Source organism: Sinohyriopsis cumingii, chromosome 9 (genome assembly GCF_028554795.1).
Source record: "Sinohyriopsis cumingii isolate HCF-2022 chromosome 9, ASM2855479v2, whole genome shotgun sequence".
In the NCBI taxonomy this organism is placed as follows: domain Eukaryota; kingdom Metazoa; phylum Mollusca; class Bivalvia; order Unionida; family Unionidae; genus Sinohyriopsis; species Sinohyriopsis cumingii.
In genome coordinates, this window is record NC_142969.1 from 45,729,049 (window position 1) to 45,800,597 (window position 71,549).

Consider the following 71,549-nt stretch of genomic DNA (forward strand, 5'->3'; position numbering starts at 1 on the left):
TGGTCTACCTAAATCTTGAAATTTATTTTGAAAACAACATAAAACATACCTAATATTTCTATAATAAAAATTCTGAGTATTATTAATGGAAATAATCATATTCATTTCAATCTGAGTCTGGAACGTCAGTTTTCCTAATGGAAATTCCTACAATTTTTGAAAGTTTCGATGGTATTAGAAAGGATATCGACTTATATCCTGGCTCTATTATTGTGTCTTAGCTTTTCATACCAACGTTGTTTACTCGAAAAATTATTCTTTCGTACCTCAACATCCGAAGTGGAATCAGTCTGAATGTAGTGTTAAATTTTAAGTTTGGTTAGATTAATTTTAAATTATTCACTGGAATTACAAATTACTTAATAATTCTTCTTGGACTAAATAATTAATTTGGAATTTTAGTGAATTTAGTGAAAGACATTTTGGACAATTTTTATACTTCAAAAGACTATTTATACATCATCACATTCCAGGCGATTGGCACATTAGCACATTCGAGACTACAGGCACATCAACACATTTTGTATTGGAATTTTTAGGAACACCACCGAATTACAATTTTAACTCTATACATTTGGACCTATGATAATGCTTTTAGTACACTTTGGGATTTAATTCACTGAACTGTATGTTCTTTTAAAATTTCACTTTGCATTCTACAGAATAAGTGATTTGTTGAATTTTACAAAACTTGTTGGATTTTTCTGTACTTTTTTTAAAATGTGTGTGTGCATACGTCTATCTCTCTCTCCTTCTCTGTCTGTCTGTCTGTCTGTCTGTCTGTCTCTCTGTCTGTCTCTCTCTCTCTCTCTCTCTCTCTCTCTCTCTCTCTCTCTCTCTATATATATATATATATATATATATATATATATATATATATATATATATCGAATACAATCACTGGATAATTTATTGTATATTTGTCATAGACTGCTCTAGCATCGGAAGGTGAAGCACGTGACAGTGATGGAGATGGGCAATATTGTAGTGATTCCATCCAAGGAGAAGACATCCCCCAAAGAAAACAAGAAGAAGGTAGGATGAACAATATTCTTAAACATACGTAACATATGTACATATATGTACGCGTGTGTGTATTTCTGTGAGAGAGAGAGAGAGAGAGAGAGAGACAGAGAGAGAGACAGAGAGGGAGACAGCGGGGTTACACAATTTGTTTAGCATATCTTTTACTAACTGTCTTGTCACTTTTGGGAGTTACTAACTTACTGCGGTTTAGGGCATAACGAGTCAATCCTACGGACCATACCTCCAATGTATGCCAATAACTGCCATTGATCGCCATTCGGACCAAAGCTGTTACTTATTAAACAAGGACTGACCGAAAAGTTGTGAGTGTATCGGACATTTTTTTATCGCAGCTTCTCTGTGAATCGGGCGAACAAAATGCATTTTTTTCCTGCATATCGCTACTCATTTATACATCTGAAGCATTAGTTAGTTATTGTCTTGCAGAAGTTACCTGAAAGGCCAAACATATTGTAGAATGGTGGGTTAAGAATGTGTATATATTTCATGAAAATAAATTATAGGACGGAAACCTGATCGTATTACAAGTCAGTGCAATATCATTTCTTTTCTTGGGAGATATAAAAGACCCCCATTAACAAACATATACAAACAAGCAGGCACACTCGCTCCCTGTATAAAACATACACTAAAATTCCATCGTTAACCCTCAATCACGGCAGACAAAAATCAAGCACACAATATAAAATAAAGATACATAACTATTTTTATGAACTGACAGAGTTCAGCAATCTGATTGGATATAAAAGGTGATATTTATCTGGAATCGTTTATACATCTGTAGATTCATAAGAACTTAAGAGACAGCGCGAATATATAACAAAATTCTTATACGCTCTCATCAAGCACACAACAGTTGATGCAATTCACGAGACGTTTAACATAATTGGGTACGTGCAACAGTCGCCTGACAAAATTTATTTTATTGTTGTTCGAGATGAGGACTCTATAGCGCTTAATGGGGCTGGTCTGTTTCTGAAAGATATTTTGCTCAACAACGCAGACGGATTTCACTATAGGTAATCTGTGACAGGCGTAGTCAAATATTTGGCATGGGTTGATATACAATTCGTGTTTGCCATGGTGAATACGATGGATTAGGGGTGCAGCAGACAAGACAGAATAGAAAATGTACCAGTCGTTTCGTTAAGTAGAAACACGCTTGTGGGTATTTATATTACAAGCTTCATGGTAAGAAGTCTGCCTAGAAGGTTGCGTGTTTTGTTATGTAGTGGTACGATGTGATGGTAAATCAGAGCTGCGAGTCCTTTATCGTGTACAGGGTGCCCTATACACACTTGAGGTATTCCTTAGATCGATTGAAGTTACGTCAAAATGGATTCGGCAGCAATTCGACTCACCAGCAGACATAATTATAACGAATGAAAACATTTATGAGTTCTACGCAGCTATTCGCTGCAGGATTTGTGAAAAGGTTTTCACTTAAGAGCAAATTTCGTCCACCAATAAAGAGCAGAGTCAGTTCAATGATGAAAGTAAAAGTCCTGGTTCCAATGTTCGCGAGCACAACTCATGCACTATGCAGTTAAGAATTTATCACAACAAAACCTAACTTCCTCGGTGTTTCATAACCTGCATGGCTACGATGGCCACTTGATGACGCAAGCAGTAGCTACGAAATCAGACTCACCGAGAAGCGTGATCCCCAAAAACATGGAAAAGTAGATGACATTTCAGCTGGGACAGTTGAAGTTTATCGATTCGATACAATTCAGGAAATCGTCCCTGGAGAAGTTAGTGAATAATTTGCCGGTGGAGACTTTTAAAATTACTCGTCGGTACTGTCCAACCATTATAGACATGATACAGGGAAAAGGTTTGCATCCGCACGAGTACATAAACGAACGGAACACATTTATTGAAACTCAGCTGCCACCACTTGAAGTGTTATGTCATCGTTGGCACGTTAATGTATTTCCGACTGTGTCTATCACAATGTCTATCTGCGCATATAATTGTTCTTCCTCGCTGATGTGTTTGAAGCATTTCGTGACACCGCCATGTACGTGTACAAGCTCGGTGCCACGCATTAGGTTTCGTTACTGGGTATGGGATGGAATGCATTTTTGTCCAAGAACGAAATCGAGCTGGAATTGCTCGCCGACATTAACTAGCATTTGTATATCGAACGATCACATCGTGGTGGAAAATCCATGTCAAGTCAAATATAATCTAGTGCCAGGAACCCCAGCGTGTCCGGATATAACCCAGCTGACCCAAAAAGTTACATCAGGTATCTAAATTCCAATAACATTTATGGCTAGGCCATGGTGCAACCACACCTGTTTGGTGGATTTCATTGGATCGATCCTGCGCACAGAGATCTACAAAAGCATGTGTACGATCACGGAAGTCACTGACACATCTTTGAAGTCGACCTGGAATATCCATAGCATTTACACGAGATATACAACAGTTATCCGCTGACATCGGAAGCTCTGTCAGTGCCCGGTACATGGTTGCCACCGTATAATAGTTTGTTGATAAGTCCTGTCGCAGATACACCGATTACACAAAACGGGTACCGATTCGTCGAACCAAACACAATTATGATATGTACGTGCGAAATCTGCAGTTGTACGTGCCCATGGGTATGCGTATGACTAAGATTTGTCAAGGGTTTGGATAGATCCGTATGTTCAGATGAATAGAGACATACACACAAAGGCCACGAATGAATCTGGTAAGGGCTTTTTGAAACTCATGGTCAATACCGTGTTTGGGACAACCATGGAAGGCTCATTGCGGACCCGGCCTTTGAATCAAGAAAATATTTGATGTTGCACTTTATTGCTGTTTGCAGTAAGGAGTCAAAATTAAAACTGATAAAACCAGTCTATATGGGTACGACTGTAGCTGACTTGACGAAGCTGCACATGTATGAATATTACCATGAAAAGAACAAACCTTTTATCAGGATCGGGTCTAGATATTGTACATCAACACTAACCCATTGCTGATGTACATCATTACGATTATGTATCCCTGAACCAGCGATTATCCGAAAGAACATCCGTTGTTTAGTGCTGCCTATAAAAAGGTGGATGGCAGGTTCAAAGATGAATGCACGGGTAAATCAATCGAAGTGTATATGAGGCTGTGATCCAAAATGAACTATATTGTGGTCGGAACCAAAAACATTGAACGTGCAAAAGAAATTCCACTGGTTATTGTGCAGAAAGATCTCGAACATGAACTGTATTTGGAATGTGTTTGACGCTAGATACCAAGAGATGGATACGCCTCGATGGAATCACCAATTACGCTTTGGTCACCTTCCTCTTGCAAACAACCTTACGATCCATACTTTTTAACGTGTTAAGCTGCTGAACGACTTGCAATTCCTCTCGCACTAATGCGCGGATGGAAGGCTTTGTTCCACAAGGTGATGATGGCCCCAATCGGTAGCGGGTTGTTTGTTTAGGCGTATCATTCCAGTCCATTCCGAAATTGTAAATACATCCACGGACCATACTGTGTCAGTGGTACGATGTTGTCGCCCGGTTTCTAACTCTCCAGGTGTATACAAATAGCTAACAAGCTTGTCCCGAGTAGTTGTAACGATGCTGGTTGTGAAATCATTTTCTGAGTAACAATAACCGTCTTTTGTCGAATCATATTGCCTGGTTTTAATCCACTAGTGCGTCTGACTTTTTTTAATGCTGCTTTGACGACTGAAGGTAATGATACTTATTCCTGAGATCGTTCTGACTTCATCAACACTACCCGTGCGTACTGACAACCGAAAAATCTTTCCACTAATGTACAAATAAATCGTGTCATAATGCACACTGACATGCATGACACGTACTCGCACAAGGTTCTTGGCTAGCATCACAGCCACAGTTCCGAGAAATATAGGATCAATTAGTAGCAATCATGGCCATGTGAGTGATCTGCCGCTTCATTCTAACTCCTAGCAACATCGACAATGGTGAGGGCGTATTTGTAGGTGCGAAATCGGCCTTGTCGATCACAAGGAGGAAGAAATAACAAGTCAGCCTGGTGAATCTCATTAGGTGCTGGGACAGAACACCAACCCCTTGAAATCTTTGTACAACTGGTAAGTAAAAGTACATCAGCGATTATTTGGCAAACCAATCCCATGAGTTACCTTGGCTTTTCTGGTTAACTGACTTAGGGTCGCTTCACCTCTGAAATTGTTTTTCTCCACATCGAGCACAAGTTCCAGTAACCGCCACATGCCCACTTTGTGTTTGAACTCGAGTTTGATTTCTGCTACGTGTTTTCGCGCGTATCTCATACAGTCTGAATACAAGATCGTATTATAACGACAAGCAATTATTCAATGGCGTCTCGCAACAGAAAATTCGAAAATAATTGTGGGATAAAGAACGATTTTGAAAAAGTCAAAGACTTTTCAAAAACGATTTATCTCCATAAATAACATCTAAACGGGACAAGCATTTTGATGAACCGTGTTTCCAAAGTCAGTTTGGGCACTCATTGTTGGCCCTGTTGGATCCCGTAAATTTCAACTGTTCTTGGATATGGTTTTACGATGATTAACCAGAATTCGGGTGTAAGTGACTGCACTGTCACAAAAACAAGGACGTGATTTATTTGACTCCCGTGTGCCAAAAGTGATCCATAACAACTGTAACATGTTGATACCATTTCGTGGTATTGACGGTCATAGTCTTGTAAACATCCATTGGACTTGTTGTGACGCTGACCAATTGTTGGATGAAGTGCATGCCATGTTTAGTTCGAACCCTTATAGGTTTCTTACGATTGATTTGACCTGTGGGCTACATAAGTATCGTACTGGTTTGAACGCTGATGCGTTTCGCACGAATGCGTCAGTGTAACAATCAAAACTCAAATCACATAAAAAAACGGCAGCGATGACACAGAGAATTATGGGAAACAAAGCCGTGAAGCTGCGGGTTAAGAGCAAGAATTAATTCAAAAAGTAATCGAAGGCAAAATATCTTATATTCGCGACAGACTGCACAAGAAGATCTGACAGCGGGGTTTGGAAAAAATATTTGCGCTGCTTATCAAACCGACAAAAGAAATTGCCTAGGCTAACAGAGGAACCACACAACAAGGTGGCGGCGCTTACTGGAACAGAAGCAGCCCATGGTAATAAGATAGCCAGCGCACGAAGGCTTTAAAAAAGGAGCCACAAGAGCAGCTGCAGAACAATTGCACATTTGACTGAGGCGATTGAGGGGGTCAAAAAGACGTCGAAGAACTTGATGAGGCCCAGGGTATACTCACCAAACGCGCTGGTCAACTTGAAGAAGAGATTAGAGTGGCACTTGCCAAAATACCAGACGTACCACCACCTGAGAGAGAGAGAGAGAGAGAGAGAGAGAGAGAGAGAGAGAGAGAGAGAGAGAGAGAGAGGGTGGGGTGGGGTGGGGTGGAATATGCACCTTATTATTTATTACCTGTCTCTATGTCTCTGTGTTTCGGTGGACGGGACTCTATTTGAATCCATGCAGCCCTAATCGCGTGTCCTTCATTCAGTATGATTATTGATGGAACGTTTTTCGATCTGGTGACTCAGTTATCACCGCTTCTAGCTTAATGCTTCTCTTTTTCTCTATTGTAGAGTCTGAAGACAATCTAGCGAGAACTACTACACACAAAGGGATCTCATGCTGTATTTTACTTTAACTTAACTCATATTAATTTGCATTGCATGTTGTCTCACAAGAAGACAACAAGACTTAAGTAGCATTAGATAATGTTCCTAATTATGAAAATAATTATTGAAATATCCAGTTAACAAGAACTTGCCTAAGTTTCAGAGACAAAACGGATATAATTATCCGAGCATGCAATTGCTTGTGTGTGTGCACGAATGTATGCGTGAGAAATGAAAAGTATGCTTTTAATTCCAAAGAATTAGTTTGTGTGCTCTGAAATGGTGGAATATCTTTAAAAACGTTTGTTTCCTTGATCGGTTGTTTTGAAGAATGCTGTGGTTTTCCCTTCTCTTATTCGAATTGTAAGTTAAGCAAATGTATGAAAATTAAAAATGCCTCGATTTTTTTTAAAACCTTCGCCAAGCACGTTTTTCTCATAGTATGTCAGTTATAGATTGTTATATATTATAGGTTCAAGGAAGGTGTTAAAGTTTGCGTTACATATGAAATTAAAGACAAAACTATAGTCAGCACAAAAAAGTCCATATTCTTGTTCTTTGAATCAACGTATTTTAAATTATCATTTTTTCCCAATGTGTTTCTTTATGACAAACTAAATTTGATATATATCCAGTTCGTGACACTGTAGTGCTTTAATATTGAAAATATCCTTTGAAAACATCATTGGGGGAGCTCTAACGCATATATACATAATATTACTAACCAACACCAACATATGCTGACCACCGCACAGTCTTATTGATCCTTTTAGAATCCATTATGGTAGCCATTTAGACAAAGATTAAATTTAGCACAAACGTTCGGAAACGTCACTTATTTAACGGAGAATTAAAAAGCGGAATACTTAAAGAATATGGTTGGGACTAAAAGTTGTATTATGATATGGGAACTGACACGGAATTAAGGCATACTAAACAAAGTCTGAAATCGTTGATTAATATATGAGACCTGTTGTTATTTCTATGGTTTGGACTTCGATTCTAAAGATGACCATGCCATCACTAACCAGTTTGGCTTATGTGAGTGCGTAAATGGCTGACCTGGCCAATTTGTATTCTGAACTGTCTGTGACACACTTGACAGGAGATGCCGCATGTGTTTTCCTGATCAATGCAGTGTATCATGTTTTATGAGATTTACGCTGCTCATTATAATACACTGTCTCTGCATTTATCAAGTCAGTGAATGCCGTATATAGGTTGTAGTTCTATTCCTGGCATTTCTACTACAGTTGACGAACCGCAAGTACCATGCATGTAGTCTCTTGTCCTTTACTGAAGCCAGACTGACTCTGGCAGGAACTCTTCATCGATGTGATGCGCACAGTATAATTCTACTTTCAGCGAAGAAACGCCAGGATGGTTATCACATGATTGTCAGTTGCATTTCGGATTGTACAAATGGACGATGGACGCATCGTTATAAACATGGAGTGTAGTTCCCTTAGTCCACGCAGATTGGAAGAGTTCAGTTAGTTTATGTGTCATGTGCAATCCTCTGGCTATGTAGGCTTCTGTTGGATTAGCATCAGCTCCAGATGCTTTGCCATTTAACTTTAGGTGTATTGCATTCACAGTTTCAGTCAGCTCTGGAGTATCAGCAAGTGACATTTTCATATCCACTTGGTGCTGTCTCTCTAATGCCTCTCACATAATAGATGCATGTTGCATGAGGATGTTGTGGAAGTATCCTGCCCATATTTGAAGTATCGTTTCTTTGACAGTGAGCAGCGTGGCACTGTCAATAATCATTATTGGAGATGTCATCAAAACATCATAGAAGTTTTTCAAAGCATTTCTGTCTACAAAAGATTGAATCTCATTGGTTTATTTTCTCTGCCACTAGTCTTGCATCTCTCTGAGTTTGTATTGGACAGTCAACTTAAAGGCCGCCTTCTTAGATGATGAAATGATATCTTTTAAACAAGATTTATGTAACCAGTGTTTCTGATAATGAAGTCTCTGTATAACAGGATCATTTTAATTAAACCAACTTGATGTTTATAAGTGGTGAAACTGATGATTTTGGATGCATTTGAGTACGTAGCATCTCTGAAGAATGCCCAGTTTTCCTCGGATTCACGGAGCTTGCATGGTTTATATTCTGTTGGCTGTATAGTTCTTCAACAAATGTCTGTTTCACATTTTCCTGTTTCAATTTTGTGACATTAAGCTTTTTGTGCACTTTTTGACTTGTTGACTTCTGCAAAGCTGGATACAAGCATTGGGTTTGGAGACAATTAGCTTGTGGTCAGTCCAGCATTTTGCACTTCTCATGGCCTTCGTCACTCGGACATCCTGCACGTCTTTTCTCCTGATGGTACTTCTTCACTATGTGACTCCAGGTCTGCATACAATTTGTTCATGATCTCATCTGGGTTGGTCAAGGTGGGTGCATAGGTACTGATGATAATTTCATGTCTTTTTCCAAACAGTGCGAGTCTCATTTGCATTAGCCCGTTAGTCAAACCTTTGGGATATTTTTGAAGTTGTACTAAATAGTAATGATTTTATGTCAGATTCAACACCAGCTACTGTTTACTCTTTCTGCGTCCGTAACTCCAAAATAATAATATGTAATCCGTTCCACTTTCGATCAGCCGGGCGAGTTTCACTCAGGGCTGCTATCTGAATATTGTATCTGACCAGTTCTATGCCAGCTAGGGCTGTTTGTTTCCTGTGGTCTATCTGCTGATGTACTCTCCTTTAATGTGCGTACGTTCCAAGCATCGATGGTGAGTTGCGTAACGTTTGTCTTTTTGTTTGGTTTTCGACCGCTAAAATGAGATCCTCGTTAGTCGCGGTGTGCTGACCAAGATTAGGGTGAAGCAGACAATGTTAGGGCAATTTTTCGTGCTACTTCCTCATGCTTCATGGGTGAACAGCGTGATCTTAATAACGGCACTGCTGCTTCGGTCCTGTGAAAAGTGACCCTGTGCCCTGAGACGCCTATGTGCAGGTCTGCAGCAACATCCCCCAGTGTATTCACGCCTGCTGCTTTGCCTCTCTCCCATCGCCACGGGATCTGTTTGGTGGATTGAGGAAATAGTGTCGCGACTTGCGCGTAAGTTGGATTCAAGTTAGGAAATGTTGCGCAGAGTGACCCTCACTGACTAGCCCGGGCCTCTTTGAACCAGTGACACGGCATTGTCTAGATGCATGGAGATATGTCAAGATGCAGTGGATGTGCATCAGATTACACTACACCTGAGCTGATGCACTGTGCTGTCCTCACAGTTCAAACAGTCTGATTTCACGGCGGGGGATGTGCATATCTGCTCCACAAGAAGGGACTTTCCAGAGGGAGCCAAATATAGCTGTCTACTCTGGATCAAATGTCGCAGGAACTAACTGTTATGTACAGTAGCACACGACCTGACGACAATGGTTGAGACCTAACGTAGTAGTTAAGCGAGGACTAAGAAAAAGTTGCAGTATATTACAATTAAATAGCCGACATTCAATTTAAAGTTATAATTCCAACTATATAATCGAATTATCAGAGACTAAAAAAATCCGAAATATTATATTAATATGGCCAAAAACATAAAAATACTGAATTTACCAAGCTGTAACGGAAATTAGCAGAGCCAAACATGACACGGAACATTTCTTAAAATGGTTGAGAACAAACAATTCTAATGAAATTACGAGACTGACACTGAATTTAACGTGAAGGCAAACATCTCCTAGAACGACAAGAGTATATCGAAAGAGAGAAAGAAAGATAATAAAGGATTAAGAGATATGAGTCATTAAATGAAATATGTCCAATACGACATACTTATAAACACTATGCTTAAAGCACAAGTAAGAAAAAGCAAATGCAAAAAAGCAAGAAAAATAAATTAATAACCAATGTAAACAGATATACGAACGGAATGCTCTAGGTCATACTCTTATATTCATTATCAGACGAATCAGTATAACTACAAATAGAGTGTGGATATTTAAGTTATTGTTTGCATATACATTTAATCACAAACAAATTATATGGGACCGATGAGAATCAAATATATTTAGCTGAAGACTTATAATCCAATATATCTTACACATACTAATGGAAGGTAGATCATATATTTATATCTACTAGCCAACCTTAAATTACCCATACAAAGTCGGGAATGGGGTGTAAAAGGATAGAAGCATGTTGGACTGGATTTAGCAAACAACGCTAAAAGAATTCAGTACGTGCATTAGTCTGTATACATGCATGAGTATTTCTAAATCACCAAGGTTACAAATAGCAACGTTGTATGCTGTAACAAAATATATCACCAATTTCATTCATATTAATGCACACAGTGACTTCGGTAGCTTATATATTTATATTAACCATTATCACACATACAAAGGACAAGCTATGTTATATTTTGCTTTTTCATTTCAGACGGCCAAAATCACGTCCAGTTTCATACAATGACTTAATTGTACAATCTAACACCTATAATTATAAATTAACTAACGAGGATGGTTGGAGATTTGAAATGGTCAGTAACACATCATAAAGATAAAACCCATTCATATACGAACGAAACAGAATAGAAAAATATGATAAGGGATGATCAATCACACCACATGTGTTACGACGCCATGTTCTTAAACTACGAAACAGAAAGAAACTGCAACCAATGATTTCAGTAAAATCAACAAATAATTTCTTTAAGTTACAAGTGGAGCAAACTACAGTATTGTGAATTAAATCCCAAATAATGCTAAACGTCTTACAACAATGATATAACCGGAATGTCCTTTAATGAGCACTCAATAGTCCTAAATGTTTCTTTTAGTCCAAAAAGTCAATGAGCACTTTGTAATTACAATGAATACTAATTCGGACAATATATTTCGAAAGACTGAGATAAAAAGGAAGGAAGACTTTATTTTACAAAAGCTATAGTTTATATAAACTGTGACCTGACGTTTGACGCAAAATATTTGTTCTGGAAAACTGACAAAGTTTCTAATGGAAAAAATTCACTAACTCGTAAACACAGTCAGATATTGAACTAAACATTTAGTAAATATCTTGTTTAATTCTGATAGTCATGATAAAAATCAGGTAGGCGCAACCATTAATCATGACAAAACTAAGGTACACCATATAAACTAAATACAAATTACACGAAGGCACTCTTACAAGCGCGTAAACACATACAATTATTAAAGAACAAAAGTACACACGTTAACACATACAAAGAAGCAATCGGTCAGTCGGGGACGATTTTAATAATGTTTAAATACATACATACATACATACATACATACATACATGCATGCATGCATGCATACATACATACATATATGCACGCAAGCACACACACGCACGCACACACACGCATGCACACACACACACTCACACACACACACACATACCTACCTACCTACCTACATACATACATACATACATACATGCATACAAGTTTTCTGGCACTTTGGCTTGACATTGGTATAGTAGTTTTAGATGACTTGTTAACGGACGCTGGACGATGAAGATCAGTCTAACGCATAGAAATACCATACTCCAATTAAGCCTTATTAAGCCTTATGGCAGAGTCAGCTAAAATTTACTTGGACCAATTCTATTCTTGAAATTGATAGGAAGAAATAGACCGCAACGCATAAAAGACTTATTCCTACCAACCAGCTAACAGAATCAGACAAAATCTGACAGAAAACCACATATACACACGTAATGTCCGTCTGATTTAAAAATAAGGCAGCCCTTTCAAAACCGTTAAAGAAATGTCCATACGGCTTTTACTTTCAAAAGCGGTAAACAGAAGTTTACCAAATTTCAAAGAAAGCACCTGGCCTAGACCTATCAATAAAACACACATCATGATTATCTGCCATCTAATATACCTACTATTAAAGCGTATAAACATTTAAATGTCAGAAAGCATTATACGAAGGCAAATTTCTTGGTCATAGGATGTTACATATTTGTTTTCAGGTGCGAAATCGCAGATTAACTTTGTCCGCTTATGAGCAAATTGTTCTTTTCTAATTTTTTTCACAACAAAGATTGTATTAAAAAAAACATTCAGTTCATTTTTTAAATCCAAAAGTTAGATTATTCACCGTTTTGGTCTTAAAAATTTGGAAGAAACTAGAGGCGTTAATAAAAATAGATCTGATGGATGCTGAGTAGCTTAACACCGTTTAAAATTCCGGGCGTTATTCCCGGCTTTGCTGATTATTCTGGTGTACTTTATTGTATCTTTTCTACATTGTATGCTTTAGTGTTTCACCATTTCATTGTAATATTTTTTCATCTCCCAAAGAAAAAACAAACGGTTGAGGTGGCTTGAGTTCTTTGCATATACAAGTCTAAATATTATTTTACTTGTATACATTTACGTGTTTGCAATTTCATTTTCCTGGACATTGACCAGCCATCATTTTAATACCATTATTCTTCTGTGTGACCGCATCTCGACCATTATTTCTTCCTCTGTTTGCAGAGATTGTACTAGGTACATGTGTGTATTACATACCCATTTAATCTTACATAACACTCCTGGCGTTCGATACAGATGTTCAGCATGTGATTCACTTTCTGTATCGCACATATAGCCTGGTACTACTTTTGCAACTTAAAATATTCAATAATAGTTTATTTACAAAACACCGAGAATGACTTTCTGATATACGTTGTAAATTATTCAAAATAAGTCAACACAACTTTTGTAATTTTACGAAATGCGGTCATATTGTGTAAGTAGTGACGTAGTTTATATACCTTTCACATACCGTTAAACCTGGAATCATGAAAGGGTGTACATCATGATCAGTTCATTACTACCAAATTATGGATCATTGTAACCGATACTGTATGCTTTACCGCATGCTTTAAATTGTCTGTTTTAATAAGACTTATCACATGATCTTGACTCGCTTCTACTAGCCAAAAATCAAAAGTGATATTTGTAAATATTGCAGATCATGTCATACTTGTCAAATGGTTTAAAACCCCAATCAGTAGAAACATAAGGCTCATCTGCATCTTATTACTGCATCTGACGAACCATTTAGTAGAATTATGTCAGACTGTGTTGGTCCCTTACCTAAGACCAATTTAATTTAACCAATACTTGTTGACTATAATGCATGGTTCAACAAGGTTTCCGGAGGCAATTCCTTTGAAGAATATTAAATATAAAACAATAGTAAAAGCTTTGGTAAAGTTTTTACACTCAATTTGGCTTTTCCAAATCTGTCCAATGTGATCAAAGCTCAAATTTCATGTCTGGAATTTTCCAGCAAGTTATGTACGAATAGGGTAGGCATCCAACACTTCAGATCTTCTGCCTATAACCCTGAGAGCCAAGGGGCTTTATAAAGCTTTAATCAGAATTTGAAAAATATGATAGGGCGATATTGTTTCGATACAGGCAAAGTTTGGGATGAAGGCATTCATTTACTTTTGTTTGCTGGTCGAGAATCAGTTCAAGAATCTTTAGGATTCAGTCCCTTTGAACTGGTGTTTGGTCACACTGTCTCTTTCTCGTGAAGATTCTGAAATTAATCATGTCGATTAGGTTTCCAGTTTTAAGTATAAGTTATCAAAGGCTTGTGAGGTTTCTGGAGCGAATCTGCGCTCTAATCAGTCAAAAATGAAATTAAGGTATGATAAAAACGCAAAGAAAGGAGATTTCAGGCTGGTGATAGAGTTATGGCTCTCTTACCCATACCACAAAATCCTCTTCAGGCCAAGTAGTATGGTCCTTACACAGTTGAAAAGAAAGTAAATGATTTAAATTATATCATAAATACTCATAGGTGGCGAAAAACAACTTTGATAATAAACATGTTAAAGGAGCATATTGAGTGAGATAGCCAGTTAAACATGCAATTAATTTAGCTGTACCGGTCCCATTCAGTGAAGATCTAAATGAAGGAATACCGTTAGAATCTGCTGATATTGGAGTGACAAATCTTAGGAATTCAGACATTATGGATAATCTGGACCAGAAACTTTCACATTTACAATAAGAACAAAGGAATTAATTTAAACAGTTATTGTTTGAATGTGAACACTTATTTAAAGATGTTCCTACAAGAATAAACAAAATTTTTCCATGAAGTTGAAATTGTCAATTACAAACCTGTGAAACAACACCCGTAGAGCATGAACCCTCTCAAACAGGAATACTTGAAGAAAAAAATGAAATTCAATATTTGCTGGAAAACGATTTGATAGAGCCCAATAAAAGTGACTTGAATTCACCATGTATACCTGTTCCAAAACCAGATAAAACTTTCAGTATGTCCACTAATTATAGGAAGGTGAACAGTGTGACTAAAACAGATTTATATTCACTACCAAGAATGGATGACTGCATTGATAAAATTGGAAATGCCAAGTATGTCACCAAATGTGACCTTCTGAAAGGATTCTGGCAAATTAAATTGACGGAAAGAGCAAAGGAACTTTTGGCATTCGTGACTCCAAATGGGCTTTATCAATATAACGTGATGCCGTTTGGGATTAACGGTTCGCCAAGTACTTTTCTACGACTAATGAATATGTTTACCTCTGGTATAGATAATTGTGATACTTACGTCGATGATGTCATCATCTACAACGAAACTTGGAAAGAACATTTAGCAACAATTCGGAAATTCTTTGACAGACTCACTGATTCCAGTTTGACAATTAATTTATCCAAAAGTGAATTCTGCCGTGTTTGTTTAACTTATCTAGGACATATCGTGGGACCGGATAAGTTAAACCTATATATGTTAATGTCAAGTCTATCTCTGAATTCCCTGTGCCTATCAGTAAAAAGCAACTGATGAGATTTTTAGGTACGGCTGGATGCTATCGGAAATTTTGTTCCAATATTTCCAAAATTGCTGAATCCTAATAACTTTATTGAGCAAGAAAAACAAGTTTCTTTGGACTGAAAAATGTCTGAAGGCTTTTGATAAGTTAAAAGTCATACTAAAAAGTACACCAGTTCTTACAGCTCCAAATTTCAGCCAATCACTTACACTGTCTGTTGATGCAAGTGATGTTGGGGTTGGAGCAGTATTGATTCAAGAAGACGAAAATGGTGATGATCATCCAGTGTGCTATTTTTCTAAACGATTAAATAAGCACCAAATAAATTATTCAATAATCGAGAAGAAATGTTTGGCTTTGATATTGGCATTACAACATTTTGAAGTTTACATTTGTTCAGCTCCTTCTTCAATTATTGTGTTTAGTGATCACAACTCCCTTACTTACATCGGCAAGATGAAAAATAAAAATGAAAGACTACTAAGGTGGATTGTGTTGTTACAGGAATATAATATTGGCACCAGGCGCATCAAGGAAAAGGTAAGTTATGCAGATGCTCTTTTCAGTGTATAGAAATATTATTTCATGTACACTTTGAATAATTCATAAGACTTTTTCTTATTTTATTTTTTTAAAAACATACAAAATTAATCTATGATGAAAAAGCTTTATTATATAAATCTTTCCTTTTCTTTACCGGGGAAGTGTTATGTATACTTGATTTAATTATTTTGATTTAATTTAATTGTTTGTTTTAATTTAAAAAAAAAGTTATATTACATATTATTGTAATGTAATTTTATTCACTGGATTTTAAACAATCAATAAAAGAAATATTGTTTTTAGTTTCTGACCTTGGTTCAGAACCAGTAAGGGTTTTGACAAACAAACTTTTTAAAATTTTGTTTCATTCATTCCTACTGTATGAACCAGTGATTTCAGTCGAGGTCATGTCTGGCCTACGTGTCAATTAGTATGTATCAATTGTTTCAAACTCCTGGTTTTTCTAAAGGATTGACCCACATCAGGGCATCGGTTTTGGGTATTAAAATGTCTTATGTCACACTTAAAGTTGTTTTGTTGTGACCAGTTTGAGTTGAGTTTTTATTTTTTCCTTAAAATTTTCCTATGGAAATACTTGTGCTCTAAATTAATTCTCGGATAAAGACATTTATCGAATTTTACATAGAATTCAAAAACTGGAATATGTTTTTCTGTGATTCAACAAAGAACTGTTGACACATCAGTACGACCCTGACCACAACATACTTCATCGCCTTTCATTTTGGATTTCATCGGGATTCGATCTCAGTTTCATAGGACTTCTATTACTGGGACTTCTATTTTTTAACTCTTGGATTATTCTTGTATAATTGTTGGATTGGATTCGTAGAACCGTAAGCTCTTTTCCTCATTAAAACCTTGTTTTTCTAGGGAAATAAATGATTTGTTAAATTTTACAAAGCTTTGATTTATTTGATACTCTCTCTCTCTCTCTCTCTCTCTTTCACTGTTCATTTTCAAGGAAGATAGCAAATATCAATAGATAGCTTGAACTGCATTTATTGATAGGATATTGCAGCTGAATCCGACATTGTCCACAGCTGAACACAATTTCGTAAATACTTTTTTGTTCTATTTATAACACATCATTTCTCACTTTCCAGTTACAATTTCTTCCACACGTACACTTAATCATTACATTTATCAGCCATGGGATCGTTATGCTTCCTCTCTCTCACGTATTCCAGGTTAATAAACCTCCCTCCTTAGTTATATGTACATCAAAATCCCACGTTACTACATTTCTAGACGACAGCGTAACCACTTTTAATCAAATGATACTATATTTGGTGTCAAGTTTGTAAATGCAGCACGCACACTATGGCAACTTTATCAATAGTCAAACCTTTGTCATGAGTGGTCCGCAAATGATCAATAAGCACAGTTCCAGACAAAAAAATATACTTTTGTCGCATTAGTCCTATGACTCGTTCAACATGAATGCAAAGATGTGCTAATTATGTAGATTCCGTTAGCTCTAAAGTTGGCATTTGCTTTTCTTCTTTTGTAAAAGCTGCCATTTTGCTATCTTTTACATCAAAATCTCGATCTGCCATAACAACATCACGTAGCAGTTTATTAAAAAACCCCGCTATTTTCTGTGACAAACTTGTTGCTCACTCTGCTGCGCCATGCTTGGGAAAGGAAAAGGATGGTCCCTTCGGGAGTTACACCAATAAAAAAATTCAGTGTATGATGGTCGTTTGTATGAAGACCAGGTCTGAGCTTTGGCTTCTGCATTTAAAGGGGTTTCAATGAAGGCTTCCACACAGTCGATAATTACTACATCTTTACCATTCAGGTAACGCCTGAATTCCATGGGCATAGCCTTCTTGATCTCCTCTCTCTCTCAGGCCATCTGATAAGACGCTGTAAACGAGTCAGCACATGAAGAGTATTCAAAAATGTTCTCGACACTGTTGGCTGTGTCTGGTATGAAGAAATAAGCGAAAAGGCTCGCATTAAGATGTGGTGCGTGAGCAAACCAGTCAAATAGTTGACTTTGTCATCTTCTCACTCCAAACTCTCTGCGGTCATCTTACGGCTGGCTATTTCTGACTTCAGCTCAATGTTTTCCACACTCAGTCTTCTCAACTCTTCTTGAACTGACTCCAGATTATAACCCTTTATATCGGTTTGGATCTCCCTTGTGTTGTGATGCACGTATTCTTCTGTCTCGCATGTATGGTCGTCAACCAATATGTCCTGGAGTGATACAAAGGTTTCAGCAGCATCAAGTCTCTTCCGTTTCTTGATGCGACCCAATACTCTGTTGCATCTGTCAGTGGCAGCTGATGGAGATGGCAAGACTTTGACATGACCTAGCTTCAAGGTCAGTACCCAGTCAACATTTGTCGTGTCATACAGGTCAGCAGGTGTACCTGCAAAGAAATGTTCACTATATTAACATTTGAAAACGAAAATAATACTATGTTAACAGTCTTTCATTTGGTGACACAGTTAGTGTACCATTCAGTTCTTTGTTTCAGATTGTGTTCAAATTGTGTTTCTACAAATACATTTATCATCGACTTCAATCTACAATCACATCCCATTTATAATATAACACAAAAGGTTAACATCATTACAATTTATAAAGATGCCATTGGCAGACATTGAACAAAAAATTGATTTAGTGACTGTTTGCATTCACATATTAGGAAACAATGCCTTGTCATTTAACACTACAGCCACTATATAAAATGTAGACATGTACATTAAATGAATTACTTGCAAGGCTGTATGCCTACAGACAAATATGCATACTTATTCTAACAAAGAAGAGTGACATATTTTGTAAACAGATATTCAATTGGCTAAGACTAAGATAAGTAATGATTACTAGTAGCCAAAATCTAGTCATGCTAGTTTCAATTTCCCATCAACCTGACTAACAAAGAAAATCGAAGGTAGTGGGGGTGGAACCGTTATCTTGATATGTTACTATATGAATAACAAAAATTTTTAAAGTTTATTTCAACTTACCACTCGCAAAATGGACTGAACATACACGTGTTTAAGGAATATTGCTGATCTTTATACCCGAACGTCTAATATTTGAAAGCCACATGTGCTGTCTTTCCTCCGACAACTGTCGTGTCTGTTTGCCATGTTTCTGCCGTACGGTGGGAAGTCTGAAGTATGACAAGACTTTCTCACTGTCAGCACGGTTCCCACACCCGAACACGGCGCAAAAGTTTATCATAGTTGCTGCATCAAACTTACAACGTGAAAGAAACGTACTAGTAGTGCTGCCATACACATGGCGTTGTAATCCAATATGGCGCACGCCAAAATTGATGATGTCACATGAATGCGGTCTATTGTCCCATCTCAAGTTTTTGCAACGGACGTTTTCGGCAATAATTTCACATGTCCACATAACAGTTGAACTTTGTAGCGACAGTGCCATCTCATGTTGATTCCATTGACATTTTTAATATTACATTTTCCCTTGTCCCTATACTACCAGCTATGAAGTAATGTTAAATTTCCCTTGTCCTCAAGGATGGATTTCACCAAAAGGCGGCAGTAATGTTAATTCCCATTTGCATCCATATCAACAGCCTTTAATTACCACGCGAAGCATATCTATATGGTCTAACCCGATTATACGAATAACGATATTCTATAAAGCATAACCTTCTTTGGCCCAATCCCTGTTAAAAACAATCTGCCAAAGTTTTCATTAGCATTTCTGGACCCGTTTCTTATTTGACATATTTTATGAGTCGATTACAAATACATGCATACATGTTAAATTATTACGTTTTTGATATGCCCACTCGAAGGAACTGCCCATACAAAACTGAAAAAACGACGAGTATATTTAGAGACAAGATTCTCCAAACCAACTTTTGTATGAAAATCGGCATATTTTCGCGATTCAGAAATTAATCATACTGAATGTCGAACGGTGTGTGTCTGTGTGTGTGCGCGCGTGCGTGTGTGTGTGTGTGTGTGTGTGTGTGTGAGAGAGAGAGAGAGAGAGAGAGAGAGAGAGAGAGAGAGAGAATGAATAACACAATTTGGGGTTTAGTTTTGTAATGATATTCCCTTTGTGCGATAAAATATAACTCTCTAAAACGTTTTATATAGCTAATTAAGTTTGTCTGCGTAGCTTTGTCTCCAAATAAAACATTTCCTAGTTTTAGATCAGGGAATAGAACCCCTTTATTTAGCATAAAATCTGTGACCCACAACATTTCTTTAAGTGTAATTTATTCTTTGCGTTTAGACTGCGATTTAGTGTTTCTGTCTCTCATTAAAATCTATCTGGAGTAACATTAATGTCTAGTCGACCCGAGTGGAATGGAGGGAGATAGATCGTAAAGGAAGAAGAAGAAGAAGAAGAAGAAGAAGAAGAGAGAGAGAGAGAGAGAGAGAGAGAGAGAGAGAGAGAGAGAGAGTAAACAAGGATTTACATTTTATTTGGAGCATATATGATATCTATACTATATCTGAATGTGGAAAATATGTTTTCAAGTTTTGTATGATTCAGTACAACGATAAAAAGAAGGGATGATGGCTGGACGCAACGGCAAACATTTGCACAAAGAATCAGGTATACGGATGATAGCCGAAGGTTTTCAAAATCTCTTTGCAACCTTCTCAAGGAATAGTCAATAATCATTATAAGCAATACACTACTTATTCCTCACTTTAAGCAAAAAATTTGATTATAATGTAATACATTTGGAGTATGCGCATTTGGTTAAAGAGCCCCGTTTTAAGGAATTCTTAGATTGTTGTGATCACTTGTCTGATTATTGGAATTCGGTGCAAATAAAGATATTCCTTTGCCTGAAATAATTAGTCAGTTACTAGGAGCAAACGTCACGGAGTAAAGAGTTAGTGAGTTCCATCATGGCATGGTTCACTAGCAGTGGATTCAGGTCCAAACCGAATGAGTCTCCATGGTAATAATAAAGTCCCTACTAAAATCTAGTGGTGTACATTGGTGGCGTGACTGCAGTGGCAGTATTTACGGTAGGAAACCGGTAAATTACACTCTGGAATCAATAAGAAGGGGCTCTACAGATACCGTTTATATCGCCATGGTGGCAAAGGTGATGCAGTTGTGCTGGCGAAAAGTGCCTGGAAATCATAGTTTGACTGGCCTAAGGTGGCGTAGTTAAAATAGTTCCTTGTGTTAAGGGTTAGTTGTATAGTTTCTACGGCTTGAACTGCTGGCGGTACGGAAACCTAATGGAGAGAAACCATGTAGATGTGCGGTTGACAGATATTTGGCAGGTTGTGATTTCTGTGGTCTTGCATTTATTAGAGTAAAATTTAGGTATAGAATGGACAGGTCGGTCTTTCTAATTTATAACTGAAGTTGTATGGAAGTCTTTGGAAAGTGGGGGTAAATGTATGACTTCAGCGGGAATCGCGCCAGGGTTTTGACACCGCTCGCTCAAGTAAAGACCCCTGGCCTGTAACAATAAGATAGCATCCGATTATAAAAATGACCTGCATATTTTCTACAAGGCTTTCCATGATTTCCTTGCCACTGAATAGGAGAGTCTTCTTGCATATAGAAGGAAATAATAATAATAATAATAATAGTAAAATAATAATAATAATCTTTACTAATGTATGTATCACATAATTAACCAACAGCTAAATCACACAATGTCTTTCAGTGAAAACAAGTGAAGACATAGATGAAACAAATATACATGTAATTAGTAAAAGAATAGAAATAAAAAAAAAAAGTTTATCTAAATTATACAAAGTTAATATGCGATTGACGCACACACGCACACAAACACATATGTCATAAAATCATCACGATTGCTCATATAAATAATTTTATGGTATAATTTCTTAAAAGTTTCAACAGGAGGTTCTTGCTTAATATAGTGCTGCAAACTTTTCCGTAAAACGGTACCCACATAAGCAAAATATTAATTTTAAAATACCCTATCCAAGCGTTGCCTATAGGTTTTGACCTTTTGCAAAATCTATGCCTACTGCGCAGTTCCAAATGACGTCGATTCGATATGACGTCTTTTGTTTGCAAGATGTATAAATATGAAGTTTGTGATATATCCTTGTTTTATCTTCAGATACATGATTAAAAACAATCTCCTCCTACTGCTCCTCCTCCTCCTCCTCATTATTATAATCAAGAATTAAAAGAATGACAAGAACAATAGCAAATACTAAAATGAATAAATGACACGGACCATTAAAGAGAAAATATTGATGAATCGTATTTATCTCTATCTTTATAACGTGTAAAACTTTGTAAATTAAAACAAAAACGTTCCGCACACATACATTCGTACACATACAATAATATCCACGCTCGTAAATTTGTCCACCTATTGTCTGCTAAATTTAGTCAACTAAGACAGCAAGAACAACAGGAATTCTTTTTGTCTGAAGTATCGCCGGCTCGATTGTCATCAGCCACTACAAAAGAGAACGAGAGAGCCGTCAAGCCAGAATCGGAGACAACTTGGTTATTCGATAAACAAATGTTTAATGAAGAACAGGGTTTTCAAACGACACGAGTAGGCATCTATGGAACTCCAGTCCATCACAATCAACATTACTTACCTTCAGAGAGAGAGAGAGAGAGAACAATTTCAAGCATAGCAAACAAACTGCTAAATCTTTGTGCATGCAAAATCTCGTGTTCACACTAAATCATTGGGATTTCCAATAAATGAGTACGATTTATATAGATTATGCGTGTTCGATGAAGATTATGTGGTTTGTATGAACCTCCAATCCTCATAAGCAATTCAGACAAACGAGGTTCTGTTGTGAGCAATTTTGGAAGATCAATGTGGACAATGTTGAATTTATAAATAGAGCATTGATTTGATTATTTTATTGCTAAAATAATTACCTTATTAATCTCTATTTCTATCAGCTGCTTTCGAGACTTGTAAACATGAAAAAGAATATATGGTGATATAGATGCAAACGAAATGTATTTCCTTAACGTTCCGATAAATTGTTAGCTTTGCTTTGTCGAGTGCATTATTGTCTATTTTGTTTAATATTTGATGCCGTGTAGGGCCAACTCATCGACGATTCCAAGCGATATATGAACAACGTTTAAAGGAAAGGATTTTTTTTCAGAATACTGGATCCATGGCCCCAGTAGGGATATCACGGGTTTCCAAATTAACTGATTTCAGTTATTCCGCTTATTCCAAGGTGTCGGAACTTCACGTCTACATATGTGTTTTAAATAAGTTTTTTTAACGTCTTATGTTTCTTTAATTGCACGAAACTTGAAATCTCATCACCAGCTAATCCAAATGTGCATGTATGGTTTTCTCTCCCCTCCTCCCGCTCAAAAGGGAGTGTGGAATGGGCCGGATATTCTCTGCTGCATGTCGTTAGAGGGCACTATTGGAGGGAGCATTTTGAAATGGGATAAATTACGTACTGATGCTCTGACTTTTGTTTTACCTTATCTTTGTTTGCAAGCCTTATTTACTGACTCATAAACCTAATATATATATATATATATATATATATATATATATATATATATATATATATATATATATATATATATATATATATATATATATATATTGTCTCGATCAGTTTCTCTGTCTAGGTAATCATTGCCTCTTAAGTGGTCTTAAGTGTGTGTGTGTGTGTGTGTGTGTGATTTGGAATTTTAACGTAGCTTTAACAACTTTTCAGTCATATCGCTACGATGTATGCCGTGTTGCAGTTTATAGCGATGTCTAGCGTTGGGGCATCATGCGCAGACATGTAGCATGATGCCCAACCAGTCACATTATCCTGACACCAGGCCGACCAGCCCTAACACTAACCTCTTGATGCTGAGCGTCTAGCGAGGCAGCTGTTAGTACTATTTTTTTATATGTAAGTCTTTGGTATGACTCCGCCGGGGATAGAACCCGCGACCTCCCGCATCCGAGGCGGACGCACTAACCACTAGGCCATCGGAGCTGTTAATAATAATAATAATAATAATCATGATAATCATAATGCCTCAATAATAATGAAGGATGACAATAAATTACAAACGTTACAGAGCATTAATATGTACATCTCTGACTGTTGTTCTAATTATTGTCAAATAAATATAAGTTCTGCATGAGTGAAACCCAAGGCCCGACTATCAAAACAATGTGGGCAATATGAGCTGAAGAAAATGACCAGTGGCCTACCTTGGTCATCTTGACCATATCCATTGTCCAGGACATCACTACTCATTAACCAGTCTACAAATAGTAATAATAATGCTTCAATAAAAATACAGAATAAAAACAAATTACAAACGTTAAGCAAAGTTAATATATGTTCATTCTCTCCTGTCGTATTAATTAGTTACAAATATTACTAGATTAATGGAACTCTACGCCAGACTATCAAAACAATCAGAAACGTTATTTAAAAATTTAACACTTTAGCCAGTGACCTGTTCGCTTACACAGTAAAATAAAAAGAAAATGACACTGCTCAGTTATTCTTCCTTTATATCATCACCCGGTCTTTAACAATTCGCGCAGTTCACAATCCGGTCTTTAACAGTTCGTGCAGTTCACAATACGGTCTTTAACAGTTCGTGAAATCGTCTTGTAAAGATTACAGTAACTGCAGGTATTTTCAGGGTGTTCTTTCTGCTTAGTGTATACTAATTCAATGTTTACAAACTCCTCTGGGTACAAAAATCGTTTGAACTGGATTCGGTTTGGACTTGCTTGTGTTGTATACAATTTATTCGTTCTAACCACTTTATTTGGTTCAGATTAATATTTAATCAGCATAAACAGTATCAAGACAAACGAGGTGATAATGTTTGTGTTTATCTAAGATCAACGTTTCTAGTTATTATGTTTAACGTTTCTTAATAATATAAACGGGCTTTAAAAAATGCATTCCTAATTGGCCTCTAAGTTCCCATCGTTCACTTTCTGAAATTCGTGAACAGAAAACAGATAATGAGGTCACATATATGACAAAAAATAACAACAACAAAGGAAAATAAACGTTGTTTATCGGAAAGTATTGAAATTTACTTCTGCATATTTTCAGTGGTATGCTGTTTTTTTAATAAATATAATGTTAAAACAAAGACAAAGCTTATCAGTAGCCATTTCCCTTCATAACTTATAATTTTAGATCAAGAAGAAGTCTGAACTTCCTTTTTGCAATTTATAATAAATAGCAAGATGGCACCCTCCGATCATTCTTGCGCGTCCCTGCTTCACATTCTCAGAGAGTAATGACATTAATAGTTTCCGTAAGGGGAAATAACTCTGCAGTTCGCAAACGCAGATCCATCACAATCAATTTTATTTTTTCGCCTGCGTTTTACTGGAAGATGTCATACTAATTTTCAAAGTATATTTTTAATCAATTTGTCATTACTTCAGTATACCTATATTTTCGGAAAATTTACGGTTGCCGATTGTGAAATATTGCTTGGTATATGTGTCTATCTGGACGTAAGCAGTCCGTCACGTAAGCAGTCCAAAAATGGAAGATATTTTGAATAATTTCTATAATTTCAATAACTATGACCAAGGCCGGATTATAGGTGGAGCAATTGGAGCAGTTGTAACAAGGACCCGCTCCCCAATTCTTTTTTAATTGCTGCATGGCTTTCTACCACCTTGACTATGATTATCCCATTTATAATTTAATCAAGACAAAAACACTCCCTTTGCACGCAAAAAGCAGCTTCTGCGAAAATCACCCATATTTATGTGCTGTCTTGATTCGTTTATCAGTTTTTATTTTTATTTTCTCAGATTGTCCTGTTCTGCTCATCCCTTGTGCTTTGATATCTCTCCAAACAGAGGTACGTGCTTTTCAATGAGATACTAGCCAAATTGAAGTCAGATCGCTTACCTTCTTTTCTATTTACATAACATCTACTTTGTTACCTACATTCCTACCCATCATCTTACCTTCATATGTATGTATGTATGTATGCATGTATGTATGTATGCATGTATGTATGTATGTATGTATGTATGTATGTATGTATGCATGTATGTATGTATGTATGTATGTATGTATGTATGTATGCATGCATGCATGCATGCATGCATGCATGTATGTATGTATGTATGTGTCTGTCTGTCTGTCCGTCAGTCTGTCTGTCTGTCTATCAATCTATCTGTTGCACTCCCAACCCATCCCCACCACACCCAACATGTTAATGCAGAATATTTTACCTTCATACTCCAGATCAAATGAGTTGTTGAGTCTATCAAAGCGTCTGATGCGGGCTAAAGTAATAATAATAAAAATAATTTGTGAATAATAATATAGTGCGCTAATAAAGCATATACATGTTTATTCTCAATGATTATCGTTTAATTTTTGTAATTAACATGAAACCATCTCCATAGGTACTGATTTTATCACTGGCCCTTACTATTTTTTGCTTTGGTGTATGTATGAATATATATATATATATATATATATATATATATATATATATATATATATATATATATATATATATATATATATAATGAACAATGCAAAAATGAAGATAAGTTTAAACCGTGGACCAGATGGTAAGAGAGGTATGAGAAGTAATCAAGTTAAGATATAAATTCTGAATACACAAAACATGGAAGTGTCTTTGTCTTATTGTGTTCTTTGCTTGTCTGAATGTAAGAACTATGTCTTTGCACGTTTTATGCTGGGAATCGATTATAAAGCATCACACAAGCATATCTTTGAACCATAGCGAAATTTCGTACACATTTCTACAGTGATGAAGATACGATGTAATTGGTGAAGATTAGTGACATCTACCAATGCTAAGTGTTCATAAATTTGTAAAGATCTCCTTGGTTTATTTTGCCTCAGTTACGATCTATTTCGTCAATTTTACCGGTTTCTACTGTTTTTTTTTTTTTAAAAATAATGTCCTGGAAAAGCTGTCAGATCTCGGCATATAGTGCAAAACTACACGTTGTTGTTGTTGGGTTTAACGCCATTTTTCAGCACACGATAGGCTATGCATGGCGGCCAGTATTAATGGTGGAGGAAGAACCCAGAAAACCCCCGGGAAGAACCACCAACCCACGAGAAGCTACAGGCAAGCTTTCTCACATACTTGTAGAACACGGTTTAGGTGTATCTTACACTTTATTCATTCTACCTTTATCTTGCTGTTGTGGTGGGTTGTCTTCTTCTTTATTGGAATCACTAAGATCTTTCTCAGGTCCAGGATGGTCACGTGCTTCAGCTTCTGATGCAGGAGCAGTCTATTGCAAATGTTCAATAAATAAACTTGTAGAGTGATTTAATTCAAATGCAATTATTTTTCGAAAACACAACAACAATGTTGCTGCTTTTTTATTTGTTGTGTCTACGTTTAAAACTAACATAAATAAGTGCACGTGAGAGTATACCTAATGCACTGGATTAAAAAAACTATAGTAAAATGAAAGATATAAATATACATAAGAGACGTGGATAAAAAAATAGAGACACTAAGGAGATAAAATTTATACTATTATGGTTTCAAAACATTATTCTATCAGAAAATGCAAAAAAGGAAAATTATCGAAATGTTATGTTATAAGGTCGGTTTTTCCCGATTAGTGGCTGATAAGCTGAGTCGCCGTGGTCGGGTAGAATTGTCTTCAGGAATACGCACTATTAATTCTTCCGTATAACTGATGACTACAACTTTCATAAACGAATATAAACGTTAGCATGTTTAAAACGTGCCATTCCTTCTACTAAATACTTTGAGCTACATTCACGTATCTCCCAAACAACAGGAACGGAAACACGAACTGCAAATGACTTCTCTTTTGGTCTAGCTATCACATAGTAGCAGTTACTTATATTTTTTGGGACGTTATCTAAATAGGCTAGGTAAAGAAGAAATAATAAACTTTGAATTTTCATTTTATAAAGTTGATCACTGTGAAGCTCTTCGTGAAACTTCTATTGGCTATGTCTATTCACCAGCAAATGAACTTTACAAAATAAATATTCAATCCTAATTCAGTTTGAAATGTATCTTTATGAATACTATCAATGAGAATACTTTACAATCTTTACATTCTAAACGATCAGTAATACTGGGAAACTATTAGTAATCCTGGTAAACTATTAGTAATCATGTGAAACAATTAGTAATCATGGGAAACTATTAGTAATCATGTGAAACAATTAGTAATCATGGGAAACTATTAGTAATCCTGGGAAATATTTGAGTATTAATAAAGACAAAAGTTACTTTATACTTACTAACCATACTTACTTTGCTATTCATGTACATAATTGTCTCCTCCCCCGGTTAATAAAAAGAAAAGAGAAAACAACAAAAACATCATTAATCGGACTGTATGTCTGTCTGTCTCATACAAATACACAGATACAAATACATACACATATTACCTGCTTATTTTCGCCGTGTCGTGAATACATAATGCTGACTCCATTTTCTCCATAAAAATATATCTTAGGATGGCCCATTCTTAAACGATTACTCTTATCTTGAATACCTATTCCGGATTCAGATGAGGGTAATCCAGTACATCCCTGGAATGTAAAATACATACATACATACATATATATATATATATACATACATACATACATACATACATACATACATACATACATACATACATCCTGCTTGCTTACATACATACACACACATGCGGATGCACGCACACACACACGTACACATACATACATACATACATACATACATTCATTCAAAAATTGTTTAATGGTTTAAATTATTAAGATAGGAGGTGTTTTGATTTAAGACTGAGGGCAGTTTTGTCTTTTGGGTTGTATAACCTTTCCCTTTCAGCTGATAAAAGTGTATTTTCTAAAAAGGCATTGGATGAATTGCTTAATAAATCATAAATCAACCAGTTTTTCTCACTAGGAAATACATAGTCAAACTTTTAATGTAAAAAGGTTTGAATTTTAAAAAATATTTGTCAACACAGAGATAGAAACATATAGAAATACATACATCACTGCAGCGATGGTTTTGTACTTTGACCATCAAAGCGAAATCGGAGTTTGTTATAACCTATATACGCAGAGACAGTGCCCCGCCTCATGAAACAAATGAAGAAAAAAAAAGAAAAGAAAAGAAAATATAAGTCGTTCAAAATGAAACAGTTTCGAAGTTCTAATTCCCCTTTCGGTGTGAGGATGAATAACAAAAATATCATATTTGTTTCAAAGTCATATACATGCCAACATTTCTGTTATGATGAGATGCTGTATCACGTTTGCCCACTCGTGCAATCCTCTTTCGGTTTTTTCGCTATACAGTCTGGGTAGGTCAGCCCGGGTCATGCTGCCCGCTTTGGTGTTATTTCGCTAGCATCAGAGAGGGTGAACAGACCATTTGCTGGAAAGTCCATTTACGAAAAATAAAGCTTTCTACGAAAACGAAAATACAAGGTCAATAAAGCCAAACCGAATCCTCCAACTAAAACCCGAGAGTTTCTCTAATTGGGTTAGCTCATTTTGTTACTTTATCTTTGTCGTTTGTTTTCAAATTTTTATACGTGTTTTTGTTTACACGTCTGACACTCATTTTCGGTCGCACCCTCCATGCTGCTGTAATGTGTGAGTAACTAAATCATCATTATATCAATAATGGTATCTCGCACAGCGAGATTAGCTTGAGAGCGACTAGAGTCAGTTAAGAAATATATTTCTGTTCGTGATGATGTCAAACAACAACTAAAAGCTCGTCAAGAGTCTCAGGTGGAATTTGCGGAAGGTGCAGATCAATTTTTTAAACCTGTTACAAAGGCTACCAAAGGTTTTCTTCCTACGTTGAAGACAAAACCGCTGCAGCAATTAGAAAAATATCAGAAAGAACTTTAAAAAAAATAATTAAAAATAAATAAATACAAGAATGTTCACCTGGAAAAGCTGCTGCTCAACCACAACTACAAGAAGAATTACAACAAGTAGTTGAGAGTACTGACAAAGTCTATGAGGAGGTCGGTGATGTAAGGGAGAAAGTGAGAATTACGTTCAATAAGTAAGAAAGAAGAAAAGGAGCAACTGGAAGTGGTCTTCTTACACGAGGAAGTGGTCTTCTTACTCCATGTCCCAGCAATGTCCTTGCTGACGTTTATCGACTTGAAATTCTGATTGGTCGATGACGAGCTGGTAACAATTCCCCAGAAATCATTAATTAAGCAGCTGATATTTGTCAACGACTATATATAGGCGGTATCGTGGTCATTAATATTTATTGGTCTCTCATCGATGAAATCGCTGATGATTATCACAGTGATTGAGGGTATGTAATTAGATCAGTGACAATAAAATAAGATGATCATGAAATAATGCCCAGCGTGGACCGATCGTGGTCAGGGTGATAAATTCGCGATTATCTATGTATAAAGATACCGATGGAGATTGACTCGGTGATGTTGTTCAGAGTCTATTCAGGAGGATAGCCCCAAAAGCAATACCGATACGAAAAACAACTGGGAATGAAAGATATTGACGTTGTTCGTGAACAAGGTATTGGCGCTGTTGCTAGTAAAGCATTCTCAGCAATCAATGGCAGACTAGCACGATTAATATGACGAAAACTGCAATCAGTAAAATTAGCCAATACTGAAGTTATGCCTGCAGATGTCAGTACAATAATAAATCAGGCTGTCAAGAAAAAAAAACGAATAGAGTTGGCCGGTGTACCACTATCAGAAAAAAAAAAAAATATAACTGCTAGTCTGATAGCAGGAACTGGAATTTCCCGAAGTGGTATTCGTGTTAAACGATAATTATAATAAAATGTTCAAACTTATATATGATATAACATCTGACATGGATGCGCCAGTTCTCAAAGATGAATCTATGTGTGATTCTCAGTATTATTCTTATGACTCACGTGTACCTAACGCACGTGTGAGAATCGAATTACAGGTTCAGGATATAAGTATAATTTTTTTTACCCGCTGAGATATTTAGTGAGATCGAAGGTAGACTTTTTAAAGTAGATGATACACCGTACGGACTTTTGGATCGACCTGGTTTTGTTAATAATGGTGTTATGGGATTATTTAACAGCGCCATTTACGTGATTGACGGAAAAAATATTGAATCATGCCTGGAAAACATCGATGTTGCCACGACGATATTTGGTCTAGCAAGATACAGCGATGGTTACTCGAGGTCAGCTGGTCTGTCAGTGATGTTTGATACCACTGATCACCCAGAAAGTAGCAGCATGGGACTAAATGCAGCTGTGGACGCAGTTGCATCGATGAATGACGATTTTAACTTAGGATTTGCCGCACGCAGATCAATGTTACCATCCAAGGTGTGGAGAGGTGCATTTCTGATGTGAAATCATGGATGACATGTAACAAGCTGCATATAAATGATGATAAAACTGAGGCCATTCTGATCACAACACAAAGACTTTCTCAGTCACATCCTTTACCTCAAACAATAAATATAAGCAACACCAACATTAAATTCACACAATCAGTACGAAACCTAGGTGTCACTCTGGAGAGTACTCTCACATTGCACCAACATGTCATGAACATATGCAAGGCTGCATGTCTTGAGCTGAGACGCATCAGCTCAGTTCGCAAATATCTTTCAGTTGATGGCACTAAAACACTTGTGTGTTCATTAGTACTTTCAAGACTGGACTATTGTAACTCAATTATGTCTGGTTCATCTCAATATCTGCTCCAGAAACTTCAAAAAGTTCAAAACACATCTGCTCTGATCATACTTAGAATCCCACGATCAGAGCACACCTCCCTTCTGCTCTGTATCCTACACTCGCTATCCATTCGATCCAGAATCAAACACAAAATTTGTTCTCTGTGCTACGTTTCACTGTCGGACTCTAGTCCAACATACCTATCCGACCTCACCCATGTATACACACCATCAAGATACTTACGCTCCTCTTCTGACAATCGTATACTCATTATTCCCACTATGAAAACAAAGTCATATGGAAAGCGTTCTTTTGCATACCAGGGCCCAGCAACGTGGAATGTATTGCCCACTGAACTTAGACACAAAGACACAGTGATCACATTCAAGAGTGCTCTCAAAACTCACTTATTTCGACTGCAAGAACAAGCTTAAAGACCTAATAATGTTTCCTTCCTTAAATATTCTCAGCATGTCTTTTTTTTAATGTTTTCTAATTTCATGGTGTTTGTTTTTGTAATCATATCATTATATGTTTTTTATCTTATAGGTGTTGTCTAATGTTATTATCCGTGACAAACGTGACCCTATGCGTGGTCACACTGGAAATATTATTACATTAAATAAAAATTCTGAACCAGGAATGTTGACTGGTATTAACAAACCTTATTATGAACGAGCGGATCCTTTGACCGGAGTTATTTAAGTAATATGTCCGCTGAATGATCAACCCAGCGTTAATAACTAAAAATAAACCAATGAAATTTTCAAAAAATAAAATTGTGTAGCCGAATGAGTAATGGAACATTTTACAAACGCGATATGTGGAAATAAACTAACAGATCTACGACGTGAAAAAATAAATAAATGGGTTGAATCAGTATAGGATAAACGAACTACAATAAATGATGTTGTTAAACTATGAAAAACACTCAAATTCCCAATACTATGATCAGTTGTACGGCCTAATAGAGATATTTATCGTACATAATCTCTCCACGAAGAAATGAAAAATATTACGAAGCGATATTCATCAAAATATACCCATGACGATACTGAACAGTTATATATGTACCGTTCCATCGGTTGCTGATCATTTTGCTCAGGAGGAAAATTCATGGAAACCAACACGATTGGATTTTCTTGAAGAAATACAACGCAGTTGTGTTGAATAAGGACACTGTGGATTGTGGATTATCAGATACGATTATCAGGATGATGTGGTTTCATGTTATCCTGGAACTATTCTTGGAATGGGAGAGTGCTCGAAATATTTTTTGCGATTTGGACACCAAACACACGAGATGACCAGGGTACCGACAGACAGATCATTACCAGTTTTTGACTTCACTGGATTTGCACGACTTAAATCATTTAAGTTTGCCGAAAATCATCATCCGATTTGTTCTGTCTAATTTGGCAAACACTTTTTAGAAAAAATGTGGGCACCAACAGTATTAATACGGTATATGCTTGATTAAAATATATTAGAATCAGCAACTATAGACGAACAATTATATTATATAGTTCGCAGAAACAGATTTGGTTACCATAACAAAAAATATTATGATGATGAAAATCGTGACACGACTGATTTTGAAAATGAAATTACAAAATATGTTGGCAGAAAAATAATGGGTAAATCTACCCAAGGAGGATCATATGATCATATACTCATTGTACAAGATTAATTATAGATGATGCTGAACTAGATTTTACAATTACTGATACAACGACATGAAATATATTTATTAATCGAAGTAATGTAATTTATCAGACGGAATTAAATTAGATACAATTGTAAGTTACTCTGATGGTGAGACACCGCAGTTTACTCATTTAAGATCTTGAATGCTCACGTAAGTTTCGATAAATTTATTATCGATGATAAACTGATTTTATGATGCTGCAGTTAGAGTCGCACATATACATTTTATATTTTAATAAAAAATACAGGATTGCTAGAACAACTGCATATTAGCGCTGATGCATCATGGGGCAAATGGAGAATAAAACAAGAAAAGATAGTTATTCTGAATGTGCCGACGTCGAAATTAAGGATATTTATGACAAAAAATAAAATATCAGGATTGTCATCAGCACCATCGGTATATGATCCTGTGACCAAACATATGACTGTTTATCTAAACGGACCAGGAGTATCAGGAAAGACAACGCATGCAGTTGAATTATTTCGTCAGTTTTCGAAGAACCCTGTTGATATGATTTTTTAAACACCTACACATAGACTCGCCAGAGCAATGGACGATCAAGGAGTAAAATTTCATATTTATCACGGCTTCTTTCGGTGGAAGAGATATATGGACTCCTGAAGGAATGGGTGAGAAATATATTCCAAAGATTATTATCTGGGATGAAATATGCACGGTAATGTGGATATGTTAAAAATATTCCTTGATTGGTTGTTGACAAATAATACTGCTGTGATAATGTATGGTAATCGTGGTCAACCGTCACCTTTTGTTGGACCGTCTCCGCATGGATGGTTGAAAATTTGTGTTGATTATTACGAAGAAATAACTGATGATCATAGAGCGCTTGATCCAGAATTAAGAGAGCTTAATACATTAATGAGACGACAACCAAATAAAATTCAGTGTGAAATAATGTGTGAACTAATTTTTTGAAACTCCTATTAACAATTTTCAGACTTGATGGAGACCAAATGATTTGATAGTTGCATGTATAAAGATAGTTCGTGATACACTTCAACAACATTTATTTATGTTACATAAAGAAAATTTTCCAGATCTACCTGTACTATTGTGTTATCAACCAGCAGATACACGACGACAAAGTATTGAAGTGGATATACCAGGATCGCCAGAAAAACAAATCTTGTGTTAAATGATTTTTGTTTCAGTTCTTGTCAGTGTTGTTTAAAGCGCGTTAACGATGGACAAAACTCCATGGACTCTAGGATATGCTAAAACGATTCATTGTTAACTATTTCTGATATTAATGTTTGGATTGTTGATGGTCGTATCGAATGGTCAAATTTAGTTTATCTCGCAGTGTGTCGAGTCAGAAGAATATCTCAGCAACGGAGGGTTATTATAGACTTTACAGAAACTGCTGGTAATAGCTATAATGTTATTGACAATGATGTAGCAAAGAAAAAATAGCTGGTTATAAACAATGTAAAAATAAATAAATAAACGTGACTTGAATCTCGATGTTGAATTTATTATTACGTTGAAACAACAGCAAAATAATCATTGTGCAAGCTGTAACACAGTAATGTTGTGGCAGTATTCAAATAATATATACGACAGTTTACGGTATATAGAATTAATAATAATCTTGCTCACGCATGCGAAAATGTGATGCTGACCTGTCTTGAATGTAATCGACGTCGAGGCGCTAGTTAACAAAAGTGAATGCGGTGGCAATTGTGTATCTTCAGGAATTACTTGTAAATGTTCACCTACAAATCAGCGTTGAGGAGCAGTTAAATCTAATCTTTAGATTGCAGGTCTACCCGTGGATCTTACCACACGAGAAATTGTATGTGTCGGCACAGTCCAAATAGGATCAGTCGATCTTTTCTTACCACCTTCAAGTTCACCAGGTTCATATAAATACCTCACAGTCACATTACCTAGCACTGGTTGTTTTGAAAAGTCATATCAATATACTGATATATGCTTTTTGTGATCACATTGATGAGTTTTATAGATATCGCACGAGCAATTTTATTATTTAACACAGCTTTCACACTTGGTAGTCTTGCAACCCATTCAAGAGATCTCTTGTCTTTTTGAATTATATAATTCGCATACTGATATCCAAATAACTGCACAGCAGTGTTCGATTAAATTGTTCAACAATTGCCTGATCGCTATGAATTGCGGTATATCCTTTGATTTTGACGTTATGTTTTTTCGTCCGATATGGTATTGCACGAAGAAATTCCTTGCCCGGATCAACTTGAAGCAAATGTGGCCATCGTAGACCACATTGTTGTCCTGATCCAAATTGATAAATTCGTTCAAACGCATATACAACGTCAGCTGCTGTTTTAGTTGATAGTGGTTGTGCTTCTTTATATCTACTTGCAACGTCAACGACAGGCTACGCATATTAACTTTTGGCGATTGACGTCTACTAATTTAAACAATAGCGTGTGGTAAAAGCAAAATATATTAAATTTTCCATAGTTCCTGTCGCGCTAACCAATTTGCAGCAACAGAACTTGTGGCGTGTGCTGCATTAGCACGTTTACTAATCACTGCTCTACCTCTACAATATAGTCTTGGCTATAATAAACCGATTCCTTTATAATTATAATAATAATGATTGGTTGATTATTTACCGGCCCCAAATACTAGTATACCTTTCATCGCAGATCTATCTAGGAAGCTAGCAAGTTTTTCTCTGAGAGATTTATTTTGTGTGGAATTTAACGAGTGAATCAACTTCACATCTGCAATATGCCGTTGTTGTAAATCCATATTATTTATTATATTTATACAATATGGATATCAGTGACTTCTCAGCGACACGAAAACAAGAGCCAGTCAAACATATCTCAGCATTATCGAATTCCATCAGAATGAAAATAATAGGTCCATCCGGATTGGGTAAAACACAATTACTGCTTAATTTGAAAATAAGATGGCTCAAGTGGGACAAATTGTATGTGGTAGCTCCATCCGTAACTGATCAGAGATGTTACGATGTGCTTAAAGAATTTGATGAAAATACAATTTGTTTTGGGATGAGGATGGTAATGATGTTATTGATTTTATCATCGATATTGATGAAGCTCCATCCGTGGACGATCTTGATGGATTTATCAATAATTTAGCAGTGTATGATGATGTAAGACTGCACAAACAATCCAATCCAACTAGAATATTTTCTCGAGGCAGACATAAAAATACAAATAGAATTTACGATACTTTGCGATATACACAAATGCCTAAGGTGATCAGAGATAACTGTACTAGTTTAGTTGCATTTAATGGAGTTGATACATGGACATTGCGAAGCATTTATGAAACTTGGAGTATTGGGGAAATGGATATGATTAAATTTGAAAACTTCTTTTCAAAAGCACAAGCTACCCTACATGGATTTATAATTTATTACGTGATCCTCTATCAAGATACCGTATAGATCTTGATAAATGTTTCTGATAAAAAGATACCAGCAGGGAGGGTGCAACCGAAAATGAGTGTCCGACGGGTAAACAAAAACACGCATAAAAATTTGAAAACAAACGACAAAGATAAAGTAATAAAATGAGCTAACCCAATTAAAGAAACTCAGTTTTTGATTAGAGGCTTCGGTTTGGGTTTATTGACCGTGTATTTTCGTTTTCGTAGAAGGCTTTATTTTTCGTAAATGGACTTTCCAACAAATGGTCTGTTCACCCTCTCTTCTCCTTCGCTATACAGCCTGGGAAGGTCAATGCTGGTATAATGTGTGATTTAAACATTTAAGTTTAAGTTAACATTTTATGCCCATTTACTTTCTTGATCACGGGGTTTTCTTTACATACTACTTAGATGGATTATTTACATTCAAAGAGTAAAGAATGTAATCAATAATTACTTTGCCCGCATCTACACATATCTGAACAGTCTAATATAAACATTGATTATGACGTAGAAAATAAATGCAGACTAAACTGATCCTGATCTTGACCTATGACATTGCTTGCAAACTCACAATTTAATAAAACAATGGAAAAGGTAATTCTTGTATCTGCAATAAAATTAGTATCATATCGAGTTGATGAAAAAGAATACTTTTTAACAGTGTTTTTAAAATTTGTTTGAAACGAATATTATTGTCCACCACATGATTTCACATTCTTTGAGTAATATTAGAATGACAGTATCACTACTATTAGAAAAATAGTTCATGCATTAATAGTTGCCTTGATTAGCCACTACAGCTGCAGGTCTCACAATAAAATAAAGTAATGTTTTCTCTGACACGCATAATAATGCACAGTTTATCTTTTGAGGATACTCTATCACAATATGCAATATAGTGTGATTAATATGGAAAATTTGCTATTGGAGAAACATTTTCTCCCACCTTTTAAACATAAAATGTAGCTCATAGTAACTACCTTTAATAGATTCCAATCTAGCGTGGTGGTAACTAACGTTAGGAACAGAACAAATATAAATAACAGTGAGCATCGTCATGACAGTGAGCATCAATATTACGAATTTAGCATGAACAGTGTCTGAAAATCAAGCGTAAAACACAAAATGCAACCGAATTCGTATGTACTAACGAATTAAACATCCTTACTGTTATCCAATCCAGTAAAATATGAAATGTATGTAACACTAACCTTAATACGTTGCAAGGGATACTTGTAGAGATGTTTATAATAATCTAATTTGAAGCTTACGGATGGACATTGTTGGAGACACAAACCTAAAGCACGAACTTTGATTTAAAGGAGTAAAACATATAGAATTGGTTACAGTTTTCTACATTTTTAATGAGGCCGTGACCCTGATCATCAAGTTCCATGATTCCAGGTGCAACATAATCTTAAACCACTAAAATGTGAAATGTAACAGTAACATTTTAATTTGGTAAGAGAGTGCTTCTAATAAAGATGAATACAATCATTTATCTGGATGATTTCACAATGAACACAGATTGAGCAACACACTTGAAGCACAACATGTAACTATATCCGTGAAATGTGATGTATGGGTCACAGTGACTTAACCTTAGTGATGATGATATATTACTACCAGTCTAGTTGCGTGTCATCACCAAGTTTAATTATTCCAGGGATAACAGGTAACATATACTGTGTGCAACGATTCTTGAGGTGTATACAGAATCTTGACCAAGAAAGTAAAAATTTTCTGTATAGACAAACTACATATGGTTTTTGTACCGAGTGGGTCGAAAGAGCAAGTTGGATATAGCGTAAGTCTGTCGATTCTGAATTAAGCTATTCCCCTTTTATTCAATCATTTTATTTAAATCATCATGTACCCAACTGGCTATGACTGGACATATACAATGTAGTTGTGTCATCGGTCAGTCTGCATGGTAGATATGTTTATTTAGCTTTGAGTTTTTTAAAAAATTTTATGGGACATATGAATTGAATTAAACTGCAGTTACAGGCAAGTGGAGTTTTTACCTTAATGTACGAATGGAACATAGGTTTTGGACCTGTAAGTGATCTTTTTCTTACATCATAGTTACTGAGTACACATGTTCTACTTTCATGCAAATTTCAGAGCAAATTTACAGACTAAGAGTAATTAAATTCATTCAGTTTTATCCAAAAAGATCAATAATTGAAAGTACTTTTAAACTTTATATCGCTATGGCTTTATTTAATACAAGAGATTATGTATGAATTGAAATCATAGATGATAATTTAAACATATATTGTAAGAAATCTAAGATTTTTAATATACATTTAAACAAGAAAATTCTTAGCAACAGTGTTCTGCTTTCTTCTGTTTAGTTCTACTGTCGTAGGATTTAAAATGTAAACAACCACGCATGTTCCACTGTATGCTCCAGCGAAGAAAAGTCTCACAAACATTGTATTAAGAGGTTAGTGTTATGACTGGTGGGCTTGGTGTCAGGATTATGTAACAGTGTGGAACACCTTTTTACATGTCTGCGGCATTATGCCCCAATGCTGAACATCACTATAAACTGTCATACTGCAGACATAGTAGAGATATGACTGAAACATTGTTACAGTTACGTTAAACATCCAAATCTCTCTCTCTCTCTCACACACAAACACACAAACACACACATACACACACATATACACACATATACATTGTCTAGACCATCGTTTTGAAACTGAAGCTGTAATTGATTTTGGGTATGTTTGGTATTTTAGTTGATTTACATTGTGGAACATGTCTTGTCTATGTCCTCATGCTGCAGCTGGGAAAGACATTCTTTTCTAAATATTGTTATCGACCTCAAGTTACTTTTATTTCTCGTCGGTAGCAAATGTGAAATGCCCATAAACTGTTCAACCCTACTTTGATTTTCCCTCATAATCCCCAGCGGCAAAAACTGCAACTTTCACCCAATACAACTGCATTTCTTAAAATATCAAGCATGTGTTGACATTTAAAATAAATTAAAATGTATAGTAATAAATAATTCCCGATACTTTGTAAACTAACTGTTATTCTATATTAATAATTGTATGTGGCACTTGGGGGGACGAACGGGACTTTACATCAGCCCATATACATACAAGGAGATGACACTTGGGAAAGAAACAGGAAATCCTATGTTAAATAGGCCTATATATTTAACATGGGACTGGTATTATTTAGACAAAGGGTTTATAGGGACTAACGTTGACATTGTTACAAGTGGCTGACCTCAATTGGGGTTAGATAGTAAAGTTTGTTAGAATTGACCTCAATGTGCAACAAAAGCGTTTATGGGGACAAATGTAATTAAGTAGAAGAAAATTTTTATAGGGACAGGCAAAAATGATAGCTTTGTGGTTGTAATAGGTTGTTTCCATGTTGAAACTTTCATGAAGTCGGATGGGAAATGTAATGTTAACAGTTATGGTTTGATCCAACATACATTTTTTGAGTAGTAGCCAATACATACATTTTTATTACAATCCACTACCCGACATATACAGTCGAACAGTCGCTTTTTGATTACAATCCAAACACAATCCTTATAATCCACCTATCTAATTGTAATTAAAAACAAGCCACATATACAATCCAACACCCAAATTTTGCTTACTATCTAAACTCACTACATATACAATACAGGACCCACGCTTTCATTACTATGCAAAATTTATGACGGAATACGGAATGTAATATGGGAATAGCTACTATCCAACACTCCATACATACAATCCAAACCCTTTGTGTTAGAGTCTAAAATCTCCACACCTACTATCAGACGAAAACTGGTATATTGTAAAAGAAGTAGGTGAAATCGCATAAACATACTATCCAACACATGATCCATATTATCCAACATCCCATACGAAGCGGGGCGAGAATTAATAGAAGGAGATGAAATAGCACAAACGTACTATCCAACACACTACATACATTATCCAACACCGTATGCATATTATAAAGAATCAAAAGTTCCAATGATTCGATGTTCGCAATTTTTGAGTGCATGTGTGTTTAAGCAATTTATCCAAACTTATCCATAACATAAAAAATAGGCGGGTAGGAAGACGAGTCATCAGCTGCCACTTTTATGTGTTCTGTACACTTCTAAATAGCATGTCCGGTCGCGGTCATTGAAGGAAATGGGGCTGGAGAGCAGTTTCACATCACCGACGGTGTTCTTTTATACTGGGATTTTGTGTAAGACTCTCTGTCCGAATTGTAAAAGTGTGATATTGAGCCCAGTTTTGAATATGGTTAACTCTGATATTTCTGTTAACGTTAGAGAAGAAAAAAGTTTCTTTTTTAAAATACGTAAGTATAAGACTTGGGTAAATTAGATATGGAAACGTTGACATTGATTATATAGCTCTTTTGCCACATTGTGCGGCTGGACTTGCTAGCTTTGGGTTGTAACCATTTTATATGTGATAATTTTGATATGTTTCTTTCTGACGGTATAATCAGGCGGGTTTCAAAGTTTCTTAATATGATTATAATTGTTCCGCCTAGTGCGGAAGGCCCTGATGATCTTGGGTTTTAACCACCTTATATATTCTGAATTTAGGGATCATTATATGCTAATAATTATTTGGAATTTATTGCTAAATTGTGTAGTTGACCTGTTGGGTTTGGGTTTTGGACTACTGTGTTGCTGTGTGTGGATCAGTTATTACAATTTCGGGAGAAATTTATTATTATCTGAAGATCAATCATTGCCACATTTTGTGGCAGGACACGAGGGTTTGGGCCTGTAACCACATTATATATGTACATAGATTAATAGGGGATGAATTGGACTGATCATGATCAAGCCTTAAACTTTACACCATTTTTATATTTTTTTGTAATGGAGACAGTATTTGATTAATGTAATACGAAGATTTAGTAACTAGATAATTTTATTTTAGTTAGAAGAGAGCTGAAATATTTAGCAATTTAGCAGTTGTATTTGATTGTGTTTGTATATATATATTTTAATTTGATTAGTTTTGTTTATGTCTTTTAATTATGACTGAGATGTCAATTTGTTCTACATTTCCTAATTTTGACACTAATTGTTAACCTTTAAATTTTTAATTGAGGTACATCTCCCATAGGCCTATTTTGAGGGCCGTAAGGGTGACTTTCTTGGTCGAGGTTAGGCACGTACACATTTCCACTACTACGTCTTAGCGGCCAGTCTCGTGTCCATCCCGGGCGTTCGTCCCGCTTAGGCCGAGGGAATTTGTCAATATTTATAATATTTTATCCATATTATTATTATTATAATAATTTTGTTTATAAATGTTCCTCTTACTGTTGATTTATATAACATTTGTATTGTTCTATTTCCTATTTATTTATATGTAGATGAGTTAATTTGGTTATTATGGAACAGGTGTACTTTATTATTTTATTTGGTTATGTTGATGTTGTGTATGAATGCTTATATTTTGATTTTCTCATATAACAGAGTTCATCTCAGCTCAGGACATTGTTCTATAGTAGTAATACAAAGCTGCAAAAAATCGGAGTAGGGTAATGGGGATTTTAATTTTGTTTTGTTTATCATGGAATGTTTCCCTTTTTTTAACTTGAGACAATTATTTATGAATGCTTCTGCATCATTTTCATTTGAGGAAGGTGCCGTAATCACTGATCCCTTTTGTGTTATAACCGAGTCCGGTGCTAAGGTTACGGAAAGCCCACTGCCAAAGATTTCTTGTTGACCTATTCATCTGATTTCTTGACAGGCTTTAATTTTCATGGGCTTTTTTGTTTGAAATGGAGAGAGTCAATCCTGATAGAACAGTGTGTAAACCCTCCTCCCTTCCCTTTTTTACATGAGTTGATGTAACTTTTTAATCCGAAAGATATTTTTTTGGGACAGTCAACATTGGGATGGTATCATCCAGGTGATGAATTGATTAATTTCTGAATTCTTTTGGTAATATAATGTAATCTCCTGGTCGTCCATTCGGGTGATGGTATTGTTGAATTAAATTGAAGGTTTGTAATCAACACTGCTTTTCCTTTTGTGATTGAGGTAGTAATGCTTATATGTTTAGAGGTTGTAGAAGGGGCGGTGTTATTGCTATATTGTTTCCTATTGCTTTACCTAACAGGGTTCATCGGTACTTTATTTACCTTATTTTATTTTGACATTTTTGTTTGGTGTTGTTAATTTGTATTTGCATTAATATTCCCACATCAAGCTTGTAGATGATCTAAGTTTACTAAAAAGGAATAAATGAAAAGTTTACTGCAATTTAAGGATGCAGCCCTGGATTACCTGCATTATCCAGGCCTCTACTCATTGCGACAGAAAATCGTACAGCAATTATCAGGAGCTTGGGAATGTGCAAGGATTCTGTCCATGTATACGGTAAGATAACAACCTAGCACTTGTTTGTGAGCGTAGTTACAAATCGTTCAGTCTGCTCAGGTTCAGTTTTAATTTAGTTTATCGTGGGTATGTTGATACAGACTTTGGTTCCAAAACAAAAATGAAGCCACTAGAATTTAATTTGAACTTGAATTTCGAGTAGAGAATTTCCCTATTTGACTTGGCAAATCATTAGTTTCATGGATAGTTTGGATTTCATTTCTTGTTTAGATATATAATTAAGTTGAAGAGGTGAGTTAAAAATATAAATAATTATAGCACAGGAATGATGATGACCATAAAGTTTAATGCAAATACGGCATCTAATTTTTATCAAAATTTCATATCCCGTCTCTAAATGTTCACAATCTGAATTATGTGGTGTCTAGTTTGTTCAGACTCGACCGGATGACTGGTCTTGAACTGGAACCTGAAACATCGGCTAGAACTGGACAACTATCTGGAAACTGGACACATGGGTTTGAATTGGGGCTGGAAGCTGGGACCTCAGCTGGTATAGACTGACCGAAGGCTGGTAGCAGGCTAGTTATATGACTAGCGTCTGCATGTGATGTTGCGAATAATGCGTGGGAAGGTACGTAGATGGATGCTGCTGCTTCTTCTTGAAGTACCTTGCTAATAGCGATGCGGTTAAAAGAAGAGAACTCTTGAGTAGTCTTTCTACGTAACCTCCAAGGGGTACGAATGGAAGGAATGGTGTCAAGACAGACTTGACTTGAATTAACGTCGCATTCGCCCGATCTTCAGTTTATCGCACGGGAGAGAATTAGAGTCTAGCTCCTGTGCTCTTTTATACGAGCACCGTTCTCTACTTAGCTTTGTCGAAATTCGGAGAATCCCAAGCGACATAGTTTTCAAGATGGGTGTGAATTGAACCGTGATACGGTATCATGTAATGACGATCGGTGGGCATTAATATCCCGCTAAGACGCAACTGTGGCTCATGGGCATTTGTTTACTCGACCAGTGGGAATCGGTCCACATACTCATCTTGCATGCCAGGTGGGCAAGAGAGAAAAGGGCTTGGAAGGAAACTCCTAAACGTCGATAGGAACGTACCAGAAACGCCAGAACAGCACTAGATTGTCAACTTTAACTCAGTATATCCTATTAGGCGGTACGTATCAACCAATCTTGTGTTAGCGACATTTGTAATTAGAGTACGCTAAATAGTGGTAAATTTTTCCATACAGTATAATTTTAAATTTTGTGTACAAGTTTTACTTTTTCCGAAAAACTTTAATAATTACAGGTCTTTGCTACTAATTGAATTTGGTTCAGCAATGTTTGGGATAATTTAGTTTGCTTTTGGAACGATTAATAAAGTATCGTATTCGATAAGAATAGTCTTATGGAAAGAGGTTCTCAAGCCAAAAGTAATACCTTTTAGACAAATAGTTAATTACCCAGAATGGCCAAAGCCCCGCTTTATGTGCCAAAAGCACGGTCGAGACGGAAGACATCCGTCCGATTCTTTGCGAGGACGTGAAGGGAAATATGATCTAGGTCAATCGAGGGAAATAAGAGACAATTCGTACACTTTGAATATGAACCAAGAAAACACAATTACTTTTTACATAAAAATCAACATGTTTAATAATAAATATACGTTTCTATAAGACAAATACCAATGAAATATCCAGCAAACAGTGTTCTAAACACGCAGATACGAACAAGGAAAACAACGTCGTGGAGTCAAACTTGACTTGCAATGATCTAAGGCACTGTCATTGGCATCGAGGCCTACGTTTCTGTGCTAACGACAAGATAGAACCACAATGTGTACAAAACCACATCGATACTGTATCGTTGTTTTTAGTGTACTCAAAACAAGTCATTAACTGTTCTAACATATATCCAAGACTGCATTGAAGAAGAAAACACACACAATATTGTCAACACACCATAGAATCTGTTTCTTCTAATCTCACATTATTTCTTCTCACAAAGTCTAACATGTCGTCTTCCAGAGGTGTTAATCCATAGGAATCGAAATAATCCACACTATGATCGTTGGGAAAGTAGACAGCTAATGACATACCTGATTGTCTTTACGTTTGCGATGATAAATTTCATTTTTAGCACACAACACGGGATTCCAAGAAGAGGTGATTGAAGATAAATGTATTGTTATGTATATTTAATTTATATTGTTTTTTATTTGTTCCCATGATTATATGTTATGTAAAATTGTATTTTGTAATTCAGCTTAGTCAAAAATCAAGTCAAAAATCAAGTTCATGGTGGGTGGTCCTGACTAGGGACATTTATTTTGTAAACAACATAATACATAGGTAATTTTTCACCGTGAGTATATATTAAATATTAGGATTATTATCCATGTAGGAAAATATGTTTATCTTACTCTGAATCTAGAACATTGGCATTCCCCAAGTGACCAACCTGGTATACCTGATACACACACACACACACACACACACACACATATATATATATATATATATATATATATATATATATATATATATATATATATATATATATATATATATATATATATATAACATCTCACCAATACTGAGTACCTATCCATTATCTTATCATGAATCTAGTGAACACGATCACAATAGTAGACAAGGGTCGCAGGCATCTTGTAAAAGTACCTAAGGAACTCCCAGTGTGAATTTTGACATTTACTGGTGAATTACAATTCCTTGTAAACATAATATTATGGTGTGCTGAATAGTGAATTGTCTATTGTGAGAGTTATCAGAACGCAAGAAGTCCCTGCACTTTTGTATGAACACTTTTTGCACTACATTAAAAATGGTTAGTATTTTGAAGTATCGAAGCAGAATTACATCACTGAAACTTGGCATAGACAGCAATTGTGTAGTTAATGTTATGTAAATAAAGTTACCTAAAATGTGTGATGCTCTGTCTGGATCTCTCTCTGTATCTCTCTCTCTCTGTGTCACTCTCTGTCTCTGTCTCTCTCTGTTTCTCTCTCTCTCTCTCTCTCTCTCACACACACACACGCTCACAAACACACACACACACACACACACACACACACAAACACTTACCTTGTTATCTTCATCTTTTCCACTTTTGATCCGAAGAGTTGTTCCGAAATCTGAGTCCTGTACAGAATAAATTTTCAGGTTACCGGATCTGCCACGAGGGTTTGCCATACGAAATTTGTACGGAAGTTTCTTGCCAGATCACTACAGATATAAACATTATTCATGCATATTTATCTATCTATCTATCTATCTATCTATCTATCTATCTATCTATCTATCTGTCTGTCTGTCTGTCTGTCTCTCTCTCTCTGGGGGGCCCCGAGTGGCCGAGTGGTATAGTGGTATAAAGCGCACTCCGTTACGGATCACTGCCATCTCACCTCTGTCTGCGTGGGTTCGAGTCTCGGATTCGGCTAATGTGGGTATATGAGAAAGCTTGCCAGTAGCTTCAACAACAACAACAACAACTCTCTCTTTATATACATATATATATATTGAACTAAGATATATTCTTTATGTTGGATATTTTTCATCAAAGGTTTTGTAAGTTTTTATTTCTGTCTAGATGAAATATCTTTGGTATTTGCATTTAATATATTATGTCTCCATTTTACCCGCTTAAGTCTTGACATTCGCGAAGTTTCATTAAGAAGAAACTAGTGCAGTTGGATATCCAATAATTAGTATATTATGGTCATTCCTCAAAATACCGACTAAAAATTGTTTATATTGCAATCAGATGAACAAATTACAATGTAAAAAAAGAGATTGATTTTGACTATATAAACAGTAGAAATAAAGATGGTGTTCAGTTCCTAAAACAATCTATGCTTCTCACATGAATAAGCGTTCCGGCCTCTTCCATACAGCTATCACGATATAGACCTCGTGATATATCACGAGCAAATATTATGGTCTGGTTAAAAATATAAATATCAGGGTTTACCGATCTGTGTAATTCATGTCTCTATTGTAAATTAGCAGGAAGTTCAAGATCTGTATGTGGAAACGACGAACAAAGTATTGATGGAAAACGTTAAAGCTTCAAAACTACCACGAATAATTCTGATAAAATAAACAAGAAAGGTACTTTATTCAAAATAGGAACGCGAATTTTATGTCAATTCTTTTTCTTTGAATTTCAATTTTAATTGTAATGCATATCCTTTCTTCCTTTAATATTTGCCTATCTTTTCTTTCTTTCTCTCCCTTTCCTCTTTTAAACAGTTGCATTTGTCTCTCTGTTTTTCTTTTTGAATTTGCATTTGCAGCAGTTTTCTCTATTGTCCCTTTGTTTCTCTCCTTTTCCTATAGCTGCAATAATATTTGCCATCTGTATATTTAATTTGTGTTAGTATTTTCATATGTTTTATTTCATTATATGGTGTTAGAACGTAATATTGTATTTAGGGAATAAACTTGTCCAAAATTAAGTTTATTTTCTACTTTACCTGAATTATTGATTTCTTGTTATTATGGAGAAATATGAAACATTCATTTCGAAAGAATCTTTACCACTGGTGGGTGATTCTGCCAATCCTATCTCTATTAATATTTGAAGGACACAGAAGCTTCTCATAATCATTTCTTATCAGGTACTTTACCTTTATCTGAGAAATCTTATTCTAGTGAAAGTGTTCTTAATCAGGGAGCAGAGTGAGGCTTTGTTAATGTTCGTCTGCATTGTATACACTTGTTATCAGAGCTAATCTCATGACCCGTGACAACGGGAACAGTGTTTTCTTTGCCCTTGGACGGTATTTGTTTATACCAAGAAATGACCAATTTGAAGAAAATGTGGCTATTTCACTTGTAATTGATACGCATTTTTTGGATAAAAAAGTTGATCCTTTTGTAAACGAAATCCCTGATTTATACCCTACTTGTCAAGCCATTGAGCTATGGAAAAGAGAGCTCTTGAGAATGACGTTGATCAGAAATTATTTCTTTAGGTGACACATTGTTTGTCAGTCATTTGATGAGGTTATTTTCGCACTTCATACTGACCATTCAACAAATATTGGTCACAGTGATCCTCTTTTTACTACTCATTCTCTTTATTTTTAATCATGGTAACAAAATACACTCACTGATTGTCAAGCAGGAAACGCATCCTGATATCACTTGTTTGTTTCAGAGAGTTATTAGCGAAACTGAATAAACATTTGCACGTGTTTGTTACGTTGCAAAAAACGGGATACTAATGAGCAAATGGAGACCACCTGTGATACCTGTTGGTGACGAGTGGTCAGTGAACTATTGCTTTGTTGTTTCTAAGTCATTTAGACAGGTTGTTGTTAGTTTAGACCATGAAACTCTCTTGACATAAAGGATATGTATTGACTGAAGAAATGTTATGTTTGTAAATACTGTAGATCTTGTTACACTCGTAATATGGTAGGAAAACCAAATCATTAGATACCTAATTCTGACCTGCAATCAATTCACGCATTTCACGAACAATTTAGCAGAATAATAGTAGACTGTGTTCGTCTCTTACCTAAAACAAAGTCAGGCAATCAATACTTGTGGACCATAATGTGTGCATCCAGAAGATTTCCAGAAGCAATTCCTTTGAGGATGATTAAAACTAAGACTATATTAGAAGTTTTGATCAAGTGTTTTGTTCTCACTTCTTGGCCCTTCCAAATCTGTTCAGCCTGATGAAGGGTACAATTTTATTTCTCGAAATTTCCAGGACGTTATGTATGAAGTAGGGATTCAGTGGTTTAAATCTTCTGCCTGTCACCCTGACTACCAATAGGTCTTAGAATGATTGAAGAATATAATTAATTATTTACTTTGATACAGAAAAAGATTGGAACGAGGATATGCATTTGTTTTTGTTTTCTGTTAGGGGATCAGTTCAAGAATGACTGGATTTAAATCCTTTTTTAAACTAGATTTTAGACAATTAGGCAATCACATTAAAGTAACTGAAAGAAAAACTTCTTTCAATGAAGATCCAGATATTCTTGACTGTATCTCTGATTATAAATATGAGGTCTCAAAGGTGTGTCAAGGAGCAGAACTAATCTTTTATCTACTAAGTCAAAAAGTAAATTCAGATCTGATATAAATACAAATAGTTCTGGCTCTCATGGCTATACCTCCAAATCTTCTTCAGGCTATGTAGAATGGTCTTTCGTCAGTTAGAAAGGACGTAATTGATATAAAATATGTCAGTAATACTGTTGGAATGCGGCAAATAGAAACAGCATTGCCATTTAAATATGTTAAAGGAGTACATTGATAGAGATAGCCCTGTTAATTATTCAGTCAATTTAGTTGTAACTGTCCCACAAAATGAGGATTTTAATGATGGCATGTAATTGGCCTATCATGACTTTGGCTTAGTCAATCTTCGGAATTCATAAATATTGAATAATATGGAAAAAATGCTGTCCCATCTACAGCCACAGGAAACGAGTGAACTCTAACAGCTATTATGTTAATATAAGCAATTATTTCCAGATGTTTCAAAACGAACAAATACAATCTACCATGATGAAATTGTACATAATTGTTTCTTTTTACTTCAGAATTGCTCATTCCATTTCATAAAACCAGTCATAGTTTAATTAATAAAGTTGAGTTTCTGTTAATATTTATTACGATTCATTTTTTTTTTGGAAACAATATTCACTTTAATTGCAAAGTGCTCCATAATACCTTTTGACTAAATCACTATTTGGTGATTATTGTGAATTTATTCAAGTTCATTTTTGATTATGTCTATGTGATACATCAAGACCATTGGTACAAAATTACATTGAAGAATATAATTGGTTTGGAATACCACCGGAATTCATTCAAAAAGTCCATATGTTTGGACTTGTGATAGAACGTTTGGGATTTAATTCCCATTATTGTACTTTTTATTCTAAGTATAACTTATTTGGTTTTCGCTATTTTCTGCTAGATAGTTTAAGACCATGGACTCGTAACAGTTATCGACTTTGGAGCACAAAGTTATCTCATATCAACCGACCTGATATCTACCGTACAACATCCAGTTTTCAACAATCCAGAACCAAATTTTTTTATTAACCTGCAACAAGTTATCTAAAATCCATGTACCTGTTATCTACTATCAACATCAAGTTATCTGCTATCCAGTACGCAGTTATTTTATATCTACCTCTAAGTTATCTTCCAACCATCAACATATTACACAGTATATGACACCCATTTATCCACATTCTAGTTTCTTTATTAGCCACAGACCATGTTCACTGTACCCTGTTATCTATTATCCAGCAACCCGTTATCCAATATGCAATGCCCAGTTATCCACTATCCACCTCCCAGTTATCTACTACTCAGTTTATTTACTATTCTGTAACCAGTTATATAATTTCCACCAGCCAGTTATCTGCTATCAAAACACAGTTATCTACTATCCAGTACCCAGTATATTTAATATCCATTACCCATCGAACCACTATCCATGGCCCAGTTAATTTAATATCCAGCCCCGGTTGTCTGATATAAAGGATATGTATCTATTATACAATACTCGGTTATCAGCTATCCACTACCCAGTTTATTTAAAACCCAGTAGTAAGAGGCGAGTGCGAGTTAAAATTACATTTCCTGAATTTTACCTTGAGCGCAAGCATTAATGTTCCACAAAAATATACATTACAATTAATGCACATATGTCATTAGCGTTACATCAAATTCCTTGGAAGGAAGGCACATTTTTGGACATCATATGGTGTGTGTATATGTGGTGTGAATGTCTGTCAGTCGATAGTTGAGGAATGTTTCTAGCAGCCACTTCATCTAAGATGAGTAGTTTTATCAAACAAGGCTTCCTTTATTGATATATACATAGTTTGAAATGTGGGTAGTTCATGTACAGTAAATGTATCTGGTACGATGCGTAGTATATTCGGCTTAACAAAGATCAAACTGAGATGTCATCTAGGTAAGAACTATCAGTACAGGTAAGTAAAGTGTGCACCAGTAAGATAAAACCAGTTGATAGTACTTCGAATGTTCTGATATTACAGTTGGGGGATGGAGCCCAGTTACATCACCTAGTGCAAAACATTAGATGGGACTTGGACAAGCATCGGGAATAGTCGTTTTTTTTTTACACATACTCCTTAACGTAAATTTGATATGACTGTAACTTTCACAAAAAGAATGACTGCATGTGTTTTATATTGGATTAATTTAGCCTCCTATAGATTAATTATATTTATTAACTGAATCTTCAGTTTGATAAATATAGAAATGAAACAATGTAACTGAAGCAATAACAAATTGTCGACTAAGCTATCAGAAAAATGTCCAGGAATGTGCAGCCCATGGTGCAAATAAGGTACCCGATTATAAGCCACATTGTTTTTTGAATTCCCTATCTTAGTTGTCTGCCCAATTCTTTCCTTGTTTATACCATTAAAATAAAGAGTTACCCCCCCCCCCAATTTGGTTTCCGCGTCAAACTGAAGGTTTCGTATACGCGTGATTCCTCGGAAAAACTCGTGGCATATATGAACACGCGAAAGTAATTACGTCCTGAAAGTTTTGTATACGCGCGATTTTCACTTACTCATTTTGCTTGTTCCGGTCAGCCTGGTGTTTCGGACAGACTGAATCTACCCGATTATTTGTCGCTGTATGAAATAAACCAGGATAAAAAACGACCCTCAATAAAACTGAAATTTATTTATTTTTCAAAACTGTTGTTGATTTGGAGAAATGCGCCCCCTGAAATCAGCGCCCTAGGCTGCTGCCTAGTTTGTCTATATGGTAGCGCCGGCCCTGGTTAGTTGCACCTTGAAGATGACATTTATCAGATAATTGGCTAACCGTAAATTGTTTATTCATACGGGACCAAATCCATGTCACGCTACTGAAGACAGGTTTATGGTTCATCAGTCTTACCCATATGGTTTATTTAATTAGATCACCAAATAGCAGTGTTCAACCACAGACGATCAACTGAACCTTTACATCTAAGACAATGATTTTGCTTGCACGTGAATTAGCATTAAATAATCTGAAATGTAATTTATAAATACATACCTCGAAATTGAAAAAAATATTTTACAATGAAAGAAAATGGTACCTATGTACAGCTCAGTGAACAAAGCGTATGACTCGTAATGCTTTTGTATGTTCAGCAAATAACTTTCACGTTTTACTTCCTCACTTTATAATGGAGGTATAGTTTGGGAGAATTCGGTTTACAAACGAAGATAAAAGAACGAATTAGATATGAATAATATCTTACCCATGCTTTAGTTAGATAACATAGGTAACTCACTGTAGTCCTTTTTCATATCTCTATATTTTTGTAGCATGTTGAGTGCAACACAATGTTCCATCCATTCCATTGACACTATGTCTGTCACTGCAGGGTATCCAATGAAATTGATCCTGTTTCAGGAAGTGCTTGTAACCAAATCCTATTGAGATAAATCAGTAGTGAGTGGGGATACTCTAGGGAGAACGAGACTTCTATGTTAAATTTCGGTGTTTGTACCCTGGCGACAAGAGTAATTTAACATAGGGAATTTATCATGGGTGGGACTATATAGCGACATGGGATTGGGACTGTCAAGCGACAAGGGGAATTTAACATAGGGATGTATAGCAACAGTGTATTGGGACTGTCTAGCGAAAAACGGAATTGGAGAGGGGTGACGTCACGGTACGGGAAACTGGGGAAACAATGGCAATAATGTTGCAAGGGTCTGACCTCGATAGGGCGGAATTGTGTTGCAAGGGGTTGACCTGAATACGCGCTACTATAGGGACAAAGGTCAAATAGAGACATAGACATAGTGGCAGGGTTAGAGACGTGGTTAAAGACATATACATACATATATTTATTAACAGAGATCTATCACACAAAACAATCCACTAAATAATTTTAAGGTAAAGAAAAAATAGGCATCGTTTCGATTGAGTGAAATCTATCGCATCGAAAAGCGACTAAAAATGTAGCAAGAGAGAATGGCGTCTATTCGAGACAGTTGAAAAGTGCCCTTTTTTTCCTTTTTTGTTAACATCATTCAGTTAATATTGAGGGTATCGCACGGATCTTCTTCTCTTCCTCAAACTTCCTCTAACCTCTTGACCGTAAATTAGGACTCGCTTCAGACAGACTTGTCTCTCCACATATATACTTCATTTCCAAAGGCCGATTTTTGAGAACTGCCTATGATCAATTGACATGCACGGGAGTAGTAAAGTGGGGCACTAGAGCGACAATGGGAATTAGCATTACAAACCCCCCCTGGGCAAATATAGCGACAAGGGAAATTTAACATGGAGAGAAAATCGTGGGCCACTCTAGCGACAAGGGAATTTAACATGGAGAAAAAATCGTGGGCCACTCTAGCGACAAGGGGAATTGAACGTGTGGGTCTATTTAGGGACAAGGGGAATTGAACATGGGATTTGTTTTTTGTTTTTTTTTTAAAAAAAAAATTAAATTAAAAAAGGGGTAGGCAATTGAAAGTCATTCTCTTTTCGAGAAATATGGGTGGCCCTAAAAAGGGCCTTTGGATTTCTTCTTCTTCTTCTTCTTCTAACTCCTTAACTTCTTCCACCAAGTCCTCACTTTTTCCATTATTCCTTTCTTCTTCTTTTTCTCCTCTGGCATCCAGTCTGGATGGCCCAAGGCTCTAAACTTTTCCTGGACTTTGATCCAATTCTGATTTAGCCTTTCAAAATCAGCCTGTTTCTTTTTGTTTTCCTGATCTTTTCTTTCTTTATACCATCTCTCTTTAATCTTCTTTACCTCTACCTCCATCACTTTTCTCATCAACTCCTCTCTTTTCCTCAGTCTTTCCTGACCTCTCTCCACAAAAGAGCACTCTGTCCCATGTGACATTTTTTCAAGAAAGCACCTGACTTTGCTTGTGGTGTCAAGTGCTTCCTTTAGGCTTCCCACTCTGACATAGGTGGGATTTATCATACCTCTCAATCTCTTTTCCTCCTCTTCTATCATTTCTGCTATAACTTCTTTTGCTACGTTTAGGCATTTAGCGTAGTCCAGATACTCTGCTATCTTCCATTCTTTTTCTAGTCTCTCCACTACATAGATACCATCCATTATCCAGTTGTATATATGTACCAAATTGTTGAACAACTCACTTGCAACCACCATCTTCGTTTTTATTATTCCGTAGAATGGTTCGAACATCAAACCTTGTGGGTTCTTATAGTGAAAGCGCGGACGTGATGGAAAACATCCCCTCTAAAACATAAAATTGATCTTACCTAGATCATGACCAAACATCGCGCGGACGTGAAGGAAAACATCCCCTACTTTTCTCATTTCATATAATAAAACCCAAACTATACTCTTCACATACGCTAAGAAACAATAAACAAACCCATAATCTACTATCCACACAAACTTACGTGAGCAGTTACAAACACAAACACAAACACAAACATACAAACACACACACTCGCACTATGAAAAAAGAGTTAGTGTTTATATTCACACTATTCTACCTACACACATTGGCAAATTGATGGTTATTTCTTTTCTTGAGTATTGGGTAGCCCTGAAAAGGGCTGTTTTTTTTTTGAACTTCATGGACACCTGGTTAATGGTGGCACCTTCCAGGCCTGGCGCCACATACACATCTTGTTCCCCAGTTACTTTTTACTTTTTTTGGGGAGAGAGCAGAGGGAGGATAAATAGCTTCAGAATCCCAATTTTCGGTTTCTGGGATTCTGAAATTTCTTCTTCTTCTCTCCTTTTGCTCCTCTTCTTTGTTTCTTCTCTCCTCCTCCTCTTCTTTGTATCTTCTCTCCTCCTCTTCTTTGTTTCTTCTTTCCTCCTCCTCTCTCATCCTTCCCTCTTCCACAATGGCCTCCGCGGCCAGTTCGTTCAACAGGCGCCTGGAATATTCCAGATGCACATGAAGTTCCAACAGTTTCGTCAGTCTCGTGTTCATTCTGGTGTTGATCAATCAACAAGGGTAGCTGGACTGCCGAACGAGTTTCAATTTATACTAAAAGTGCGGACGTGAAGGAAAACATCCCCCCTAAAAAACATAACATTGATCTTACCTAGATCATGACCAAAAAAAAAAAAAACAACGCGCGGACCTAAAAGAAACACTCTCACTTTTTATACTGCTCATCACTATTCTAAAAAAATTTTCATTAATCACTTCAATAGACTATCCACATACGCAAAGCAATCCAATCAAACCCCAAAATCTACTCTCCCCACACCTCAAACAGCCAAAACAACAAAAAACAAACATCATATTAATCTACTATCTACACCAACTTACGTGAGCACTTACAAACCCACAATCTTATACACAAACACATACCCTCACATTTTTTAAAAAAAGAGTTAGTGTTTATATTCACACTACCTACACACATTGGCAAATTGATGGTTATTTCTTTTCTAGAGTATTGGGTAGCCCTGAAAATTTTTTTTTTTGTTTTTTTTTTTTTGTTATGGCAATCTTTTTTAGTTTCTAAGAATGCGATGTCCTCTGAGGATAGACTTTCTGGCGATAGGTCTGCTTCTTCGGAAAGAGAAGAAGAACTCTTTGGTGTCGATACGACAATCGACAAAGCCTCTGTCAGGTTCAGGTTGCTGCTGCTGCTGCTGTTGCTGTTGTTGTGGCTGTTGCTGCTGCTGTCTCTGAAGTCTGTACTTCTCTGTCCATTCTTCTTTGTCCCTGTTCACTTCTTCTCTGAAGAGCTCTTCTATCAGGTCTTCAGTGACTTTTAGCATTCTCACATTCTCTATTTCTTCTGGCTTCGGTATCAGACTGTGTCTGACCCTATGCAAATTCACGTAGGCTTCGTTGAGCTTAGCTAGTTTGGAGCACATCATCGTAGGAGGATGAGTCGACAATGGATGGTTAGACTGGAAACTTCCCCGGTTCTTAAAGTCAAAGCGCGGACGTAAAGGAAAACATCCCCACACGGTTTTCGAGTCGCAACGTTCAATGAGTGTCATGAGAGGGATAGTAAGAAATTAAAGAGCATCAATCAAACATTCTTATAGCTAAATAAAAGACAAAGGCATTTTTTATTTTTTTCAAAACACAACATTTTTTATTCAAAAATCACTTAACACTAACCAACAACAACTCTAACATATTTTTTAAAAATAATCCAACATTATAACATCAAACATTTTTCTTCAAATGCAGTCTACTTTAAACAGGGCTGACAACGTTGTGAATAAAATTGTGATTTCCACTGTTGGAAGTCATTAGGCCATTGATGGACACTACGTTTCCTAGCTTGAGACAAAAGATAAGCATAATGGTCACAAAACCATCGATCTACTTTCACATCATTCCTAGAAGAATGACGAGGATCAAAATGAGTCACTAAATGTTCTAAGGAATAGCCCAGGCTGCGATGATGCAGAAAATACACACAATATTGTCCACACACCAAGGAATCTGTGCCTTGTAATTTCACATTATTGAATCGGGTGGTTTGAGCATTTCTTCTCATAAAGTCGATGATATCGTCTTCCAAAGGGGGCAATCCGTACGAATCGAAATATTCCACACATCCTTCTTGAGGAAAGTAGACGGCTACCCAGTGGGTTCCTGGGAGATGACTGTCGTCCGTGTTGATCACGTAAACTAGATGGTCTTGAGGTTTGCGATGAGGGAGTTCATCTTTAGCACAGACGACAGGATTCCAAGAAGCCGTGTATGAACTGTGGTTCAAAAGGTAATAAAGTTCCCAGGTATCCATTGTTTTGTGTGTTGTTCTTTTCTTCTTCAAAGGTAATAATAAGTCATCAATTCGATCCTGGCTTTTTGCTTGAAAATGTCTGACAAATAACCGTTTCTTCGTTTCGTCTCCTCACTCTGATTTAGGAGAGCTTCGATACGATGGATCTCTTGAGTGGTTAATGGTTGGCAAGAATGTTCACGCAAGTCTTTATACCACTGATGCCACACGTCTTCGTCCGAGATGAGACTCCAAGCTTCGTCCACATACTCGTCCAATTTTTCTTCTTGACTCAACATCAGGCATTTATCGTGTTGAATTTGACTGGGATGATCGTTTTGACATCCATAGCAATTTTTCTTGATCAATTCCGTCATTTTTTCGTCCAAGTGTTTGGCAAAACAGGAGACTAAATGGGCCTCTTGTTCTGGCCATCTTGACTTCATGATGATATCTTCTTCGTCTTTCTGTTGGGATTCTTCTTTTACAGTTTCCTCACATTCCATCTCCAAAGTTTCTCCACTAGGTAAAGAGGGATAACAGTCTTCCATGGCTTCTAGTAATCTAGAATGACTTCTCTCAAACTGTTGATTTCTATGGTATTATCGAATTCTGCATACAGGATGACGTTCACTGTCTCGTCCAGTGGCTTTGCAAACTGAAGTTCCACACGAATCTGGCCAGATTTTATAGGGTGGAAATGTCCCTCGTCGCTGCCTTGGTCTGGAGTGAAATCAAAAGCCCACAAAGCATAACCTCCTGCATAATCGCCGTACGTAATGCCGTGACTGGTGTTGGTTCCTAACTGGCCGGTGGCTTCGTACAGGGACAAGTACGATCTCAAGTAATTCATCTTTGTGAGATGAAAGTCAGGTTCGAAAGGTCTGGTACACAAGGTCTTGCCATCGCGACTGACTTCGATTTTCTTCACGTCGAAGTGATGAAAGTTGAAAGGATTTTTAGTGAAGGCTCCGTTGAAGGCTGAATTCAGGACCATACCAAGGATTAAACGCTTGGGTAACTGTCCCTGGAACAGATGATCTTCGATCATGGAATGATGGCTAGAGGGAATGGTGAACGTTTTCACTTCCACACGTCGTATGGGATACTTGGCGGTCGTTCTGCTCAACGTTTGACTGATGTCGTTTCCCACTTTGGGTAACACTTCCACGCGTCGTATGTAGAGTTTGGCCTCCTCGATATTGCTTTTCGGATTGCCAGCAGCACTATCAGCCAACAAATGGAAAGCGGCACTGCTACGATTCAGTCTCAAGCGGACATTGACCCCGTTCAGCAAATATTTCCCTTGCAACCACATGTCCAAATGCAAACGATCCATCAGTTCTAAACTTTTGTTGACTCCTGTGATTTTGCTTCGTCTTTCCACAAAGCCGTCATTGTCTTTATTTGTTTCGTCAAACGCCTTCGCTTCGTCAGGTTCCCATAGCACACAGGCATTGAGATGAGTATTCTTGGCATCTATTCCGTACGTCAAGAGATTTTCCAGGTAGGCACGGTAAGGGTAAGTATCCATGCTGCTGCTGACTAGTTTGTTATTCAAGTACAAGTCCACTGAGCTGAACAAGGAATGCATGAAATTGTTGACGGGAGCTATATTCTCAGTGTCTTCTACTGCACCATTATCCTTATCTAGAACTTTGACTTTCAAGTACAAGTAACTGCTATTCAGATCGATGTAATCTTCGGGCTGTCTCTTGATTTCAAACTCGATGGGAGCGGAATCGGCCAGTGAGGAGACGGGGTGAAATTCCACCCATTGGGATTGTTGCATGGTCATCATCGTGGGGGGCATGGCAAACAGATCCAGTTCCGTCTTGGAACAGGCGCAAGACTCTCGGTGCATCATTTTTTTTGTTGCTGTGTCTCAATAATCGAAAACGTCTACGTCTCTAACGGTTCTTTTTCTTTTCTTGATCTTTCTCGCTTTAGACGTGTGAAGTCTGGTCTTCGTCGTCTCTTTCTGCCTTGTCCTTGCTGAATGCCTGATTCGGCAGCGTGCAGGGCATTTATAGGTGTGTCTCGGCGACCCAAAAGGTCTTTGCCCGTTTGCAGCAAGACATTTTTGCCTGCCCTCATGAAGGCTTCTTTAGGGTTTGGTTTGTCGATGATGACATTTTGGAGAAATTCTTTGCCTTGCGTCAGTGCGGCATCTTTCAAGGCGTGCAATCTGCGTGTCACCATCGGTTTTAACACTGGGGCCACCGAACGAAAGGCCGATTTTAACATATCTCCTAAACCGTGTCCTGGCTGTCGTGCAACCCCTCGGTACACTGGATACATGACTTACGAGTCGTGAGAAAACCGTTTTCGAAAATGGAGTTTCACCGTGACTTTTCCTTTGGTGAATGGAATATTTTGTCCCAAATCTCCTTTTATAGCAATGTTGACCGTGTCCAAATACGACTTGCTAACAGGCAAATAGTGAGGATGGACAAATTCGCGGTGAACGTGATAAGTGTTTCCACCTTCCTCGTCATTGGTCGTGGTACTATCCACTTTGAAAGGAATGACACGCAGTAATGGCACGGAGGTGTGTCCCACCACGTTGTACTCCACCACATCGGAATACACAAACATCAAATTCAGTCCTTGGTTCAGTTCTACTGGGGCACGAAATAACTTGCTAAAAGACTCGTTGTCGGAAATGACTGGCAATTCGTTTTTCTTGAGCATGGCCATCCTCATCTCCGTATCCCCACCCAACATGTCAAACAATTCAGGACAAAATACAATGGACACGATTTTACTCGGCTCAAATTTCATCAGGAAGCGACGAGCTGCATTGTGGTATTCCAGGGTGACCTTTTTTGGGCATTCTCCAAAGCTTTCAGAAACACGACATTAAACCTGGAGGCCATGGTGCTGACCAAATGTTGACCACTAAAATAATAGCCTCGGGGAATAAACAAGTGGTAGGTCCACGTTTTGAGTTTTATCATTATAGGATTTATTGTCATATTTGACATTGGGGTTATTCAAGTGCTTTTGCACTTGCTTGTCATGAACTTCCACATCAAATTTATTTTGATTGGCAAGGACATTGTGGACTTGGGTCGGGTAAATGATTTCCACTAAAGCCACTTCCCAATGGGCTTCGTGATCTAAGGGGATGGCTTGAGGTAATTTGGCCGTGTAACAGCACAACGTGTTCTTGGGAAACACCTCCATGGAACTGTCACTGGGTAAGGTTAAGTAAAATTGGTTTTCGTGACTCATAATTCCAGAGTTCTGTGGCTGTCCGAGGGGTTATTACTGGACGTCAGAGGCGTGTCTCCGCCCAAAATGGGGTTCTGGTTGTGGTTGGACTGGTGACTGGCACTGACACTGGCACTGGACACAAGGTTCCCTTGGTTCCCGTTCGAGGAGAATTTCAGGGAGGGATTGGGAAGCAGGTAACCGATGCAACTGCTCAATAAAATGGTCCAGAATTGTTTGTCTCCTTGTTGCAAACTCAAATTGGCAATGGCTGCCCCGATGACACAATACACCACGAAGATTTGGCAGAAAAAGACGATTTGCGTTTTAGGCACACGTTCTCCGCACCACACCCACAAGGGTTGTTTTTGTAAATCTTGCACAGAAGAACTAGGTGAAGGAGGAGTGGTCGACGTAGCTGCGTCTGTGTGAAAGGGCATGATGGTCACTTCTTTTTATAGTCGATGACTTGCGAAGCGTCGATCCAAGAATCAAAACTGGGCGGATATCCTTTCCAATGTAGTTTGATTTCTTTGACACGTCGTTTGCCCACTTTACGGGTTCTGCGTTCGAGAATGCTTTCGATGTCGTACACGTCGTCTTATTTTTTGGTGACACGTTGTAACTCGGGCAAATAAAACGTTCCTTTGAGCACTTCTCCGTTCATGTCTTCCAATTTATAGACGGCAGGATGACGGCCATGCACTCGTCCAGTGACGCGAAACAATTCGGTCGTCCAGTTAGGTAAGTAACCTTTGTCGAAAGTGCGTTTGGTTTTGCCAATGCGCACCCAATCTCCTACGGCCAACACTCCACTTTTCTTGGGGACAGCCCTCGTCGGGGACGTACCGAACAGGCGCTCGAACACCAGCACTTCGTTGTCGGGAGTCACGTCTTGCGGGGCACGTCCGATGCTTCGATGGTAAGATTGGTTGTACGCTTGCACCAGGTGCGGTAAGATGTCGTTGTACTTCAGAGTGTGGTGATGCGTAAAATATTTCCACATGCGTTTTTTCAAAGTGCGTTGAAAACGTTCCACGATGCTGGCTTTGGTTTCGGGATTCTCGGTGGTAAAAAAATGAATGTCACGTTTCTTTAATTCTTTTTGGAAAGCTTGGTTCAGAAATTCGGTGCCTTTGTCCGTTTGCCATCGAAGAGGGTGACGACCGTTTTGTTTTAACACCCGTTGCAGGGCTCGCACTAACTCGCTGCTCGATTTGGAAGTCAAGGGCACGACCCAGGCAATTTTGGAAAAGACGTCGATGACACAAAACAAATATTTGTAGCCACGATTGTAGCTGGCCAAATGAGAGACATCGGCTAAATCGGCTTGCCATTGATGATCGATGCCTTCCACTCGGGTGCGACTTCTGGCGAACTTGCGACGAATGGGTTTGTGTAAAGTGTAGGTAGCTTGTTCTTGTAACCATCGTTGCACTTGAGGTAAACGGAGACTTTTCAATCGAGTTTTGGCAGCACGATACAATTTTTGAACTCCTGCGTAACCTGCAGGATGGGATGGATCGTAGTAAATGCTGGCTAAGACTTTTTGCATTTTTTTTCTTTTTTGTGTTTGTTGGTGTGTTAATAAGACACCCACTCTTGGAGGATGCTACTCTTTTTCTCTTGGGGTATTTTCTTGGATTGCAATGCTTTGCGTGTGCGACCGGCAATAGGTGTTGAAGAGGAGGATGTCTGAGCAGGGGATATCGGTTCTTGTTTCACTTCTGTCTTCACTTCTGTCTTCACTTTCTTTTTCTCTTGTGATGAAGAAGGGGTGGCCATCATCTTTTTAATCCATCCAATTCTGGAGGTAGGTGGTGTTGTTAACTTGCGTACTTTTTCTGGTGGAGTTTGAAACCCTTCTTCTTCTTCTTCTTCTTCTTTTCCTTTTTCTGTCTTGGTCACTGGTAGTGGTGGTACTGGTATTGGTACTGGTACTGGTACTGGTGATGGTGCTGGACTTTTCATCAAGGTCTTAAAATCTTTCAGAGTGGGTAGAGCTGTTTCGTCTAAAGCTTTCTGGTGAAAGAGTTGCAGTTGTTGCAAGAGTTGACCGTACTTTTGCGATTTTTCTGTTTCGAACAAATCTTGGCGATCCATCAAGGACTGCAATTCGTGTTGTAACTGGGACATCTCGCTCAAATTGGGATTGGGAGGTAAATGCGGGGTGCGTTGTTCTTGCCACCGATGGTATTCCATCCATCGTTTGTAAGGCACTAAAGCTAGTTTTCGTCCTTCCATGGGGTTGTCAGGGGTCGATTCTGAGATCTTGGGACTTCCGAGGGCCTTTTTATCTTGCTCCCGCCAGTCCTCCCAACATGGTTCCCAAGACTCCTTTCAGTATGGGACCTAACAAGAGGGGTAAAATGCCTCCACGTTGGACCAACATCTTCTTTTGACGAATGGGAATTTTCTTTTGAACCATTTGGCGAAGAACGTGACGATGTTTGCTTAAGCATTGTTTCTGGTGTTTGGACAAAGGGATCGTGCCTTTCAAAACGTTCAAACAACATTCGCACACGGTATCGATGACCTCTTTGGAGGCTGATTGAATGAGTTTTTTTCGTAGAGGTGGAGAAGCTTTGGACAGGACAGATAACATGTCCCCATGTTTGACTAAACGTGGTGGTAGTCCTTTTCTTTTCTTTCCTTGGGGTTTTCTGGAGGGTGACATCTTTGAGTCTTCAGGAACACCAAAAAAACACTGATACCCCCGACTTGGTCACAGGCCTTTTTTATACTGGAACGCGTCGCCACTGATTGTCTTGACGTCGTATCAGTTTGAGGACAGGCATGACACGTCGTGGAGGGGTACGCAATGGACTAAATCGAGCCAGTTCTTGCTTGGACAAATCCAGTAAACTTTGTAACATGCCCGATCTTTCATGGACTTTGATTTTGGGAGAAGGTACTTTGTGAGCAGCAGCCACTGCCACTAAATTGGAGGGTCCTGCCACTGGGGAAGTTCTTTTTGGGGTCATCAACGGAGAAGTTCTTGGTGTGATCAACGTCTCCAAGTACTCTTCAGTTCTTGGTGTCATTAATGGAGAAGTGGATGAACGTGAGGCTGCCGGAGACGCAGTCACTGAAGTGGCAGGTCGTGGTTTGCGAGTGTAAAGTTGCGTCCTGGCCGAAGTGCCTCTCTTGCGACTAGTTTTCTTCTGTGGTCTTTTCTTTTTCTGGGGGCTTCTTTTCTTTTTCCGGTGTGGTGTCTGGTAAGAGGAGGGTCCCGCCACTGGAGAAGTTCTTCTTCTCCATGGGGACCTGGTCTTTTTCTTTTTCTTCTTGGGGCTTCGTTGGACTTTTTTCTTGGGAATAACTTTGGGGGCATTAGGATCCCATCTTAAGAGAGAGCGAATGATGACCCCTCCTAGAGTACCACTCTCTCCAGGTTTCAAAATGATTTGTTTTTTGGTTTGAGTGTCGGTGCGGGGATCGGCCAGTAGGACCAAAGCGACTTTGTTTCGATCGAAAAAGCGTTTGGTTTGATGAGGAATCTGAATGATTCCTTGGAGTATTTGACGTGCCGTCACCGTGAACCATCGTAAGACTTCTTTGAGACTAGCTTCTAAGACACGAGCTCGTATTTGTGGATTTTTTTCTCGACTGATGCCATACAAGGCACGAATCAATTTGATGGGAAGATGCGACTGAAGGGACGTCATGTTCACACTGTGTGTGAGACAGACGAAAGGGGTCTGAGGATTTTATAGATTTTTTTTATGTGGAGTGAAGTTAAGTCGAGGACGGAGACGTGTACAGGACAGGCCCTCCGTCTTGGCACCAGTGGTGAAACAAGTGGGTACGAAATCGCAAATCCTCGGGGGTTGTCGGTTTCAGATCGACGAGTAAATAGGCGTGTGGCGTTTGAGTAGCATCGTAGTACGCCTGAGTCAGCCAAGGCGTTCCTAACTGTTTGGCTAAGACTTGCACTTGCGATTTATCTCGAGGGCTTTTAAACAAGACCACGTAATGCGCATTGAGACTGATGGTGCGATGGGCTTTACTTTGTTGAAACAAATTTTGGGTGATGTAAACGACACTGGCATTACTGTGATGCCCTTTGCGCGTGAACCACAGTTTAATTTCTTCTTCGTCTTCTCCTAACATGTCGTCAAAAATGACCAAATGGGTTTGACGGGAGTCAGAGACGATGCCGTCGTCTTCTTTAGGAATGCCTTCCACAAACACGATGGAATCGCCTTGACTTTCTCGCAAGAGGCTGTACGCCGATTGCCACTCTTTGTAACACCACACGATCCGTTGAGGTGGCCGATCGATCAAATGATGTTTATGTTCGATCAAACGTTTGACGAATTCGGTTTTGCCTGAATCGCTAGGTCCAGCAATGAGCATGTTAAAAGGATGGCGAAGATACAAAGCCTCCCAACTGGCACGATCTAAGTGTTCGTCGATGACTTTGACAGTAGAGGAAGAGGGAGCAGAGACAGCAGAGGTAGCCATAGTGTGAGAAATGTCACTTGTGACACGAAAACAAACAAGACAAGAGTTTATATACTTTTTTCAGAACACGTTTATTGAATGTTTTTTTCAAACATGAATACGAAAGACAAAAATACATAAAAGCCAAAGGCTTAAGTACAAGGATAAAAGGGACATGATAACCATTAACGTGGAATAAACACAAGTGTCTGTACAACAACATGTGTTGGGTAATGTTCTAACCAGTTCTATAGTAGGAGGTAAGGTCACACAAGTGTCCTCCCGAAAGGGTCTTTCAGGCCTGTCCACGACAGTCCCGTCCTGGGTGACGGGTTCTTCTGGCACCGTCACTAACACGGGTTGAAAAGTAACTTTTTTCCTTGAACAACTGTCGTGCATACTGGGCCACTTCTTGGGTCCAAGCCTCAAAATCCCATTCTTTCCAGGCACGGAGATCTGTCCAATGGGGATGTAAGTCACAAGTTACACACACATCGTCATACACGTCTTGGGTAGCTAAAAGTTGACGAATCTTTTTTTCCCGTAGAGGTCGAGAAGTATCCAGATGAAAACGCAAGGCTTTGAGCAAAAGGAGTTTTTCGTGACCATTTAAGGCCATTGAGGTGGTAAGTACTGATCGTAAAGAGTCCACAAGGAATCGGCTGGCAAACGAAATCCCAGAAAACAAGTCACTAAGACACACACCACTTGTCGTCCCAAATTGAATGGATACAGTTCTTGTAATAATCGATGGTAATGATCCACGGTTTGAATATGGTCATTGAGTTCCTTCCACGGAATCTGTTCAATAATATGTGACATAATCCGTGGCATGGCAACTTGATTTTATAGTCTCTTTGTTTCGGAAGCAATAAAGGTAATTTCTAACTAGACATGTTCGTTCTCCAGTAGGGAATTTAAATGTTACATACTGTAACTGAAACGTCAGAGTTTGTCTAGATGTTTCGTCTTTCTCTAAGCAGATTCCATGTAACAAATGTTGGTAATCCTTTAACTCGTGTTCCTCAATACGTTGCAGTAAGTGAATCTCGAAGTAACCAAAATTACGAACGTCTAGTTCATCATCATTCACAAACTGAAAATGTTCAACAAGGTCTGACCACTGAAAAAATTTCTGACGAATCAGTCCTCTTATACCATTCAGGTACCAGTGGTTAAAGATCTGGTGACGTAACGGATGCAATTGTACTTTACGTTTGACTTGTATTTTGACCAGCTCTCGGTAAATCCTTTCTCTCAACTCCTCAGGCAAGCCCAAAATGTTCTCTTGTAAAGTATCCATAAGTATATACACTGTTTTTGGAATCCTTGGGTGGTGGCCAATAGCCTCGTTTACCTTTGTGCTTGATGTAAGATCCACTCATAATCAGTCTTCTTATACTTTGGAACAGAGCATAATTTAAAAACGGTTGAATCACTTTGAGTTTGCGTTTCGCTTGTATTTTAATCAGTTCTCGATAAATGCGTTCTCTCAACTCCACAGGCAAGGCACGAATGTTCTCTAGCAAAGTATCCATGAATAGGTCATACTAAATCCTCTTTTGTCTGACACAAGACATGTACTGTTTGCACAGACATGGTTTCAATTCAATGTCGAATCTAAATCGTTTAGTTACTAATTTACACGTTACAATTCGTTCAGAAGTTTCCTCTTTCACCAAGTTGACATTGTGTACAAGATGTTGGTAATTCGTTAACTCTTCCTCTGGAATTCGATGCAGTACGTTTACAATGTAGTAGATAGAATCGTCAATACCAAACCATTCCTTTTTAAAACCAGGAGGTCGTTGATCAATGTCTGTCCAATGGAACACTTTCAACTCAATCAGTCCTTGTATAGCATTCAGGTACCAGTGGTTCAAACACCGGTGACGTAACGGATGCAATTGTTCTTTACGTTTCACTTGTATTTTGACTAGCTCTCGGTAAATGCGTTCTCTCAACTCCACAGGCAAAGCACGAATGTTCTCGTGTAAAGTATCCATGAACAGATTATGGTAAGTTACTTCAATGTCTCGGTCCCACTAAGGGTAAGTAATGACAATTCGGTGACCATCGAGCATGTTCTACGTAGGCCGAATCTTGCGGTTCCCAGTAATGAAGTGACACACCGCAACTGAAGCACTTGACTTTATCTCCTTCGCCCAAGTAGAAAAATCCGGCTCTGGGGGTCGGTCCTCCCAGATACTTAGGCCATTTTCCTTTGAACGATTGAAGACGATTTTCAAAGTCGCAGTATTCCGACACACGCACAGGAAACGAATATTCGTCTTTCACAGGTTCGTTTCGATGAGGGTTGGGTGACATGAACAGGAGTTTGCTCAGAGCTGGATGACATCCGTAGGGGGGTAGACGTGAAGGTGAATATTCCCCTTTAAAACGAAACCCAGTAAAATGTCCAAGAGGACGAGCGGCATCACTTTCGCATCCCTCAGGTTGGACACGCACAGCATCCCTTTCCTTGATAGGGGTAGTGACACTAAAGTTCCCATGATGCTTTACGGCATCGCTAAGGTCACAACGTACAGCTTCGTACCCATCGCAAGGCTCACAATCGCATTCCACTTCAGAAGCCTCACACTTGAATTGTGCCTTTCTAAGCAACTTGTTTTGTGTTTCTCTGAAAGTATTCATCTTGTTCCCTCGATCTTGGTAGTCCCAATGAACTATCGATCTTGCCTAGGGTTCCTTTTTAGATAGAGACCAATACCGACGTGTCCATACGGTAAGGTGAAATGATTGGGAAGTCGAACTCGCTTCTGGTACACGATTTGATAGACTTTTTCCAAGGGTCGACTGACGATGTGGTGAGTGGGTAAACGTACAATCTTGTTCGGTTGGTAGGTGGTCACTTTAAAGTTACCATCCTCTCCCGATTGCAAGGCTTCTTTCAATACCCCAAAGCTGACCACACGACTGGTACGATAATTCAGAGTCAGTCCTTTCACTTTACACTCTGTGTGCACTTCTCCTTGTTGGTCCCGGTATTCGTAGCCGTAATTTTTAGGACCGCCACTCGCGAAACTTAGAATCTTGTCGTCAGGATGTTCGTCTGTCCAGGCTCCTAAACGGTCTCCTTCGATGTTAGGGTGTTGCTGACCCGGTCGATCGATGTAGATGCAACTGTCCGTGTCAAAGTACAGGACGCGTTCCCCTAACAGTTCTAAAGCTTCGTACAATTTTAAGCGAGCACGAGCTGTCACGTAAGCCGCAATGATGACATTTCCAAAAGGGTCGTCTTGTACAAAGTCCAGATCTTCTTCGTAATTGACCAAGATCAAATCCTCGCGAACGACGTCCACGTGTTTCATGTATTTGGTTTTGTCGTGAATCATCTGGAAGTAGCGGGAAGGTTCTGTCAAATATTCCGTCTTGGGTAAACACGGTCGTTGTGCCATTTTACCCCACAAGCAATTTAACATCACTTTGGCAAACGATCGCCTGCCTTCGTTTTTCTCGATGTGGTCTAAAGTGATGCCTTCTTGTTCATAGTATTTCTCTTTGAATTGTATTTGGTCTTCGGGAGTGTGACACCAGGACGGATAGCCGCTGGCTTCTTGTTTCAGTTTCAAAAAGGCATCCACGTAGTCGGCGAAAATACCTTTCTGACTGGGATCACCCTTGTGGTATTGTTGTGTCTTGGGAAAGTGGCAAATTTCGTACACTTCTAACAGTTGGTATCCCATGTCAAGAGCTTTGAACAATTCTACGCTGACCCAGGTTCCCGTCAAGGCCCGTTCTTCCTGGGTGTGCTGACAAGGTTGATCTTGGTTGCACGTTTCGGCACAAGTACGGCACAATGGAAACATCAGTTTGCCTTGACAATGGTGAGGTAAGACGGGATGGTATAGGTTCGTGGGAGGCAAAACTTTACACTTGATCAGACCTTCGTATTGTCGAATGTTTTTCAGGTCGATGTGTTCCGTTAACAATTGCGGGTGCCCTACAGGAAAGCGACAATATTTGCACACGTAGGGATACAGCGAACACACGTCCAAGTATTTGATTTCTTCTCCTTTCTCTTCGTCGGCTCGGTACAGCAAACAGGTGGCATTGGTCCTTCCTCCGTACAAACTATCCCTCGGGTTCAGCGGGTCCATGAACTGGTAACTTTCCACGAGGCGTTTAAACTCGGGATTGGTTTTCATACGGTGATCGTACTCGTGTTCCTACATTTCCACCACTTGGTATCCTTGCTGTTCCAACTTTAGGCGACGCTGACATGTGTCCTGGTACAAGTCTTCCATGGTTCGTTGTAAAAACTGATTTTTAGTGCTACGGTCAGGGTAACAGACGGGACATCCGTGAAATAAGCAACCGTTAAACTCCTACACGATCTTGGGGTTTTCTAAGTCCCAGCCATCAACCGAATGCGTTCCGATGGTCTTTTCACCCCCTCCGTTGCGGGCATGCTGAATCCATTTGTCTTCCTTGTCGCACAAGTAATGTAACCAACGTAGGGCTTTGACCGAGTATTGACGTTTGACAAAGTTGGTCGTTTGGTGTTCCAAGTCCACGATGTGGTGACAAATGTGACATTTTTTCTTTCCTCGACATACGTGTGCCTTGGCATTATTGGTAAGTATGCCTTGTCCACAGGTAGGGCACAATCTCAGCAGTTGACAAGCACATTTCTTCTGTGAACCTTGCGTCTTCAGATGTTGTTGGTAACAGGAAGGGCTGACAAACGTGCGCAGACAAGTTGAACAAGGCACTGGTCCTTCGCTCAGACAGGGTGGAGAGGCCAAACATCCTGGGCATTTCGATCCACAATGCTTGTGTTGCTCTCGATTAGTATAACCAAGGTCACATTTGTCACAGTAATAACTGTATCCCAGGAATCCGGTGATACTGGTAATGGTATCGAAATGTTCATCGTGATAATAGACATGAATGTATTTTCCGTCCTTAAAGTCTTGACCTCGAAACAACAGAGGTCCGCACACTTCTTGAGGGTGCACTTTCAAGGTGTATCGTGGAGCTAGGGCATCTTGGAATTTTTGCATCTCAGGAATGCCACAGGGTGTGTCTTTGGACAGTCCGGCTTGTTGCAACAGGAGTTCTGCTTCGTTTCGCTGTTTGACTCGATCGGATCGTTGAATAGTTTTCCAGGCTCTTTTCCATTCTGCCGTGTCGTTCTTGTTGGCATAGGTTCGTCCCACCACGATGGCTCGAGCTAAACACATCTGGTCTTGAGGATTGTGAATTTGGACAAGGCTACGCTTAATGCTGCGAAGCTCGTTCACCAATAACATCTTTTTGCGTCCGGTCCCTTGAGGAGGAGAGACGTGGGTCATGTCCAGTGTGGCTTTTCCATCGGTGATGTCAAACTGGTCATTAGATTGTTGCACGTGTTGAATCTTGTCCATGACTTTGGAAGCGGTCAATTCTGCAGAGGTGCTAAACTCAATCCAAACAGGGGATTTCAAACCGTCGTGTTGTATGGAAAGTCTCAAGCGATCGTCTTCTTTGGGTTGACATTGTCGCTTGAGTGCGGTGAGCAAAGAATCCCACACCCCAGTGATAAACACTTCTGCTTTCTCTAACGGCACTTCAGCCTTGAAATCTTTAAACTTCACGGTGTATTTGTAAGCCGTGGTTCTAAATTTTCTAGAGGAGCGCTTTTCCGTCTCTCGAATGGAATAGTATTTTCAGGGTTGACTAAGGGTGGTGAACTTGGTTTAGAGGGTTCGGATTCTGGTTCACTCATGTCCTCTTCAAGATCACTGGCATGAATTTGTGCCAAGATTTCAGCCCTGGTCCGAGGCGATAGATCACGTTTCTGCCTCTTACTTTCTTCTTCTTCTTCTTTCTTCTCGAATGAATGGGATCGTTTCATCTTGAGTGAAAAACGTCAAATGACTCAAGTTTAAACACCATAGACTAATTTATAGTCATGTCAGACCAGCGCATATAAAAGGGTGTGTGTCTTGTCCTTTCACTATTCATTTCACTCTCTAACCGAGCACAACGATGGAAGAGACTAGCCAAATCGAACGTTTCGTCAGAGCTTTGCGAGGGGTCATTAGAAAATTCTCTTCAGACCAGCCGACGGACTACTCTCCTTCCTTTCGAGATAAAAGTGAAGATACTTGCTATATCTGTCAGAAGAAAGGGCATTGGTCTTCAGAGTGTCCAGACCGTCAAAAAAGAAGAAAAAAAAACAGGGGCTAAAAAAGACAAAAGTCAAGATACCTGTTATTATTGTCAAGAAAAAGGACATTGGTCTCCAGATTGCCCAAAAAAGAAACAAGAGGAGTCAGAAGAAAAGAGGAATTCTTCAGAAGAAGAAGAGAGGGATTCTTCGGAAGAAGAGAGGGATTTTTCAGAGGAAGAAAGCAGACAGGTGAAGAAAAAGAAACAGGAGAAGAAAAGAAGAAGGGAAGAAAGTGAGGAGGAAAAAGAGGAAAAGAGTGTGACGGTGAAGAAATTTAAAAAACAGAGAGACTAAACAAGGAGACAGAAGAAGTCTATGAACTTTTTAAAGTGTTGTGTTGTGAATTGTGAATTGGATTGTAACAATGGATAAAAGAATAAATTGATTATATAAGTAAGTGTCTTTGAGTTTTGATTTTAAAATAAGAAGCTACACTCACGCCCTCATACAAAGACACGTACTATAGGGGGTAAAATTTGTTGTTGTTTTTTTTTTTTTTTTTTTGAGTTATTGGCAAATTGAAATTGTATTTCTTTTCGAGAAATGTGGGTGGCCCTGAAAAGGGCCTTTTTATTTTGGTGCAGGGGTGAGTTCAAGCAATCAGCTTTAACTGCCTTAAGCCTTTGCCACGGCCAAGGCCTACTTCTGGACTGCGTAATGTTGATGATGATGATTGGGTTGAAATCACTAAGGGTGGTACGGTAGGCTTAGTCACAGGGTTGACGTGTTTAGCTCGGGAAGGTCGTATTCTCTTCGGTCGTAATA

At 37.9% G+C, this 71,549-nt stretch overlaps 2 protein-coding genes across 2 annotated transcripts in view; one reads left to right on the forward strand and one right to left on the reverse strand.

The window, feature by feature from the left end:
* The window catches only part of LOC149791730 (uncharacterized), a 9,825-nt gene extending 8,758 nt beyond the window's left edge, over nt 1–1,067 (forward strand). The window contains exon 3 of the mRNA XM_089969467.1: nt 930–1,067. Coding sequence (XP_089825593.1) covers nt 930–1,067 — 138 coding nt within the window. The remainder of the gene's footprint in view (nt 1–929) is intronic.
* A 20,935-nt stretch (nt 1,068–22,002) lies between these two features.
* Nucleotides 22,003–52,611, reverse strand: LOC149791731 (uncharacterized). Its single transcript, XM_089969246.1, has 7 exons — nt 52,491–52,611; nt 46,304–46,444; nt 28,446–28,589; nt 27,193–27,298; nt 26,252–26,305; nt 24,236–24,289; nt 22,003–22,484 (listed from the first exon to the last, which is right to left on the reverse strand). The coding sequence occupies exons 2-7, from the start codon at nt 46,409–46,411 to the stop codon at nt 22,414–22,416; spliced, it is 537 nt and encodes a 178-aa protein (XP_089825372.1). The 5' UTR covers nt 46,412–46,444; nt 52,491–52,611; the 3' UTR covers nt 22,003–22,413.
* Between the last annotated feature and the right edge of the window lie 18,938 nt (nt 52,612–71,549).

Excerpts from the sequence above, each read along its gene's own strand:
- LOC149791731 (XM_089969246.1), bottom strand. The coding sequence starts at position 46,411 with ATGGCAAACCCTCGTGGCAGATCCGGTAACCTGAAAATTTATTCTGTA. Across the intron at positions 27,299-28,445 it reads GACACGGCGAAAATAAGCAG|ACTGCTCCTGCATCAGAAGC; the intron begins GTAATATGTGTA and ends CATTTGCAATAG. Across the intron at positions 24,290-26,251 it reads ATTTGATCTGGAGTATGAAG|ACTGGTTAATGAGTAGTGAT; the intron begins GTAAAATATTCT and ends TACTATTTGTAG.